The 60,948-nt window shown below is 67.3% G+C and overlaps 7 protein-coding genes across 18 annotated transcripts in view; 5 read left to right on the top strand and 2 right to left on the bottom strand.

Moving 5' to 3' along the window:
* Positions 1 to 581: 581 nt before the first annotated feature.
* SLC43A3 (solute carrier family 43 member 3) lies at positions 582 to 9,224 on the top strand. Of its 5 annotated transcripts, none has more exons than XM_074586727.1 (13): positions 618 to 749; positions 3,633 to 3,851; positions 4,422 to 4,551; positions 5,055 to 5,101; positions 5,193 to 5,269; positions 5,370 to 5,462; positions 5,902 to 6,041; positions 6,709 to 6,815; positions 7,248 to 7,409; positions 7,489 to 7,602; positions 7,775 to 7,961; positions 8,476 to 8,599; positions 8,958 to 9,224. In XM_074586727.1, exons 2-13 carry the CDS (start codon positions 3,662 to 3,664, stop codon positions 9,111 to 9,113), a joined length of 1,527 nt encoding a protein of 508 aa, XP_074442828.1. In that variant the 5' UTR covers positions 618 to 749; positions 3,633 to 3,661; the 3' UTR covers positions 9,114 to 9,224. The 5 variants fall into 5 exon arrangements, with proteins under 5 accessions (XP_074442829.1, XP_074442828.1, XP_074442826.1 ...); XM_074586726.1 differs by lacking the exon at positions 618 to 749 and adding an exon at positions 2,743 to 2,863; XM_074586728.1 differs by lacking the exon at positions 5,055 to 5,101 and having other exon boundaries at positions 582 to 749; positions 4,422 to 4,555; positions 5,102 to 5,269.
* An 834-nt stretch (positions 9,225 to 10,058) lies between these two features.
* Positions 10,059 to 14,990, bottom strand: P2RX3 (purinergic receptor P2X 3). The gene is made up of 12 exons (XM_074586733.1): positions 14,851 to 14,990; positions 13,141 to 13,276; positions 12,992 to 13,063; positions 12,824 to 12,890; positions 12,648 to 12,741; positions 12,463 to 12,540; positions 12,230 to 12,371; positions 11,459 to 11,589; positions 11,275 to 11,368; positions 11,135 to 11,200; positions 10,889 to 10,966; positions 10,059 to 10,663 (listed from the first exon to the last, which is right to left on the bottom strand). Exons 1-12 carry the CDS (start codon positions 14,988 to 14,990, stop codon positions 10,541 to 10,543), a joined length of 1,221 nt encoding a protein of 406 aa, XP_074442834.1. The 3' UTR covers positions 10,059 to 10,540.
* A 1,948-nt stretch (positions 14,991 to 16,938) lies between these two features.
* SSRP1 (structure specific recognition protein 1) lies at positions 16,939 to 25,286 on the top strand. Of its 2 annotated transcripts, none has more exons than XM_074586718.1 (17): positions 16,939 to 17,073; positions 17,778 to 17,933; positions 18,632 to 18,817; positions 19,081 to 19,186; positions 19,814 to 20,004; positions 20,089 to 20,319; positions 20,413 to 20,516; positions 20,641 to 20,769; positions 21,132 to 21,353; positions 21,442 to 21,514; positions 22,005 to 22,143; positions 22,283 to 22,328; positions 23,034 to 23,157; positions 23,636 to 23,806; positions 23,957 to 24,048; positions 24,191 to 24,374; positions 24,923 to 25,286. In XM_074586718.1, exons 2-17 carry the CDS (start codon positions 17,880 to 17,882, stop codon positions 24,989 to 24,991), a joined length of 2,121 nt encoding a protein of 706 aa, XP_074442819.1. In that variant the 5' UTR covers positions 16,939 to 17,073; positions 17,778 to 17,879; the 3' UTR covers positions 24,992 to 25,286. The 2 variants fall into 2 exon arrangements, with proteins under 2 accessions (XP_074442819.1, XP_074442820.1); XM_074586719.1 differs by having other exon boundaries at positions 17,067 to 17,106.
* Positions 25,287 to 26,136: 850 nt separating this feature from the next.
* On the top strand, positions 26,137 to 37,761 carry TNKS1BP1 (tankyrase 1 binding protein 1). 4 transcript variants are annotated; one of them, XM_074586704.1, is made up of 13 exons: positions 26,137 to 26,252; positions 26,758 to 26,860; positions 27,497 to 27,640; positions 27,823 to 28,468; positions 29,283 to 29,355; positions 30,053 to 31,279; positions 31,569 to 34,057; positions 35,142 to 35,475; positions 35,712 to 35,844; positions 35,948 to 36,084; positions 36,302 to 36,468; positions 37,053 to 37,118; positions 37,424 to 37,761. In XM_074586704.1, the coding sequence occupies exons 3-12, from the start codon at positions 27,544 to 27,546 to the stop codon at positions 37,111 to 37,113; spliced, it is 5,364 nt and encodes a 1,787-aa protein (XP_074442805.1). In that variant the 5' UTR covers positions 26,137 to 26,252; positions 26,758 to 26,860; positions 27,497 to 27,543; the 3' UTR covers positions 37,114 to 37,118; positions 37,424 to 37,761. The 4 variants fall into 4 exon arrangements, with proteins under 4 accessions (XP_074442805.1, XP_074442806.1, XP_074442807.1 ...); XM_074586705.1 differs by lacking the exon at positions 26,137 to 26,252 and adding an exon at positions 26,376 to 26,610; XM_074586706.1 differs by lacking the exon at positions 26,137 to 26,252 and adding an exon at positions 26,376 to 26,642 and having other exon boundaries at positions 35,145 to 35,475.
* Positions 37,762 to 41,867: 4,106 nt separating this feature from the next.
* Positions 41,868 to 43,340, top strand: APLNR (apelin receptor). The gene has a single exon (XM_074586734.1). The coding sequence runs from the start codon at positions 42,012 to 42,014 to the stop codon at positions 43,122 to 43,124; it is 1,113 nt and encodes a 370-aa protein (XP_074442835.1). The 5' UTR covers positions 41,868 to 42,011; the 3' UTR covers positions 43,125 to 43,340.
* A 4,314-nt stretch (positions 43,341 to 47,654) lies between these two features.
* On the bottom strand, positions 47,655 to 52,451 carry LRRC55 (leucine rich repeat containing 55). Its single transcript, XM_074586735.1, has 3 exons — positions 52,052 to 52,451; positions 50,532 to 51,390; positions 47,655 to 50,438 (listed from the first exon to the last, which is right to left on the bottom strand). Exons 2-3 carry the CDS (start codon positions 51,142 to 51,144, stop codon positions 50,203 to 50,205), a joined length of 849 nt encoding a protein of 282 aa, XP_074442836.1. The 5' UTR covers positions 51,145 to 51,390; positions 52,052 to 52,451; the 3' UTR covers positions 47,655 to 50,202.
* A 3,608-nt stretch (positions 52,452 to 56,059) lies between these two features.
* NLRP6 (NLR family pyrin domain containing 6) overlaps positions 56,060 to 60,948 on the top strand; it is a 15,098-nt gene continuing 10,209 nt past the window's right edge. For all 4 annotated transcript variants that reach the window (XM_074586708.1, XM_074586709.1, XM_074586710.1 and 1 more), the window contains exons 1-6: positions 56,060 to 56,556; positions 57,222 to 57,563; positions 57,805 to 57,843; positions 57,933 to 59,655; positions 60,168 to 60,257; positions 60,524 to 60,697. In XM_074586708.1, coding sequence (XP_074442809.1) covers positions 57,245 to 57,563; positions 57,805 to 57,843; positions 57,933 to 59,655; positions 60,168 to 60,257; positions 60,524 to 60,697 — 2,345 coding nt within the window. In that variant the 5' untranslated portion in view covers positions 56,060 to 56,556; positions 57,222 to 57,244. The remainder of the gene's footprint in view (positions 56,557 to 57,221; positions 57,564 to 57,804; positions 57,844 to 57,932; positions 59,656 to 60,167; positions 60,258 to 60,523; positions 60,698 to 60,948) is intronic.

Raw genomic sequence — 60,948 nt, 5'->3', positions numbered from 1 at the left:
GGGGAGGCAGAGGGACACAGGGCCGGGCAGGCTGTGGAGTGGGTGCCAGGGACAGGCAGGTGACAAGACCCCCAGGGCAGGGATGGCAGCGGGCATGAGTGGGCAGAGCCAAGGGGTGGCACGGGGTTGGGGGGGAGGGCTGGTCAGGGGCTGTCTCTGGGGTGACACAGCTAGAAGTGGCCCAAGAGTGGCCCCTGCGTGACACAAGGATAACCCAAGGGTGATACAAGATTGACCCAAGGGTGTCCCAAGGTTGACAAAAGGGTAGCTCAAGGGAGGCTCAAGGTTTACACAAGGGTGGCCCCAGGGTGGCCCCAGCTGGAGAACATCTCAGGGACACCAGGTGAGGTGGCACACCTGCAGATGGCGGGGTGGGGCAGAGGGGTGACACGGGGGGCGGGCACAAGGGGACACGGGGGTGGCAGAGGGGTGACACACCCACGGGTGGCACAGGGATGGCACCGGGGGGGGGGGAAGGGGGGTGGGCAGTGCCGCGGCACGCCGGGGGGAGGGTCCTCATCCGGGACAGCCCCTCCCGGGGCGGACCCACCGGGTGACCCCACCGGGGCCGCCTCCCGCGTCCCCCCACGCCCGGGGGCGGGACCGGGACCGGGCCGGGCCCCTCCGCCCCGCCCGCCGCTGGCGAGGGGCGGGAGCACCGGCGGCACCGGGACCTGCCGGGACCCACCGGCAGCACCGGGCCGGGGGCTGCGCGGTCCCTCCCCGCCGCGCCGGGCCGTGGGAGGCGGGTGAGCAGCGCCCGGGGATGGCGGGGAGGGGGGGGTGGCGGGAGGAGCCGAGCGGGAGCGGAGGGGCCCGGATGGTCCCGGCCCCCCCGGGGGAGGCAGCGCGGGGGGCTGTGGGGCCGCGGGGCCGTGGGGTGGGGCAGCTGGGGGCTGTGTGGACGCAATGTGGGGCGAGCAGGAGGGGAGGGGGGTGCGTGTCAGGCCGGGCCGTGGAGCTGTGTCAGCCCCGGCGCTGTGGGGCAGGGCTGTGCCTGGGGGGCTTCCCCCCCGCAGCTCGTCCCCCTGCCACCATGTGCCCTGCACAACCCCCCCCCCCCAGCACCCTCGGGCCTTGCGGGGGTCCCTGGTGCCCCCGTGGTGTGGGGCAGGCTCTGGGCGCTGGCGCAGCCGTGCCCCACGGCTGCCCACCCCCAGGGGCACGTGCGCCCCCCCTCCCTGTCACACGTGCAGGGGCAAAGTCCCCATGGCTGGGGCTGCCACTGCTGCCCCTGCCCTTGCCCCACACCGCTGCCCCTCTCCGTGGGGCGCCGGCATTGCCCACCCCGGGGGCACCCCGCGCCCCCCTGGGGAGAGCAGTGGGGCAAGGAGGAGGGGGGGCCCGCAGCCCAGCCCCATAGCAGCCTCTGGAGAAGTCACACGCTCGCTGCCTGGGGACCAGGCGGTCCCCGCAGGAATGAACTGGCCCTCGTTACAATTAATTATTAAAATGAACGAGGAGCTGGCGCGAGGCCTAAGCCAGCCCAGTCCCGCAGGACGCCCGGGTCCCCTGGGGCCGGGATCGGGGGGGGGGTGTGGGGGGGGTGGTCGTCCCCTGTCCACACCTGCCCCGCCCCGGTCACAGCTTGGGGCAAGCTGGGGGGGACACGTCAGGGCCAGCGCCGCTGGAGTCACCGATGCCAGGGGCTTCCGACCCTCCTGCTCCCCCGTGGGGGTCCACCAGTGCGGGGGGGCCACCAGTGTGGCTGGGGCTTGCCAGTATGGCTGGGTGGCAAACGGCACCCACGGTGGGTGTCTGGGGGCACCCCAGGCAGTGACACCCCTGACGGGATGTCACCAGCGGTGCTGGGAGGGTGACGTCCCCGGCGCCCCCCCCCCGGTGCCCCCGGGTGGCTAAAGATAGCCTGCCCATAGCCTGCCCCCCCGGCGGGCGGCGCGGCCCCCCTGCCCCGCGCGGGTTAATCTTTAGCCGCTCGTCCGCTGTAATGAGGCCTCATTACCGGCCATTACACGGGGACAGGCAGGGTGGCACGGTGACACGCTGACGGGGGGCTCGGGAGGGCGCAGGGAGCCCGCGGGTGAGTGGGGCGGGGGGGGACACGGGTGACGGTGACCGGGGACGTGGCCTTGGCGCCTGTGGCACCCGGCTGCGGGTGGCGCTGGTGACACCGAGGGACAGGAGGGGGGTTCCCAGGCGTCCCCTGGGTCTGGCAGCTCTCCGGGGGAGGGTAACGGGCCCCCGGCAGGGTGACAGTGTCCCCAGTGTAGTGGTGGGGTCCCCAGGGGGTGACAGTGTCCCCAGGGGACATGTGACAGTGCCCAGCAGCGTGCCAGGGTCCCTGGGGGGTGTGATGGGGTCCCCAGGGGGGGTGCGCCGGGGTCCCAAAGAGGGGACGGTGTCCCCAGGAGCCGTGCCAGGGTGCCCAGAGGGTGTGCTGGGGCCCCGGGGGTTGTGTCAGCCCGCCCGGCAGCGCGCCTGGTTCCCAAGGGGAGCCAGGGCCACCGCCTGCCCGCTTCCCGGCCACGGTGCCAGGCCCCGGGGGGTGCCGCTGTCCCGGGGGGGGGCGGTGTCCCCAGGGCGCACACCAGGCTGCCCCGCAGCGTGCCACCGCGCCCGGGGGCTGTGCCAGGCCCCCCGGGGGACACCCCCGGGAGGTGGCAGGTCCCCGGGACGGGCTGGCGGGGGGAGATAAGGCGGCGGCGGGGGGGTCCCGGCGCGGCGGGGGGGGGCCGAGCCGCTATCGGTCGCCGCAGCCCCGGTGGGGCCGTGGGTGCTGGCGGGAGATTGGGGGGGGCCGTGCCAGGGGGCGGGGGTGCGCCCCGGGCTCCGCGTGCCAGGGTCCAAACTCCGCGGCGGCGGCGGCGACAACGGGGACAGTGACAGGGCCCGGCCTGTGCAGGTGGGTGGGGGGCGCGGGGGGGGGGACAGCACACGTGTGCACGTGTGTGAGTGTGTGTGCATGTGTGTGAGCACCTGTGCACGCCTGTGAGCGTGTGTGCATGTGTGTGAGAGTGTGCACGCCTGTGAGTGCATGTGCATGCGTGTGAGTGCGTGTGCATGCCTGTGAGCATGTGTGAGTGCCTGTGCACACGTGTGAGTGTGTGTGCACGTGTGTGAGAGTGTGTGCATGCCTGTGAGCACCTGTGCACGCCTGTGAGCGCATGTGCATGCATGTGAGTGTGTGTGCATGTGCGTGAGAGTGTGTGCATGTGTGTGAGCGCGTGTGCATGCGTGTGAGTGCATGTGCATGCATGTGAACGTGTGTGCATGCCTGTGAGCATGTGTGAGTGCCTGTGCACACGTGTGAGAGCGTGTGCACATGTGTGAGTGTGTGTGCACGCTTGTGAGTGCGTATGCCCGTGTGTGAGTGTGTGTGCACGCATGTGAGCACCTCTGCACGCGTGTGAGCGTGTGTGAACACGTGTGAGCCCCTGTGCATGCGTGTGCAGAGCCCCGGCTGCCGGCAGGGCCTCGCCATGCCCTGGCGTGCCCAGGGCACTGGTGGTAGTGGCCAGCCGAGGGGACAAGGGGCAGAGCCGGGGCCGGGGTGGCCTTTGTCCGGTGGCCACGTGCCCCGAGCCCCCCGCTCTGGCGGCCGGTGGGCGCGGGGGGTTGTCACCGCTGGGTGCCCGGCGAGGTGTGACCCCCCGGCGTCTGTCACCCCGCAGGCGCGGCGGGGACGCCCCGGGCCGGTGACATGGCGGGGGGTGGCGCGGGGCTGGCCAAGCGCCTGGGGACGCTCCTCTCGGGGCTGCTGGAGTGCGGCGCCTTCTGCGGCATCATCTTCGGCTGGGCCTCCCTCGTCTTCGTGCTCAAGGACCTGGGCTACTTCGAGGAGCTGTGCGAGCCCGCGGCCACCTCCGGCCCCAACCACACCATGCTGCCCGGTAGGGTCCCCGGCCACCCACGGCCACCGGCCCTACCCTTGCGGTGGCCCTGGCCCCGCTGTCACTCTGCCTTGTGTCCCTGTGTGTTTGTGTCCTGGCGTGCTGGTGGCCGGTGTCCACCTGGTGCCGGCGGCCTGAGGTGACCCATGTCCCCACTGTCCTGGTGCCCCAGCTCCCTATTTTTCCTGTCCTCTGTGGCACCCTGTGTCCCCACTGTCCCCATGCCCATATCTCTGCCCTCCCCACACTCATGTCCCCACTGTCCCTGCCGTCCTGGTGCTCTGTGGTACCCCATGTCCCCATTGTCCCCATGCCCACACTCCTGCTGTCCCCACTGTCCTGATGCCCTGCGATGTCCTGTGTCCCTGTTGTTCCTGTGCCTGTGTCCCCCCTGTCTCCATACCCACCTCCCTGCTGTCCTGATGCCCGGTGGTGCCCTGTGTCTCAACTGTCCCCGTGTCCCCGCTGTCCCCATGCCCATGTCCCCGCTGTCCCCATGCCCTGTGGTGCTCGCTGTTCCCATGCCCGTGTCCCCATGTCCCCGCATCCCTGCTGATGGTGTCCCTGCAGACTGCAGCCGGCAGGACGAGCAGTTCTCCCTGGTCTTCACCATCGGCTCCTTCATGAACAACTTCATGACCTTCCCCATGGGCTTCATCTTCGACCGCTTCGGCACCGCCGTCGCCCGCCTCGTCGCCATGTGGGTGGGCACGGAGGGGGGGCACAGGGACAGGGCACCCGCGGGTGCCGGGGGGGGCTCGGCCGGGCGCTGGTGGTGTGGTGGGGGCTGCTGTGGGAGCGGGGGGGTTATCGGGGGGTTATCAGGGCAGCCAGGCCGGGCGGGGCCATGACGGCACGGGGGGGGCACTGGTGATGGCTGGGGGGACCCATGGCAGCACTGGCTTTGGGCACTGGGGGGGCACAGCCCCTCCTGGCCCCTCTCCGCCAGTGCTACCAATGTCCCCAGTGTGTCCCCCATGGCCCCAGGGGGGCCCCCATTGCCCCCAGTGTCCCCAGGGACCCCCCATAACCATAGGGCCCCCCCATGTCCCCACATGTCCCTGGAGGGGTGCAGGTGGTGGTGGGGCACCCCTGAGACGTCGGGGTGCCGGGTGCCGATGTGAGGGCAGCGCCGGGGCGTGGGGGGGCCAGCTGCCCCCCAGGACCCCGTCCCCACGTGTCACCGCTGTCCCCACCTCTCAGCTCCCTCTACACTGGCGGGACCCTGCTCGTCGCCTTCTCCACCCCAGGTGAGACCCCGCCGGCATCAGGGGACCCGGCCCGGGGTGGGGAGACCCAGCAGGGACCCCCCCCTGTCCCTGCTGACCCCCGTGTCCCCAGAGCTGGCGGTGCTGCTCTTTCCGGCCATGTCCATGCTGTCGGTGGGCGGCATCCTCCTCATCCTCACCAACATGCAGGTGGGTTTCCCTGGCACCCTCACCCCCACCCAGCGGACGGGGGTCCCTGACGGCGTGGGGGGTGGTCCCTGACGGCGTCGGGGGGGTCTCTCCCTGCCAGGTGGGCAACCTCTTTGGGAAGTACCGCTCCATCATCATCACCCTCTACAACGGCGCCTTCGACTCCTCCTCTGCCATCTTCCTCATCATCAAGGTGGGCGCTGGGGCGGGACGTGGTGGCGCTGGGTGTTCCTGGGTGCCTGTCCCCAGCACAGGCACCGCGGGGAGCGGGGGGGGCTGGGGACAGAGCTCGGGACATACTTGGGGACACATTTGGGTCACAGCTGGGGATGTACTTGGGGACGCAGTTGGGTCACAGCAGGGGACATAGTTGGGACACAGCTGGGAATGTGCTTGGGGACAGGGGAGGGGACACAGCTGGGTAACAGGAGGAGGCACAGATGGGGGGACATAGTTGGGACACAGCTGGGGACATAGTTGGGACACAGGAGGGGGTGTACTTGGGGACACAGCTGGGCCACTGAGCTGCTGCTGGGGCCACACGTGGGGACACAGCCAGGGCTGAGCAGGACCATGGACCTGGGCTGGGGGTGGCGGGTGGCAGCCTGTCCCTGTCCCTGCCCTGTCCCCAGGTTCTGTATGAGCACGGGCTGTCCCTGCGCGCCATGTTCCTCTTCATGGCGGCCTGCAGCGCCTGGCACCTGCTACGCACCCTCTTCCTCATGCCCCGCACCCGCATCCCCTACCCGCTGCCCCCCGCCTACGACTACGGGTAGGGGGACCCCACCCGGGGGGTGGCGGCGGTGCCTGTCCCATGGTGGGGTTGGTGGTCCCCATCCTGTGGGTGGTGGTCATGGTGGTGCCCGTCCCATGGGTGGTGGTGGTGGTGGTGGTGGTCCCCATCCAGTGGGTGGTTGGTGGTGATGGTGGTGGTGCCCATCCTGTGGGTGGTGGCCATGGTGGTGCCTGTCCCATGGGTGGTTGGTGGTGCCTGTCCCATGGGTGGTGGTGATGATGGTGGTGCCCATCCTGTGGGTGGTTGGTCCCATCCCATGAGCAGTGGTGGTGATACCCATCCTGTGGGTGGTGGCAGTGCTGACCTGTGGCTGGTGGCGATACCCATCCCACGGGTGGTGACAGTACCCATTGCATGGGTGGTGGTGGGTCCCATCCCGTGGTGGTGGGTCCTGTCCCATGGTGGGTGGTGGATCCCATCCCATGGGTGGCAGTGGGTCCCATCCTGTGGGTGGTGGTGTGTCCCATCCCATGGCGGTTGGTGGGTCCCGTCCTGTGGTGGGTCCCGTCTTTTGGTGGTGGGTCCCATCTCATGGTGGTTGGTGGGTCCCATCCCATGGGTGGTGGTTGGTCCCATCTCATGGTGGTTGGTGGGTCCTGTCCCGCGGTGGCGGGTGCGGGGGTGATGGCGGGTGGTGCTACAGGCTGCGGTGCCCGGGGCGGTCGCAGTCGTACCGCACCTACGAGGAGAAGCGCCCGCCGGGAGAGGCCGGCCCCGAGGAGACCCCCCTGGAGCCCACCACACCCAGAGGTGCCGGGGTGGGGCTTGCCGGGGGCAGGGCTTGTTTGTGGGGGCGGGGGCACCTCGGGTGGGCGGGGCCATGCTTGGCCTATACGTGAGGTGGGCGTGGCCACAGGGGGAGCAGGGGCGGACAATACGATGAGGGGGGTGTGGCCCGGGGGGTGGGCGTGGCTGTGAGTGGGTGTGGTCGGTGGGTGGGTGTGACCATGCAGATGAAGGGGTGTGGACTGGGGTGGGTGTGGTCATTTGGTTGGGGTGTGGCTGTACAGATGAATGGGGTGTGACCGGGGGTTGGGCGTGGTTATGCGGGTGTGGTCGGTTGGTGGGCGTGGCCATGCAGATGAAGGGGGCGTGGTCATGTGGGTGGAACGGGGGTGTGGCGGGGCGGGGCCTACGCGGGTGTGTCCGGGCGTGTCCCCAGTGCTGTCCCCCCCGGCACAGGCGGCGGGGACCCCCCCGGGATGCCCTTCGGGGCCTGCGTGCGCTCGGGGCTGTTCGCCTGGCACGTGGCCTGGCTCTCCGTCATGCAGCTGCGGCACTACCTCTTCATCGGCACCCTCAACCCCCTCCTCGACCACCTGGCCCGCGGGGACCCCCACCTCGGTACGGTGCAGCGGCGGGGGGTGGGGGGGGGTATGGGGACACCCCGGGGACCCTCCGCCCTGACACCGTGTCCCCGCAGTGAGCACCTACACCAACGCCTTCGCCTTCACCCAGCTCTGCGGGGTGCTCTGCGCCCCGTGGAACGGCCTCATCCTCGACCGCCACAAGCGGGGCAAGGCCCCCCGCCCCGAGGGTAACCAGCCCCAGCAGCCCCCGCGCTGCCAACGCCCCCCCCGGCGCTGCCAGCGTCCCCCCCGCGCCCGCAGCGGGGACCGTGGGCACTGCCACCATTGCCGTGCCCGCACCCCGCTGCGCCTGGGGACGCGTGTCCCCCCTCGGTGCCCTGATCCCCCCCGTCCCCGCAGGAGCGCTGGGGGCGCTGGCTGACCTGCGGGCATCCGTGCTGTCGCTGGCGGTGACGGTGGCGCAGTGCCTGCTCTTCTCGGTGTGCGCGGCCGTGCCCGTGCTGCCCGTCCAGTTCGCCACCTTCGTGCTGCAGGTGCTCAGCCGCTCCTTCCTCTACGGGGGCAACGCCGCCTTCCTGGCCATCGCGTGAGTCCGGCTGACACCCCTGCAGCGGGGTGGGAGATGGGGTGATGGAGTCAGGGGGGTGGTGGGGGACAGGGCAGTGGTGGCAGGGGACAGGGTGGCGGTGGCAGGGGATGGCGGCAGGGGACAAGGCGGTGGGGTCAGGGTGGCAGGGGATGGTGGCAGGGGACAGGGCAGTGTGGGACTGGGTGGTGGTGGCAGGGTCATCGTAGGGGTGGCAGGGGACAGGGTGGTGGGATCAGGGTGACAAGGGGACAGGGTGGGGGTGGCAGGGTCATAGTGGGGGTGGCAGGGGATGGTGGTGGGTCAGGGTGACGGGGGGGGTACGGGATGGTGGGGTCAGGGTGGCAGGGGACAGGGTGGCAGGGTCCAGCGGAGGTGTCAGGGGATGGTGGCAGGGGATGGTGGCAGGGTCATCGTAGGGGTGTCAGGGGATGGTGGGGAGGTGGCAGGGGACGGGGTGTCAGGGTGTCGGGGTGCGGTGGTGACACAGCAGTGACGCGGTGGTGGCCGGCAGGTTCCCCCCGCAGCACTTCGGGAAGCTGTATGGGCTGGCCATGGCGCTGTCGGCGTTGGTGGCCCTGCTGCAGTACCCCTGTGTCACCCTGGTGCGCGGGCCCCTCCACGGGGACCCCTTCTATGTGAGTGCCTGCCCCATGGAGGGACGGGGGTCCTGCCCCATGGAGGGATGGGGGTCCTGCCCCCCAGGGAATGGGGTCCTGCTCCATGGGGAAATAGGGGTCCTGCCTCACGGAGGGATGGGGGTCCTCTGACACACGGGAAGGGGGGTCCTGCCCCATGGGGGACGGCGGTCCTGCCCTATGGAGGGATGGGGCTCCTGGCCATGGTCCATGGTAGGGTGGGGGTCTCGCCCCATGGGGAATGGGGGTCCCATGCCTATCATAGGGGGTCTGGGGGGCTGTGGGGCCGGCCCAGGCGCACCCCCTTGCAGGGGCAGTGTCAGCCCCACCAGCCCCATGCCCTGACACTTCCCCCCAGGTGAACGTGGGGCTCATCGCCGTGGTGCTGGTGGCCTTCGTCAGCCCCGTGGTGGTGGCCCGCGAGTGCCGGCGGCGAGCCAAGGAGCTGGGGGCTGCCGGCACCCCCCTTGCAGCCCCCCCAGGCGCCGAGACGCCCGACGAGGTGCCCCGCTGAGCCCAGCGCCCGCTGCCCCCCATTTGTCCTCTGGGCTGGCGTGGGGGTGCTGTGCCGCGGGACCGTGTGTGTTCGGGGAGGGGGGGGCAATAAATATGGATGCCCCCTCTGCTCACTGTGCTGCCCCCTCCCGCCGCCCCCAGCCGTTGGAGCCTCTCCAGCCTCTGCTGTGGGGCTGGGCACCCCACTGCCTGCCAGGGCTGGGGGGCACAGACCCCCCCAGGCCCCCGGCACACACAGCCTCGGGGCACCTCTGGTTCCCGGGGTTGGGGACAGGGGCCGCCACGGGTCCCTGGGGCTGGGGGGGCCATGGCAGCACCCCGGGTGCCCTCGGCACCGGCAGGCGAAGGGGCGCAGCTGGAAGCAGGATTTGCTTCCGCATCGGGGGACGGGGGGCAGGGGCAGCGCCGTGGGGTGGCCCCCAGTGCCCCCCTGTCCCTTCCCAATGCCCCAGTGTGGTGGGTGGGGGTCCACCCCCAGACCGGTGGCATCGCCCCGACGTCCCCTTCCTCCTCCCCTGCGCCCCAGCCCCTCCCCTCAGACCCCCCACCACCGCCCCTCGCCCCCCCATGGGCTGCAGACGGCGGGGTGCTGCGAGACCAAGGTTTATTGGGGCGGGGGGTGCAGCCCCCCCGAGAGGGGGGCCGGCTGGCAGCAGGGAGGTGCGGCGGGGTTGCAGAGGTGGGGGGCATTCGGGGGGGCGCAAAGGGCAGCACCCCCAGCTGCCTACGCATCCCCAGTACCCAGCTGGTGGGGAGGGGGGGGGTGTCACCCCTGGCACTCCAGGAAGCAGCACCCAGCCCCGGGAGACCCCCCCCAGCCCCCCTGGATGGAGGAGTGGGAGCTGCAGGGACCTGGGGGGGGGGGGTGTTGGGTGGGACCCCCCTGGCCAGACCACCCCCCCCCCCGCCTGGGTGGCACCTGCTGGGGGAGCACTGGGAACATGGGTCGAGGGGGGGCAATGGGGCTGGGGCACCTGGGGACAGCGCTGGGACGCTCAGGGTGGGCACTGGGGACAAGGGACAGGGCTGGGACACGTGGGGGGGGACACTGGGGACAGGGCTGGGACACTCAGGGATGGGTACTGGGGACACCGGGACAGGGCTGGGACACTCACCCCTATCCTGCCCCCCTGTGCCCCCACTGTCCCTCCGCCATCCCCCAGTGCCACCCCGTCCCCTGTGCTCCTGCTGCCACCCCCATGGCGCTGACATCGTCCCTGCGGCCACCCCTGCCCCGTGGCCACCGGCGTCACCCCCGTGGCTCCGAATGTCCCCCGCGCCCCATCCCCCTGACAGCGCAGGGAAGGGGGTGGCAGCCATGGGAGGGACTGGGGGGGGGACAGCAGGGGACTCCCTGTCTGGGTTCGGGTCAGGGGCTGCCCCACGGCGGGGGGCAGGCAGGGGGCTGCCCCACGGCGCCCAGGGCTAGAGGCCAAGGGAGCAGGTGCCTGAGTCGGTGGACTGCTTGTCTCGGCTGCAGCCCCCCAGCGCCCCGGGGGGGCACGCCGTGGGGCTGGTGGAGGGCGCAGGCATGCCAGCTTCTGGCACCTGTGGGGCAGGGGACGGGTGCCGGCTTAGTCCCTGCCCCATAGCAGGGGACCCAGGGGCACTGCCTGCACATGTCCCCCCGGGACAGCCCCACGCATTTCCCGGAGTGGTCCCATCCAGCCCCCCGGGGTGACCCTGGCGTGGCCCCAGCCCCACGGTGGCCCCACAGTGTCCCCAGCCCCATGGCGTCCCCAGCCCCACAGCAGCCCCAGCCCCACGGCTGACCTCCTCGAACTTGCGGGCCTTGTAGTGCTCGGCCCCCTTCAGGAAGTTGAGGAGGATGATGTCGCACAGCACCGTGCCCTGGGGGCGGCAGCGTTGGGGTGGGTGGGGGGCCCACACCACGGGGCACCCCCCTGACACCCCACAGCCCCCCACGGAGCCGGGCTGCCTGGGGGCTTTGCTGTGTCCCCTCCAAAGCACCCCCCAGGAGGTGCTGCCACACAGGGGCTGAGAACGGCCACAACTCACCACACCAATGGAGGTGAAAGCTGCCACCGTGTTGATGAGGGTGGGGACGATGCCAAACTTCCCAGCCTGGGGGTGCAGAGACCCCGGTTGGAGGGGGGTCCCCGTCCCCCCCAGGGTCCCCCCGAGCCCCCCCCACGTACGTTGCCGTACACCAGGATGTCAAAGCGGATGCCGAAGGCCTTGGTGAGGGTGCGGCGCTCGGTGCCATCGTGCCAGCGGTAGTACCTGGCGTGCCTGCGCGGGGACAGGGGACAGGCGGGGGCCGTGCAGGGCCGCACACACGCGTGTGCCAGGCGTGTCCCCGAGCGGCGGCGCGGGCCCCACCTGAAGTTGTAGCCGGGGGCGGGGGCCGGGGGCCGGGCGTCCAGGCGGGTGAAGGAGTATCGGGGCAGGCAGCGCTCCCAGGAGCGGTCCAGGTCACACACCCACCCGATCTTGATGCCCAGCACCCCCCCCTGCCCCGCCGGCCGGTCAGCGCCCCGTGTCCTGCGTCCCCATGTCCCCTGTCCCCCCACCCTGTGCCCTGCATCCCACTTCCCCGCCTCCGCAAGTCCCACATCCTCGTGTCCCCACACCCCACGTCCCATGTCCCCCCCGAGATCCCAAACCCCATGTCCCCACACCCACGTCCCTGTGTCCCCACATCCCTGTGTCCCTACATCCTTGTGTCCCCATGTCCCCCTGCTGTGTCCCCATGTCCTCATGTCTTATGCCCCCCCACTGTGTCCCCACGTCCCCCCCGTGTCCCTGTGTCCTCCCCCCTCGCTGTGTCCCCACGTCCCTGTGTCCCCACGTGCCCCGCTGTGTCCCTCCATCCCCACATCCCCCCTGCCGTGTCCCTGTGTCCCACACCCCCTGCTGCATCCCCGCATCCCTGTGTCCCCATGTCCCCTGCTGCGCCCCCCTGTCCCCCTGCTGTGTCCCCGTGTCCCACACCCCTTGCCGTCTCCCCACACCCCTGTGTCCCCCTGTCCCCTGCCATGTCCCCACGCCCCCCCACCCCGCCGTGCGCCCCATCCCCGCGTGTCCCCCCCGCCGTGTCCCCCTGTCGCCGTGTCCCCACGTCCCCTGCCCTGTCCCCGTGTCCCCGCTCACGGTGGCGGCCAGCGCGGGGAAGTCCTGCCCGGCCAGCCGCGCCACGTCGCCCAGGCGCAGGATGGGGCAAAGCGGCTGCCGCTGCGGGTGGAACCGGCACCGGCCCAGCGTCCCCCCGCTGCCGGGGGGCGGCAGGTTGGCCCTGGGGGGCGGGGGGGGACGGGGCCGTCAGCCTCCCGGCCCGGGGTGGGGGGGGACGACACCCCCCGCCCTGTCCCCCCGCCACCACCCACTTCTCGAAGCCGAAGAGCGGGAAGCGGATGCTGTTCTTGATGAGGAGCGTGAAGTTCTCGGCCTCCAGCATGACGGGGCTGGGGGGGGGACAGGGGGGTTGACCGCGGGGACCCGGCGGGGAGGGGGATGACACGGCCCCCCCCCTCCCCAGCACACCCCCCCAAGCCCCCCTGGCGGCACTCACACGTCGACGGTGTCCACCTCGGGGGGGCACCAGCCGCGGATCTCGCAGGTGCGCAGGGTGCGGTTGAAGGGGACGCAGCGCCCGGTCAGGACCCCTGCGGGACCCCCGTCAGCGCGGGGGGGCCGGGGGGGCCGCCCCCCCTCACTCCCCCCCACCCCCACCCCCGGGACCCTCACCGCTGCCCGTGGTGGGGGTCCTGCCCCGGCAGTCGCCGTCGGCCGCGCAGCGGAACTGGGTGTCACTCTGGGGGGGGGGCGGTGAGCGTGGGGGACACACACACACGGGGGGACCCCCATGTGTCCCCCACCCCCCCGGGTGTCCCCCCCCCCGCCCCGGCCCCGCACCTCCGGGCAGACGCCCTGCGCCTGGTTCTCCGTCAGGATCTGCTTGGTGACCACCACGAACACCGAGGTGCCCTGGGGGGAACGGCGCTGTCACCCCCGCCCCCGGCCCAGCAGGGACACTGCGGGGGGACGGCGGGGACACCCCGCACCTGCGGGGGGGTGACGTAGTCGGCGGTGTCCAGCACGCGGCCGCCATAGCGCCCGATGCCCTTGACCTTGGTGACCACCGAGGACTCGATGACGCTGTCCCGCACCTGGTAGGCCTTCTCATGGAGGAACACCCAGCTGGGACAACACGGTGGGTGACGGCGGGGACAGCGGGGACAGCCACCCCCGACACCCCCGGGCACCTCACACCCCCCCCCACAGACCCCTGCGGCACTCGCTTGTCACCCGATGGTGTCCGCTGTCACCCCTGGGGAGCACCCGGCGGACGATACCCCCATCACCCGCTGCGGCCATGCTGCCCCTCTGTCACCCGCAGACACTGTCACCCCCCTGTCACCTGCACCACCATGCTCTCCTGGCTGTCTCCACCCTGTCACCCGCACCAGGAGGCTCTCCTGGCTGTCCCCACGGTGTCACCCGTGCTGCCACCCTCCTGTCACCTGCACTGACACACTCTCACCGTTGTCCCCACCCTATCACCCACGTGACATGCTCTCCTGGCTGTCCCCATCGTGTCACCTGCACCGAGACGCTCTCCTGGATATCACCCTTGTGTCACCTACATTGCCACCCCACTGTCACCCACACCAACATGCTCTCCTCACTGTCCCCATCGTGTCACCTGCACCAAGACACTCTCCTGGCTGACCCCCTTGTGTCACCTGCACTGCAAACCCCTGTCACCCACCCTGTCACCTGCACCAGCATGCTCTCCTGGCTGTCTCCCTTGTGTCCCCTGCACTGCCACCCTCCTGTCACCTACACTGGCATGCTCTCCTCGTTGTCCCCACCCTGTCACCCACACCAGCATGCTCTGCTCGTTGTCCCCATCATGTCACCTGCACCGAGACACTCTCCTGGATGTCTCCCTTGTGTCACCTGCACTGCCACCCCATTGTCACCTACACCGGCATGCTCTCCTCGTTGTCCCCATTGTGTCCCCTGCACTGCCACCCTCCTGTCACCCACACTGGCTGGCTCTCCTCGCTGTCCCCACCCTGTCACCCACACCGGCATGCTCTCCTCCTTGTCCCCATCATGTCACCTCCACCGCCACACCCCTGTCACCTGCACCAGCATGCTCTCCTCCCTGTCCCCATCGTGTCCCCTCTCCCAAGATACTTTCCTGGCTGCCCCCCTTGTGTCACCTGCACTGCCACCCTCCTGTCACCCACACCGGCATGCTCTCCTCCTTGTCCCCATCGTGTCCCCTGTCCCAAGACACTTTCCTGGCTGTCCCGCTTGTGTCACCCGCACTGCCACCCTCCTGTCACCTACGCCGGCATGCTCTCCTCCCTGTCCCCACCCTGTCACCCTCACCCGGCATGCTCTCCTCCTTGTCCCCGTCGCGTCACCTGCGCCGAGACACCCTCCTGCTTGTCCCCCATCGTGTCCCCTGCCCCGCCGCCCCCCTGCCACCCGCACCAACGTGCTCTCCTCGTCGTCCCCCTCGTGTCACCCGCACCACCACACACTTGTCACCTCTCCCCCGCCCTGTCACCCCCCCTCCGTCCACCTCCCCCTCCCCAGTCTGTCCCCACCCGGGGGTCGCTCGCAGCAGCCCCCCCCCCCGTCACCCTCCGGGTGACGGGGGGGGGGCTGCTGCGAGCGACCCCCGGGTGCCACCCCCTTGCGAGGTGGTGTCCCCCCCCCCCCGGGGTGTGCAGGGGGGGCGTCTGGGGGGGTCTCACCCGATGAAGTAGGCGAGGATGAGGAGCTGCACGCCGCGGTTGACGGCCCCCACCACCCAGCTCTTCACCACCACCGACTTGGGGGTCTCGTAGGAGAAGAAGGCGGCCAGCCAGCGGCGGGGGCAGCGCGGGGGGGGCATGGAGGGGGTGGGTGTGTGCGTGCGGGGGTTGGGGGGGGGGGGGGGTGGGGGGTTGCCTGTGTGCGGGCAGGCTGCGGGCAGCGCAGACGGTGCCGGCAGGAGCGGGGCAGGGAGGGGAGGGGCCGGGCGGGGCCGGGGGGGCGGGGACACGGGGGGGGGGGGGGCTCACCCCCCCCTTCCTGGAGGGCGGGGGGGGTCTAGGGGGGGATGGAGGGGGGGTCGCACCGCCTTGGTGAGCAGGGGGAATGGGGGGAAGGGGACTGGAAGGGGGATGGGGGGGGGGGGTCGCACCCCAATTCCTGGAAGGGTGGGGGGAGGTTGGCGGGGGGGGGATAGGGATCTAGGGGGGGTTGGGTGGGAGGGGGCTGGAGGGGGGCTGGGGGGGTCGCAGCCCCCTTTCTGGAGGGGTGGGGAGAGGTTGGGGGGGTGTCGCAGCCCCTTTCTTGAAGGGGGGGTCTAGGGGGGCTGGGGGGGAGGGGGATGGAGGGGGGCTGGGGGGGTCGCAGCCCCCTTTCTGGAGGGGTGGGGAGAGGTTGGGGGGGTGTCGCAGCCCCTTTCTTGAAGGGGGGGTCTAGGGGGGCTGGGGGGGAGGGGGATGGAGGGGGGCTGGGGGGGTCGCAGCCCCCTTTCTGGACGGGTGGGGGGAGGTTGGGGAAGGTTGTGGGGGGATGGGTGGCCGGGGGCGGGTCGCAGCCCCCTTTCTGGAGGGGTGGGGGTAGGTCTAAGGGGTGGATGGGGGTGTGGGGGGGGTGCAGAGAGGGAGGGGGGCTGGGGAGGGGGTGCACCCCGCTTCCGGGAGGCGGGGGGGAGGGGGATGGAGGGGGAGAGGAGGCAGCTTGGGGGGGGGGTGTCGCAACCCCTTCCTGGGGGGTTGAGGGGGGTAATGGGGGAGGTATGGGGGGTGCAGGGGGAGAGGGGAATGGAGAGGGGCGGCGGGGGTGTCGCAACTCCCTTTCTGGGCGGGGTGGGGGGGGCCGGCAGGGGGGAGATTGGGGGTAGGGGGCTGCTGGGGAGGGAGGGGGATGGAGGGGGGGCTGGGGGGGGTCGCAACTGCTTTCCTGGAGGGGTGAATGTGTAAGGGGGGGAATGGGGGGGCCTGGGGGTGCAGGGGGGTGAGAGGAATGGAGGGAGGCTGGGGGGGGTCGCAGCCCCCTTCCTGGGGGAGTGGAGGGGGGCAAGGGGAGATTGGGGGTTGCGGGGGGAGCTGGGGGGGGTGTCGCACCCCCCTTCCTGGGGTGGGTGGGGGCGGTGGGAGATGGGGTTACACGGGGGTGTAGGGAGGGAGGGGGCACCTGGGGGCGTGGGGGGGTTGCACCCCCCTTCCTCGGGGGCCGGAGGCGGGCAAAGGGGGTCTGGGGGGTGCGGGGGGGGAGAGAGTGCTGCAGGGGGGGCTGTGTGCCTGGCAGCTGGGGGCAGCTGGGGACGGGGGGGGGGTGTCTGTGCCTGCCCCCCCCGGACTGGGGGTCCCTGTGAGGGGTCCCGCGCTCCCCCCCGGGACTCCCCGCCTGCCAGACCCGCGGGCGGGGCCGGGGAGGGGCTCGGTGCCCCCAGGTGGGGTTGCAGGGTTTGAGAGGGGTCCCCATGGGGGGGTGCTCATGGGGGGGGGCGGCCATTTTGGGGTGCCCCCCATATTTAGGGTGCCCCATCTTGGGGGTGCCCCCTGTTTGGGTAGCCCCATTTTGGGGCGCCCCCCTATTTAGGGTGCCTCATCTTGGGGGTGCCCCATTTTTTTGGGTGCCCCCGTCTTGGGGGGTGCCCCCTATTTGGGTGCCCCCCCAGCGGGGTCCGCTCCGCCCGAAGGCCTCCCGCCGCTCTATGGTGCCCGGCGGGGCAGCGCGGCCGTTGAGCGCTGGGGGAGCGGCCGCTCTATTCCCCCACACCCCCCACCTCGCTGGCGGGGCGGGCGCGGGAGGCGCGTCCTCTCTAGCCGGAGTCCTCCTGGAGCTCTATGGTCGCGCCGCCGCCGCGGCCGCGCGGTCCTCCGGCCGGCGCCCAGAGCGGCTTCTCTCTATGGCGGAAGTCGAGACGGCTTCCGGCGGCGGCGGCGGCGGCGGCGGCGGCGGGGGGGGAGGTTTCGCGCGAGGTTCGTGTTGCGCAGGCGGGAAAAGTGGTGGCGGTGCGGGGGGGGGGCCGGGCCGGGGGGGTCGCACCGGGGTGGGGGGGGCTGGGACCGGGGGGCGGGCCGGGCCGGGCCGGGCCCGGGGGGGGCAGGTCTGGCATTGGGGGGACAGGCCCGGGATGGGGGGGGGCACAGAGATGGGGTGCGGGGCCGGGATGCGGGGGGCAGGCCCGGGATCGGCAGGGCCGGGGAAGCGGTTGGACCCCGGAGGGGGAGCTCAGGGCCGGGGAGAACTGGGGGTTGGAGCAGCGAGGGGGGGAATTTGGGGTGCGGGGGAGTGGTTTGGGGTGGGGGGGGGCACCGGGCAGGGGAAGGGCAGGGCTGGAGGCACTGGAGGGCGATGCGGGGGGGACACACCGGTGTGGGGGGCCCAGGGGAAGGCCCTGGGTCTGTGGCAGGTCTGGGGAGAGAGGGGTCCCGGGAGGGTCCGGGTTGCCCCTCACGAGTGGGTCAGTGTCACCCCGAGAGGCAGCGTCCTGGGGGGTGAGGAAAGTGGGGGTGGGAGCAGGAGCAGCTCTGGGGGGACAGAGGGGGTCTGGGGGTGCTGGCATGGGTGAGGTTGCAGAGCGGCTCCCTGGGAAAAGATGGCTCCCTGTGGGAGGGCCAGGAGCCATCTTCCCCCGGTAGCCACCTGGCCGAGCTCCGCTCACCCTCCGCTCCCCCCACAGCTGCTCTGTGCCTGGGGCATGCCGGGCTCGGGGGGGAACTGAACCCCTCGCTGCGCTGCGCCTCCTTCCCCTCCCGCACCCCAGGTGCCTCCCCCAGCCACCATGGCCGACACGCTGGAGTTCAACGAGATATACCAGGAGGTGAAGGGGTCCATGGTGAGCGGGCTGGGGGGGTTGGGCCCCGGGGAGACCCCACTTGGGCCCCACCGGGCAGCACATTGCAGTGAGACCTGCAGCTGTGGGCGCTTTCGCCCCTGGCGCCTCCCCCGTCCTGGCAGAGGGTGTTTTGCTGATCTCGCCGGGGAGCAGAGGCGCCTCGTTTCCGGGGCTGAAGTGTTTTGGAGCATCGATGGGGCCTTTTAGTGCCAGCCCGGTGCGGAGCAAGCAAGGTTGTGGTTGGGAACGCTTCCAGGAGCAGGGAGCGGGGATGCCAGCTCTGCGCGTCCACCCTTTCAGGCCGGAGCTGCTGCGAGAGGGCTGTGTGTTGGCCGTCAGCCTGTTCCAGCACAGGGGGAACGGGCAGGGGGCGTTCAAGGGGTTGCTGGGGCACCCTTAACCCTTTGGCTTTTGGGAGATCGTCCCCAAAGCCCGATGGAATTACAGCACTGTAGTGGCACCGAGGGTGCTGACGACTCTCTTGTGGGCACTCGAATCCCGAATTTGGGTGGTAAAGAGGGTGTGAGGAGCAAAGCTGGTGGGCAGTTGGGGAAGTCACATTGTTCTGCATGGAGGGGTTGTGCAGCCACCTGTTGCGCCCGAAGGGCGACGGTTCCCTGGGCCGGAGCTGCTGGCGCCATTGGGCTGTGCCCCTGCATGCGGGGCGAGCCCCCCCTCATGCCTGCCTCCCCCGGCAGAATGATGGGCGGCTGCGGCTGAGCCGGCAAGGCGTCATCTTCAAGAACAGCAAGACGGGGAAGGTGGACAACATCCAGGCCTCGGAGCTGGCCGAGGGCGTGTGGCGGCGCGTGGCGCTCGGTCACGGCCTCAAGCTGCTCACCAAGAATGGCCACGTCTACAAATACGATGGTTTCCGGGAATCGGTGAGTCCCCCAGCCTCTGCGTGCCTGGCCTGTCCTTGTCCCTGGCTGGCGTCTCTCCACTTGCTGCCTTGTGCTTATCCGGTATCGAGCTGTGCTCCTGCTGAGTCTCACAGCGCTGAGCCCCTCAAAACCAGCTCTGACCACTGTTTTTCTTGCCAATTCCTTTGTGGTGGGGGGGCTGCATCCCAGTTATGGGCTCTGGGCAGCACCTGGCTGTACTCGGTGGTTTCTGACAGATGTTCCCTCCTTCTCACCCCGGCCAGGAGTTCGATAAGCTCTCAGATTTCTTCAAGGCCCACTATCGCCTGGAGCTGGCGGAGAAGGACCTGTGTGTGAAGGGCTGGAACTGGGGGACGGTGAGGTTCGGAGGTGAGTGGTGGTGATGCCATTACTGGGGGAAGGGAACCTCTGTGCCGGGGCGGTGTGGCTGTTCCGGGAGCTGGGATGGTTTCCCAGCAGCGCGGCTGTTCCTGCATCACCCAGCCCGTCCCCTGGACAGTGGCCTGATTCCTGGTGGTGTCCTCAGGGACAGCGAGGACGTTGGCCATCCCAGGAAAGCAGGAGGTACCTGCTGGCCCTGAATGGGGGGGGAAAGTTTTGCAGGCAGGGAAAGCTCAGTGTAAAAGAAGGGTCAGTGCGGGAGCTGCGAGCGTCTGGCAGAGCCCAGCGGTTCTTGAAGGAGCCTGGGGAACTGGTGGACGCTTCTCCCTGGTCTGAGACCAGGGGAACATGGGAACAGACGGTTCCCTCCTGTTCAGTTCTGACTGGTGTCGATCTCTGGGTCCGTAGCCAGAAGGGGAAAGCCTGGAGCATGGGAATGCAGGGGGGGAGAGGAGAAGCATTGCTGGATTTTGGGAGAAGATGGAGGCTGCTGTGTGAGATGGGATCTAGGAGGACACTGTGGGTCTGCCCCACAGGGTGGGCCTTCTCCCTGCCTCGTAGCAGGGTGGTTCTGATCCCGCTGTGACGGGCTGCGTTCCCCTCCCACCCCCGTAGGGCAGCTACTCTCCTTTGACATTGGGGAGCAGCCCGTGTTCGAGATCCCCCTCAGCAACGTCTCCCAGTGCACGACGGGCAAGAACGAGGTGACGCTGGAGTTCCACCAGAATGATGATGCCGAGGTCTCGCTCATGGAGGTTCGCTTCTATGTTCCCCCCACCCAGGAGGACGGCGTGGACCCTGTGGAGGTGAGCTGGGGGCCAGGGGGCTGCAGGTCGGGCAGAGCGGGGAGCTGGGTACCCTCACCCAGCCATAACTCCCTTCCCTTGCAGGCCTTCGCTCAGAACGTCCTCTCCAAGGCAGACGTGATCCAGGCCACCGGAGATGCCATCTGCATCTTCCGGGAGCTGCAGTGCCTGACGCCTCGCGGGCGGTATGACATCCGCATCTACCCCACCTTCCTGCACCTCCACGGCAAGACCTTCGACTACAAGATCCCCTACACGACAGTGCTGCGCCTCTTCCTGCTGCCGCACAAGGACCAGCGGCAGATGTTCTTCGTGGTGAGGAGGGGATGGGGGCTCATCCCTCCCCCGGGGAAGGGTGACAAGTGATGGGTACAGGGCATTTCAGGGCCTTGCCTCTTCTCTTTTCAGATCAGCCTGGACCCCCCGATAAAGCAAGGCCAGACCCGCTACCACTTCCTTATCCTGCTCTTCTCCAAGGATGAGGACATCTCGCTGACCCTCAACATGAACGAGTGAGTTCCTCTCCTGCCAGGCCACTTACTTGACCCGCTCCCTGAATCTGGGGGCCGTGCAGAGGGAGGTAATCAACCTCCTTCCTGCACTCCCCTTCTCACCATTGCCCTCTTGGACACGCAGGGAGGAGGTGGAGAAACGCTTTGAGGGGCGGCTCACTAAGAACATGTCGGGCTCGCTCTACGAGATGGTCAGCCGGGTCATGAAGGCGCTGGTGAATCGCAAGATCACGGTGCCTGGCAACTTCCAGGGGTGAGGCGCGCTGCTGCCGGCCGAGGCGGGTGTGATGGGGGAACATGGGATCTTCCTGCCGCAGGAAAGGGTGCGGAGGTGGGGAGGGATGCAAAGCCTTGTCCTCCCTAGGGCAGGAGAAGCTGCTGGTTTGGCAGCCTGAGGCCAACTGTTTGAGACCCCCCCGACTCTGGCAGCAGGACCGGCCCCTCTCCTTCTCTCTTGTTCCTGTGGTCAGGGAGAAGGGGCTCTCTGAGTTTCGTGCCGGGGGAGCTGCTGATGGCCTCGTCCTGGCTGCTGGGGCCATCTGTCTCGCTGCGGGGACGGGCACAGGGAGGGCGTTTGCTCCCCGTGGTGTCAGGCGGCTGCGTTTGCTCTCGCAGGCACTCCGGAGCCCAGTGTATCACCTGCTCCTACAAGGCCAGCTCGGGGCTCCTCTACCCGCTGGAGCGCGGCTTCATCTATGTGCACAAGCCGCCCGTGCACATCCGCTTCGACGAGATCTCCTTCGTCAACTTCGCCCGTGGGACCACCACCACCCGCTCCTTCGACTTCGAGATCGAGACCAAGCAGGGCACGCAGTACACCTTCAGCAGCATAGAGAGGTGCTGGGGCGCGGGCCAAGCTCTTGCCGTACCCGCCGGGCTGCCCCCCGATTGCCCCCCGTCCCTGACTGCCCCCCCTCTCCTGCAGGGAGGAGTACGGGAAGCTCTTTGATTTCGTCAATGCCAAGAAGCTGAACATCAAGAACCGAGGCCTCAAGGAGGTACCTGCTGAGCAGGGCTGGTTCCCCGCACCCCACTGGAACCGCTGCCCCGCCGGCTGGGGTGGGGAGAGGGCTGGGGGCTGTCTTCTCTCCAGGATTTTGCTGCTTTTCCCCTTTTTTTCACCTCTCTTTTCTCTCCTTGCCCTTGTAGAGGAAAAAGGTCCGTGCGATATCCCTTCCTCTTTCTCCTCTTCCTCTTCCTGGTGCAGGTTTCCTGTGCATGGCCGTGGTGGTCCCTGACTAAACCCAGTAACTCGGCATGATTTGCGAGAGGGGCCCCCCCTAACTCAGATAACTTTTCTGCTCCCCTCTCTCTGGAGCCCTGATGGGGAGAAGGAGGGGACGTGGCGGGTGTCCCGTCCTCCCCGCCCCGTGCATGTGTCCGGGGCTGTGCCCACCCAGGAGCATGCCAGGAGTTGCAGTTTCCAGGGGGGAATGTGTGCAGGTGGGGTGGGCGCAGGGAATGGCTCTCACGCCGTCTCTCCCGCAGGGCATGAAGCAGAGCTACGACGAATACGCGGACTCTGACGAGGACCAGCACGATGCCTACTTGGAGAGGATGAAGGAGGAGGGCAAGATCCGGGAGGAGAACGCCAACGACAGCAGTGACGGCTCTGGGGAGGAGACGGGTGAGGGCTGAGGCTGGGGGAGGCGTGAGGGACTGCCGGGGGGCTGTCTTGGGCACTCAGGTTTCTCCCCCTGGCCTACGGTGAAGTCCTGTCGGTCCTCGCCTCGCTATAAGCTGACCCCTGCTCTCTCTCCTTCCAGATGAGTCCTTCAACCCCGGAGAGGAGGACGACGATGTGGCTGAAGAGTGAGTAGAGGCCGGGCAGGGGTTTGTCTAGGGGGGCCTTTTGGAAGGTGCTGTTTTGGGGGTGTCGTGTGGGGGCAGTGGCGGCGTGGGGCTGTGTGAACGTAGGGGAATGCTGCGGGCACAGCCAGTATCACCTTACAAATCCCTGGACTTAAAAATCTCGAGAAGCGGCTGCAGTTCTGGGCACTCTCTGCTCTAATGACATTACACGGCTTGAAAGGGTTCGGGAAGGGCCGTCGGGGGGATCGGATGGCTCCTGGAGGAGGCCTCGGCCGCTCAGCCTGGGAAAGAGAACGGCGGGAGGAGGATGGGACGTGGCGCCGTGAAATCCTGAGCTGGGGGTGAGGGTGGGTGAGAATCGCAGCGTGAAGGGCTGTCGTCTGCTGGTGAGATCCGGGCTCAGCCCAATGGGAGGAGGTGGATCTCGGTGGAGTTGAGCTGTGTGGCGTTGAGTGCCTAAAATTTACAGGAAGTCAGAAAATGATGAGCCGTGTTCGTGGAAGGAAGGTCCCCCGAGAGCTGTTAAGCGTGCACACAACAGCTTCAGCTCAGGAAGTCTCCGAGTTATGGGTTGCCAGAGGCTGGGGGAGTTGGGGGGCAGGTCTTGCCGCCTGCTTGTCGCTGCTGCGTCCTCCCCACCTCGTGCTTCGTCTTCTTGGGGTGGGGGGTCTCGAGCTGTCGCTGACGCCAAGTACCTCCACGCAGGTTTGATAGCAACGCCTCGGCCAGCTCCTCCAGTGGTGATGGCGACAGCGACCGGGATGAGAAGAAGCCAGCCAAGAAGGCCAAGATCGTCAAAGAACGCAAGCCCCGCAAGAAGCAGGTGGAGGTGAGCGGTTGGTGATGGTGGGTTGTGGGGACCAGGAGCCGCTCCCGGAGCGTGGATTGCTGTTCCCTGTTGGGAGCGATGCCGGCAGAGCTGACTCACCTCTGCCTCCTGCCGCAATCTGGTCTGGTGCCACCACTGGCCGTGCTTGCCCTGGCCGGGTCAGTTGTCCAAGCCCGACTTCGCTGCGTCCCGCAGCTCAGTCTCAGTGGAGTCTTTGCCAAAGGGCACGTTGTGCCTGGCCAGGCCTTTGGGTTTTTGGAGGACTTGTCTCCTCCTTCCAGCAGCCCTCTCTTCCAGCCACCCCAGGTGTGCGCTGCCAGCCCCCCTCCCCTGGCGGTGCGGCGTGATGGCCGGTGGGGTGTCGGAGGTGAGCTGAGACCCAGCCCCTCGTCTTGAGGCAGCCCCGGGTGCCGCGGCCTGCAGCGAGTGGTGCCGTTGGAGGCTGCCATGCGTGTTCTCTCCGCTCTCTGCCATCTAGAGCAAGAAGGGGAAAGACCCCAACGCTCCCAAGCGGCCGATGTCGGCCTACATGCTCTGGCTGAACGCCAACCGTGAGAAGATCAAGTCGGACCATCCCGGCATCAGCATCACGGACTTGTCCAAGAAAGCTGGGGAGCTCTGGAAAGCCATGTCCAAGGAGAAGAAAGAGGCGAGTGGAGTTGCAGGGGCCGTCTGGGTCGGCATGGGACGTGGTGGAGAGCGCTGGTGTGGTGTGGGTGGGGACGGTGTTGGGCCCCGGTGGTTCAGAGGGTGGAGGAGGAGGAGGGAAGTCCCTGCTCACCCGCCGCTCTTGCTGCAGGAGTGGGATCGCAAGGCGGAGGACGCCCGGAGGGACTACGAGAAGGCCATGAAGGAGTACAGCGTGGGCGGCAAGTCTGAGAGCTCGAAGGCGTGAGTGGGCTGGGGAGGGGGTGGCAGGGCTTTACCCCGCTGAAATCGGGTGCTCCCCGCTGTCGCGGTGCCGGGGCCCCTGCAGGGGGTGAGGAGCATCCTGGGCTCTTGGCGTGGGGGTCACGCGTCTCCTCGCCCTCAGGGAGAGGTCAAAGAAGAAGAAGAAGAAGCAGGAGAAGCAGACGAAGGGCAAAGCGGAGAAGAAAGGCGCTGCCTCCAAGTCTTTGTCCTCCACCAAGTCCCCTGCCAAGAGCATGAGCGAGAGCTTCAAGAGCAAGGAGTTTGTCTCCAGCGACGAGAGCTCCTCCGGGGAGAGCAAGAAGGAGGTAGGGCGCGGGGGGGCTGGGACCCGCCGGTACCGCTGTGTCCCCATGTCACCACTGTCACCCGTCCCCGCTGTGGGGCACGGGAGAGGCGGGGGAACGGGAGCACTGCTCTGACCTCATCCCCCGCCACCCTGATGACCTCATCCCCTACCACTCTGACCTCATCCCCCACCACTCTCACTTCATCTCCCATTGCCCCGACCTCATCCCCCGCCACCCTGATGACCTCATCCCCTACCGCTCTGACCTCATCCCCCACCGCCCTGATGACCTCATCCCCTGCACTGGTAACTTCATCCCCACTGCCCTGATGACCTCACCTGTGCCGCGGTGACCTCATCCACTGCCCTGATGACCTCATCCCCCGCTGCCCTGATGACCTCATCCCCCGCTGCCCTAATGACCTCACCTGCGCCGTGCTGACCTCACTCCCACTGCTCTGATGACCTCATCCCTGGTTGCCCCGTGATGTCATCCCTGCTGCTCTGACCTCACCCCCTGCCCTGATGAGCTCACCTGTGCCGCACTGACCTCCCGCTCTCCCGCAGGACTCGGAGGAGGAGGGGGGGCCCAGCCCGCCCCCCAGCTCGGAGGACTCGGCGTCCGGCTCGGATTAGCCCTCCCCCCCCAGCCGCTCCTGGGGACTGCGCAGGGCCCGGGGCTGGGCTCCGGACCCCCCCGCACCCCCTGGCGCCAAGGGGACACGGCCACGGGGAGCCCCCCCAGGCCCCCTGGGGAGCCTGACCCGTGGAGGGGGTCCCTGGGGGGCGGCAGCCCCCCCTCAGCCCTATTCCGCATCAATTTATTTTTTTTAAATACTCGGGTTTGTTTCCTTGTTTCTTTCCTTGTTGGTTTTGTTTATTTTTTGTATTTTGGGTCCCTATTCGGATTGAATAAAAAAACACCCCCCCAGGGCGTGCGTGTGGGTGCAGAGCCGGCGGGGGCATGGCCCCCTCCCCGCAGCCAGACTTGAGCAGGGGCTGGGGCTGAGCACCCCCTCCCCGGGCTGCGGGGCCGCTCCCTCCCGGTGCCATGGGGGGGGTTCTGCCGCTAGCCGCGGCTGCTGGGGGGGAGCCGGGGGGGGGCCGAGGCCATTAGTGCCGGTCCCTACGGCCACCGCTTCCCACGTGGGCTGTGGGGGGGGGCTGCAGGCGGGTACTGGGGGGTGTTGGGGGGCTGTGGGGGCTGGGGGGGTTGTTGGAGGGGCTGCACGTGAGTGCTGGGGGGTTGTGGGGAGGTGTTGGGGGGCTGCAGGGAGGTACTGGGGGGCAGGGGGGCTGCAAGGGGGATCTGGAAGGGCCTTGGGGTTCTGGGGGGGCTGCAGGGGAGTGTTGGGGGGGTCTTGAGGTGCTGGTGGGGCCGCAGGGAGGTGTTGGGGTTGCAGGAGGGTCTGGGGGGGAAGAGGGTGCTGGGGTGGTTGGGGGGGCTGCAGGGGAGTGTGGGGGGTGTTGGGGGGCTGCATGGAGGGTGTTGGGGGGGCTTTGAGCTGCTGGGGGGGCTTAAAGGGGGTGATGGAGGTGTTGGGGCTGCAGGGGAGGAGTTTTGGGGGGTGAGAGGGTGTTGGGGGGCTGTGGGGGCTTCAGGAGGGTGCTGGGGGGGACTTGAGGGGGTGGGGGGGGTGCTGGGGGGGTCTGGGGGGGCGTTCGGCGTGTCTGGGAGGTGTTGGGGGTCTGGGGGAGGGGGGCGGTTGCCCCTCTATCCTCCTCTCTATGGTAACCCCCGGCGCCTCTCTATCCCCTTCCTCTCCCTGCTCCGCCCGGCCACGCGGCGCCGGGGGCCGCTCCGTGCCGCCGCTCTCGCTGGTTGCTGGGGGGCGTGGCCAGTGGGGAGGAGGGGGCGTGGCCTCTCATGAATATGCATCAGCAGCCGCGGCGGAGGGTGAGCGGGGGTCGCGTACCGGGAACCGGGGTCCCCCCGGGCCCGTTGTGCCCGCCGGGGGACGAAGCCGCGGGGGACCCCGCGGCTTCGTCCCCCGGCGGGCACAACGGGCCCGCTGGGACTCCATCTCCCCTTCCCCAAAATCGAGAGGGGGGCTCCGTTGCCACGGCGACGGGACTAGGCCCCGCTGGCCTGCGGCCTACCCCGCTACTCCAGCGGGGGGCTTCGTTGCCGGGGCAACGGGAGTAGGCCCCACCGGAGGAGGAGGAGGACTTTTTGAGGGGGGGGACGACGACACGACGACAAGGACCCACATCCCGTCCCGCGGCCTCGTCACCGTCCCGGGGTTGCCAAAGGGGTTGGGAAAGGGGCCCCCGATGGCTTCCAGATGTGGGTTGGGGCGGCCGGTGGAAGCGCGGGGCGGGGGGGGGAGAGCGAGGCGGGGAGAGGAGGGGAGGGCCGGGCCCGGGAGGAGGCACCGAGCGGGTTTTTCCTGTCCCCGCAGCCCCGGTGAGTCACGGGAGAGGCCGCAGCGTGAGACCCGTGGGGACGGCAACCCCCCACCCGCGGCCCCGGCCCGCCCCGGACATGAGGCTGCCGTGGGGAAGGTGAGCGGGGCACCCCGCGGGGGTCGGGGGCGGCTGGCAGAGCCCGCGGGGCTCAGCCCCGGGGCTGGGGCTGGCGCAGGCGAACCCGGGGAGAGGGCGGGTGTGGTTACTGGGCAAACTGGGGGGTGTGTGGGGGCGTTTGGGGGGGCTGGCACAGGTCGGTGGGGGTGAGGGGTGTGTGTTGGGGGGCTGGGACGGGCTGACGTGTGCGTGTTGGGGGGCTGGGGCGGGCTGATGCCGGACTGGGCTGGGCAAATGAGGAAGAGCAGGGATTTTGGGGGTTGCGGAGTGTGGGAGCCGCTCCAGGGTACACGCCGTTATTGCCGTGTGCGAGGGGCGCAGGCAGAGGGGGGCTGAGGCGGTGTTGGGGTCCCTGCGCCCTGCCCTCGTGGTGTGGGCGAGCCGGGGCCGGTGTACACAGGGCGGTCCCTGCGAGGAGAGGGCTGGCGGTGCGATAGCGGTTTGGCACGTTGTCCAGCTGCCGGCACAGGTGGACACGAGGCTTTGGCACAGGGTTGGCACCATGCTGCAGCACGGCTGGAGGAGGCAGCTGCTGGCCCCTGGGTCCTGCCAGCCTCAGCCCCTGGGCAAAAGGACCCTCCCCGTAACGCTTTTCTCTCCTCCTTCTCTCCCCAGGGGCTGACCCTGTGCTGTGTCTGCCGAGCCCCAGCCACAGTTCTGCCATGGCCTCGCAGCCGCAGCCCCTGCGCCCTGCCGTGCCCTGTGCCTCCCCCACGGGCACCGGCGGGGCTGGGCTGGCGGCCGGCAGCCCCGAGAAAGGTCTGTCCCTGTGGGGCTGGGAGAAATTGGGGTGGGGGGGTGTTTGCTGGCCTGTTCTGCTCTGGGGAAGGTCCCCTGGTGCCCGAGGCTTGTGCTCAGCCTGGTGTGCCCCGCTGGCCTTCCCTGGGGAGCCCAGCGGGGCTGCAGAGCTCCTCCAACGTGGTGATTCTCCTCTCTCCCAGGCACTGCTCGCCCCAAGCCACCGGTGCGGCCCAAACCCCGGGTGCTGCCCAAGCCGGCCGTGCCCGCCAAGCCCTCCCTGCCGCAGCCCCCGCCAGGGCCACGGCACCCTCGCCCAGAGCTGCCCTCCGCCGAGAAGATGAACCGCCTGGCAGGGCCCCAGCCCTACAGTGGGGGCGGCTCGGGGGGGCCCCTCAGGCGTCCCTCCTTCACCCTCAAGTCACCTGAGACCCTCAACGGGAAGGGGCTTCCATCCCCCGCAGTCGCAGCTGCTGAGGACCCGGGTCCGGCCCCTGTTGAGGAGGTGCCCCCCGCCCCACCAACACCCTCTCGCAAAGGCCCGGCTCCCTTCAAGGTGACGCCGGTGCCGGTGGCCACCAAACCGGAGCGATTTCCGGGCACCACCGTGGAGGAGATCCTGGCCAAAATGGACAGCAGGGAGGGCCCGGGCAGCCCGGACCGAGCCCGGCTCTCGCCCTTTTGCCCTGATCCCTCCTCTCGTTTCGGCTCCAAGACTTTCACCGCCTTCCGGAGACGTCCGAGCGGGGAGGCGGACGGAGCCCCCCCTAGCGAAGCCCGCCAGACACCCCAACCCACGGCGGGCGAGCTGGGGACGGGGGAAGGCGAACACCCGATTGCTGAGACAAGGTGAGGGGCTGGGAACCAACCCGGGGGGGCGAGGGGCTGCAGGGACGGGGAGATTTTGCTCTGAGCCATGCTGGGGATGGGAATAACGGAGCTGAGGTCTGGTTGGCGGTACGAGGCCGGTGTTCCTCCTGAGCAGGCAGCGCCTTGAGCTGCCTCCGTGGGAAGGCCGGGGCGGCCGCCGCCGTGCCGGGCGGTTTGCTCTGACCACAGGAACGGGCCGTCCTGGCCCAGGAGCTGCTGCCGCGCCTGCCGCCCCCAAGGGCCGGGAATCCAGCCAGCCAGCCATCCCGCTCCCTGGGCAGGGGCTGCCCTGGGGCTGGGAATAACGGGGAGGGGGTCGTTCCCCTGGGGAAACGTTCCCTTTTTCCCATCCTTGCTATTTTTTTTCCTGCCGGGCTGTGCCAAGGCGGAGGGAACTCGGCAATCCGCGGGACTCCTGGCTGCAGGATGTCCTGGGTGAGAGCCAGTGCTTGGCCATGCTCCCGAAGGCTGGGCACCTCCGGGAGAGCGAGACGGGGGCTATTTTAAACCAGAGTGTGAGAAACTTGCTCTCCAAAGCACTGAAAACTTTCTGGAAAGGGGATTGAGGCTGATTTGCCTCCCTCCGTTCTGCAGTCAAAACCTTGCTGATAATTTGTTCTGGTTTTGGGTATGGCTTGCAGCGATTGAAGGGCCTCTTGTGGTTCACCCGACCCCATCCTGCTGCGGCCAGAGCGGGTGGTTTGGGGCTGGGAGGTGCCTCGGCAGGTGGGGGGAGAGAAGAGTGGAGGCGCAGGGGAAAAATTCATTCTCCTTCCCCATTTCTCTCTGGCAGCGGCTCCCCCCCAGCCGGCCCAAGCTGTGCCGGGGACCCCCGCGGACGCCGGAGGCCACCTACCCCCCCTGACGTGAGTTCTCGCCTCGCCCTCCCGTGCTGCGGCAGCTCCGTTCCTGGGCTCTCTCCTTCGGGGCTCTCCTGTCTCCTCCGGGGCTCCCTCTCTGCGGGGTGCGTGTCTCTCCTTTCTCCTCGGGGTGCCCACCGCCCCTTCCTCTGGTGAAGCCGGGTTCCCCGGGCACGGGGCCAGGTTCTTCTGGAGGGGGGGTGGCGTGTGGCAGCGCTGCTGCCGAGGCGTGGGCAGGGAGCAGCCGTGAGTCACCAGCCAGGGTTTGGTGACCCGGCAGGTATGTGGCAGGGCAGGCCCTTTTCGGGCTCCCTGCCAACCCCACTCCCCTCTCCCCGTGCTTGGCTGGGACACCGGGCCGTGGTGACACCAGGGTGGCAGCCGGCAGGGTGACACTGGCAAGGGGGTGCCCAGCCCCACGGTGGGGTGGGGGATCCGGGCTGAGGGTGTTTTTACTTCTTCCTGCTTCATTTCTTCCTCTCCATCTGTCTCCGCACTGCCGGAGGGTGGGTGTTGGAGGGGGGGACACTCAGCCTGGGTGGCTCACAGTGGCCCCCGGCCATGGAATGGGGTTGGGGGCCCGCTGGGAGCCACCCGGGCTGCCTCGGATTTGTGGAGAGGGGCTGTGATTTGCGGGTGGGTGACGCCTGGGGCGTTCCTCTCGAGTGACAAGACATCCCCTCTCCTCCGGCTCTTTCCACAGCTCTCCTCTCTCCAGCCGGGTGCCCTCGGACCCCCTGGCTCCCCGAGGCCCCCCATCTGCCCGGCCCCAGGAGCTCCCTTCCAGCCTTCTGCCTCGGCGCCCGGCTCTCCCGATGCCCCCCCAGAGCTCCCAGTCCCTGGGTCCCCCACCCTGGCCCCTGGCTCCCCCGAACCCCCACCTCAGCCTCCAGCTGAGGTCTCAGCCGCCTCCATCCAGGCCCCCGGCGCTCCCTCCTCCACAGCCGAACCCTGGCTTGGCATCTCCCGCTCCCCTGGCTCCCCCCACACTCCTGGGGAGGGATCCCCCGATACTGCCAGCCCCCCTGGCACTCCCGAACTGCCTCCCAGAGTCACCTGCCCCCCCGGCTCTCCCGAGGCTGCCACTGAGTACCCAGGTCCCCCCAGCCCACCCCCAGAGCCCCCTGCCAAAGACTCTCGTCCCCCGGGCTCCCCGGAGGGACCTGATGACTCCCCGGTGTCCCCACAGTCCCCCGAGGGTCCCGATTTCAGCCCCCCTCCCTCTGGCAGGGACTCAGGGCTCCGGCGCTCTTCGGAGGGGGTGCTGCAGCCCCCGATGGCGGGGCAGGGCATGGGGGCGCTGGGGGGCTCGCTGAGCGCCCTGCCCCGTCCCGGGGACCCGCCGTCAGAGCTGTCCCTGGGCAGCGAGTCCGGCTGGAGCCTCTCCCAGTCCTTCGAGTGGACGTTCCCCTCGCGGGGGGCACGGCGGCTGGCGTCCCCCCCCCAGTCCCCCATCCGGGAGACGGCTGACTCGGGGCTCTCCGCAGAGGGAGAGTCGGATGGGGAGGACCCAGCCCCGGGCCCCCCGTGCTCCCAGGGGGATGGCGAGCCCCAAGGGGCCGGTGGCTGGGGAGCAGAGGGGGCTCCATGTCCAGGGGGCCCTGTGCCCCATCGGGAGGCTGAGGGCTCGTCAGAGGAGGAGGAAGAGGAGGAAGGGGAGGCAGAGCGGGATGCCACTGTGCCCTGCTCCTCTCTCTGTGTGACAGAGCCTGGCCAGGACCTGTCTGAGCCCGAGCCCCCCACCCAGCCCATGCCCCTCACTGAGGCTGCCCCACCAGCTCTGGGCACCGTGGACGACTGCCCTGCCAGCCCGCAGGGCCCCGGCGGGCCAGGCCAGGCCGAGGGACCCCCGAGGGACCTCCAGCCCCATGCCGACCCGGGCTGGCTGGTGGAGCTGCTGTCCTCACCCAAGGCCCGTGGCTCCCCGCAGGTAAGGCGCCACAGGAGCCGGGAAGGGTTGGCACCAGGCCGTGGTATCGGTGGGTCCCGGGAGGGGAAGGGTTCAGGTTAGGACCCCCCAGGAACGGGGGGCCCCGTGGGGTGGGGTGGGCAGGTGGAAGGGTCTGGCCTCCCCTTGGGATGGGACCTAGTGCTGTGTCCCTCAGGTGTCCCAGGGTGTTTCCCCCTCTCTTTTCCTCTCCAACTCTCCTCTCTGCTGCGTGAGCCGGGGCTGCGACCCCTTTAGCCCCCTCTGCCCCTTTCTTGCCCTCTTTCCCCAGGACCTGCTCGGCTGGTCGCGGAAGGACCTGTGCAGTGAGTTTGGCATTGGCAGAGCTCAGCAGGCCGGCACCTTCGACTGGACCCCTGAGGCTGTGGCCAGGGACAGAGACTGGCCTGGTGAAACGGAGCAGGACCGGGAATTCAGGACCAAATCAAGCTGGGACAGCATCCACAGCACCAGGGATGGGGACCGGCAGGATGGGCCCTTCGGCACCACCAGGAAGGACTGGGGCAGAGATTACAAAGGGACAGAGCTGATGGGGGAAGCGAGACTGGGCTGCAGCGACTGGTCCAAGTCCCGTGGCGCAGAGGAAAGCTGCCTGCAGGATCAAGACTTCGGTGCTGGCAAACCCAAATGGGGCACGGGCTATGGCTTGGACAGTGTGGGCAGTGGGGAGGAGATTGGCTCCAGGAAGGCCGACTGGAGCCGCAGCTACGACATGGGACACAGCCAGCAGCAGGATGAGGAGCCGAGCTCCAGGCAGCCCAGCTGGGCTGGCAGGTATGGCCCCGGGGCCCCGGAGAGCCGGGATGGGGAGATCACACCTGCCTGGGCCGGACAGTATGGTACCAGCGACGCGGAGGTGGGGGACAGGGAGCTCGCCCCAGACTGGGCCAGTAAATACAGCAGCAGGGACGCTGAGAGCAAGGACGAGGATTTTACGCTGGGCTGGGCTGGCAGATCCAGCACTGGGGACACTGGGACACCAGAGAAGGAGTTCAGCAGACCGGCCTGGGACAGCAAATACAGCACCCGGGACATGGAGAGCCAGGACCGGGAGTTCAGCCCCAGCCGACCAGCTTGGACTGGCGAGTACAGCACCCGAGGCATGGAGAGCCAGGACCGGGAGTTCAGCCCCAGCAGGCCAGCTGAGGCCGGTGAATACACCACCAGGGACATGGAGAGCCAGGACCGGGAGTTCAGCCCCAGCAGGCCGGCTGAGGCCGGTGAATACACCACCAGGGACACGGAGAGCCAGGACAGGGAGTTCAGCCCCAGCAGGCCGGCCTGGGACAGCAAATACAGCACCAGGGACATGGGGAGCCAGGACAGGGAGTTCAGCTCCAGCAGACCGGCCTGGGATAGCGAGTACCGCAGCAGGGATGCAGAGAGCCAGGACAGGGAGTTCAGCCACAGCAAAATGGCCTGGGATAGAGAGTACTGCAGCAGGGACATGGAGAGCCAGGACCGGGAGTTCAGCCCCAGCAGACCGGCCGAAGCCAGTGAGTGCAGCACCAGCGACATGGAGACCCAGGATGGGGAGTTCCAGCTCAGGAGATCAGCATGGGATGATGGATACAGCAGCAGAGAGATGGAGACTGAGGACAGGGAGTTCAAGCCCAGCAGACCAACTTGGGATGATGAGCACAGCAACAGGGATGCGGAGAGCCAGGACAGGGAGTTCAAGCCCAGCAGATCAACCTGGGATGATGCGCAGAGCAGCAGGGATGTGGAGAGCCAGGACAGGGAGTTCAGCCCCAGCAGACCAGCCGTAGCCAGCGAGCGCAGCACCGGGGACGTGGAGACCCAGGACAGCGGGTTCAAACCCAGCAGAGCAGCCTGGGATGGTGAGCAGAGCACCAGGGACGTGGAGACCCGAGATGAGGAGTTCAGCCCCAGCAGACAGGCCTGGGCCAGCGAGTGCAGCAGCAGAGAGATGGAGACCCAGGACAGCGGGTTCAAACCCAGCCGACCGGCCTGGGATGACAGATACAGCACCAGGGACGCGGAGAGCCAGGACCGGGAGTTCAGCCCCAGCAGACCGGCCTGGGCCAGCGAGTTCAGCTCTTCGAATGCCGAAAAGGAAGAAAGAGAGTTTAGTCCTGGCCGGCTGAGCTGGGCTGGGGAGTGTGGCATTGGCCAAAAGGAGCTGGTCGACACGTTCAGTGTCAGGAAAGATGACTTGCCTGGCTCCGGTGCCCCCGATCCCCCTGCCCAGGAGCCCGGCTGGGGCAGCACCGGCCGGCAGGAGCGCGGTGCCACCGATAGCAGGGACTGGGCCAAAGAGCTTGGGGGAGCTGAGCGCCACAACCAGTTCGGCATCATTGGGACAGAGTGGGTGACGGATCCCTCTAGTGCCAGAGCAATATCAGATGGCTCCACATCCTGGGCTGGCGGAATGAGGTCCGAGGGCCTGCGGGAGCCCCTGGGAGACTGGCAGAGGGATCTCTCCTTCGGCACCCCAGATGCCGCCAGCTGTGTGGGCACTGGTGACGCCAGCAGGGTTGGACTAGGCCAGATGGCCTGGGGTCAGGGCCTGGGCCACCTGCCTGCCCCGGGCAGCTCTGCCCAGCCCCAGGAGGCTGGGCTGGAAGGGCCAGGCTGGAACTGGGAGCTGGAGGCAGCCGGCTGGAGCATGGAGCTGTGCGATGCCGAGGCCAAGCGCCGGGAATGGGCCAGTGCGTTTGGTGCCCGCTGCGCGGCCCGGAGCCGGGACTTCGGCGCTGGGGAGCAGAGCCCAGGAGATGACGCCGGCTCAGCGGATGGGTAAGGAGGAGGGCGCTGGCGGTGGCAGTGCAGCCCCGGGGGGGGACCTGTCACCCTCGGGTGCCCATGCTGTCCTGCAGTGGGGACTTCTGATGACATGGGCCTCATGCTGGTGTCCTACCATGCCTCACACGTAGCCGGGGGACCGGCTGCCTCTGGCCCCGGGCTGCCAGAGCTCCTCTGCCCCAGCCTCCGCATTTCCTCCTGCAGCCTCCAGCCCCACAACTGGAGCAGGAGCTTTTCGAGGGACTGGGTTTCAATCGTCCCGGCAGGATCTGCTGTCTTGAGCTGATCTAGGAGGGGATGATGCCTTCGGGGCTTCTTGGGCTGATCTCCCTCTGACGTGGAGAGCCCTGTATGAAGTCTGGGGGGTGCTGGTGTTCCCTCGCCCCCCAGAAAAGTGGTAGAATTAGCCCCGTGCCCTTATTGCTTTGTCAGGATGTGGGAACCCTGATTTCTGCCAAACTTACAGAGCTGGGGATTCCCAAAATGATAAATTCCCTCAAGCTGCCTGAAAATAAGGATCCCAGGAGGAGGGAAGCAAAAGCCCCACGGGGCTCAGGAAGGGCCCAGCCTGGTCGCCCTGTGTGGGGCTGTGGGGACCCCTCACCTCCTGCCCCGGGAGCCGTGTGGGTTCCTGCTGCCAGCGCCATCCTGCACCCAGCTGGCCCTGATCCTCCTCCTGCCCCTTGGTCACCTGGTGTCCCCCTGGCCACCTCCTGAGGGCTGGGGACTCTAATGGGGGGTCTGGCCCCTTTCTCTGCCCCAAGGGGGAGAGTTGGCCTGAGGCCCCGGTGAGTCTGGCAGCCTCCTTGCCTTCCCCAGACCCCAAATTCTGTGCCAGCATTTGGGAAGGGGCTTTGGGGAGACTTCACAGAGGTGCCACCCCCTTGGTGTGACATCCCGGGAGAGAGGGGAGAGTCCTGGACACCTGGGTCCTGCCCTCACTTCCCGGGAGCAGCGTTTGGCCCTCCCCATGCCTCAGTTTCCCCTGGAGGCTGACGGAGGCGAGGTTTGGGGCAGGGGAAGGGCTCGTGTTAGCTGGAGCTGGAGGAACTCTGGGGTCTTGTCTTGTCTCCCTGAGCAGAAGCATCCGTCTCTCGGACCCCAGCCCGCCCATGGGCGAGACTCAGGCTGACCCCCCAGCTGCGGCATCCCCCCGGCATGAGCTGCCCAGCCCCACTGAGGAGGAGAGGGGCCTCCCCAAGCCGGCCACTGCCCCGCAGAGTCCCAGGGCCTCCCCTCTGCTGCCGGAGGCTGCCGGTGGCACCCTGCTGGACATGGGGAGTGAAGAGTCCCCCTTGGACCACCCGGATGGGAAGAGACCCCCGAGCTGGGAGGAGAAGCGGCTCTCCCTGGGCGCCCCTCAGCCCGAGGGACCCTCGGACCACGCCGGGCAGGAATTTGCCTTCCTGGAGGTGAGTGGTGAGGGGGCAGCCTCCAGCCCCCTGGGGGTGCCCAGCTTGTGTGGGGGCCCTGTTCCTGTCCTGCTCTGGGGACGGGGGCTTTACCCTCCAGCCTTAACCTCCTCCGAGGGACAGGCTGCGGATTGAGGGTCCCTCTGTGCCATTGTGGGCGTCCGTGGGCATGCTGGCTGGGGGGGCCCCACATCTCCCGGGTGCTGGGCACTAACCTGTCCCCGTGGGCTCTGCAGGACACGGAGGTCCTGGACAGCAGCGTGTACCGCAGCAAGGCCAACCTGGGACGCAAGCGCCGGCACCGGGCACCGGCCCTCCGCCCCGGGGCCACCTCGGAGGGGGACAGCTGGATCTTCCGGGACTCCACAGGTGAGAGCCCCTGGGGTGGTGACAAGGGGAGAGGGACCACAGGGCCCTCTGTCCTGGGCAGAGGCGTCTCACAGTGACACTGTCCCCCACGTCCTCCCCACAGAGCCCCGTCCAGCCCTGGCAGCATCCTCTGACGACGAGGCAGCGGAGGAACCCAAGAGCCGGCGGGTGCGAGCGTCCCTGTCGAGCAAGGGGGTGAAGGTGCCGCTCTTCCCCGGCCTCAGCACCTCCGCCCTCAAGGTGGGGACCCCCAGGATCCCCAGGCAGTGGGGTGATGGCTCCTGGCCAGGCAGGAGAGAGGGAGGGTTGAACAAGGGGAGGGGAAACTGAGGCAGGTTGGGACTGGGGGCTGGGCTAAAGGTGGGCAGTGTGGGGAGCGATGGGGAGGAGGCGGTGGGAGGATGTGGAGGGGGCAGAGCACAACGTGCCCCCCCTGACTTCACTTTGCTGCACCCAGGCCAAGCTGAGGGGACGAAACCGCTCGGTTGAGGAGGGGTCACCGGCAGGGGACAGCAAGGCCACCCCCGCCAAGGACCCCCACGTGCAGCGCTCCAAGTCCTGCAAGATCCCCGGCTTGAGTGGGAAACCCCTGGCGCTGCCCCCCAAGCCGGAGAAGTCCTCGGGGTGAGTGCTGGGGGCGTGGGACCCTTGTGGGGAAGAGAGGGCTGGGCTTAGGGAGCCACGGGGGCGGGAAAGGGGGGGCTTGGGGGGCTGTGTGCGCATCTGGGGACAGATGCTGTGGATGGGGGGAAGATGCTGAAGGGTGGGGAGGTGCTGGGGGGCTGTCACGTGGTTCCGTGCCCCACTGTAGCAGTACCGAGGGGGGTGTTCCAGAGGCATGGAGGGTTTTGGGGTGCTTTAGGGGTGTGAAGGGGTTTTGAGGGGTGTGGGGGCTCTCCAGGCTGGCACCTCCAGTGTTCGTAGGCAGCCAGAGCTGGGCTGGGGGGAGCTGGGCGCCAGGGGAGGCTTTGCTGCGTGCGGCGTCCCCAGGGCCGGTGTCCTGGAGAGCCCGGGCTGCTCCCCCCAGACACTGCCTGGGATGCAGCCCTGAATGCCCCAGCTCCCCGCCTGTCCCCCCAGTCTCCCCCCAGTCCCCCAGGGAGCCTAGATCAGCCGGGGACCCTTCTTGGTTGTGCCCCTGGGGGTTGGTCTGGGTCCCGGGGGTGTTTTTGGGGGGCTTATGCCAATGCAGTGCCGATACCTCCCAGGTCCGAGGCCTCCCCCCCGCACTGGCTGCAAGCGCTGAAGCTGAAAAAGAAGAAACCTTGAGCAGGGTGAGTGCGGGAGCTGGGGGGTCACTGGGGACTGACCCCGGCCCTCCCAGGGCAGGGCACAGCTGGGGACCCCCTCCCTGTGGTCCCCACATCAGGCTGTGTGTCCCAGGGGGCTTGAGGGGGACGTGACACCGGCCAGGGTGGCCCAGGGGGAAGTGTGTCCCCACGTCCCTGGGCTCTGTGCTGCCAGGAGGGGCAGCCCCCCCTCCTGCCCGCTCCAGCTGGGGACCCCCAGGGCTGGGTCACCCCTGGGGCTGGGGGTCCCCGCGGATCCCTCACCCCCCTGCCCGCTCCGTCTCTTCCAGGCTCGCTGTCCTGACGGCGCGTCCCCGAGGCTGACGGATGCTGTCCCCAGGGCCAGGCCGCCCCCTCCCCATGGCGGGACACACACACACATCTATGCACTTTGTATGATGCTCGCAGGGTCCCCATCCCCCTCCCCACACCTCCTCCCCCCTCCTCGGCCCACGGGCCTCCCCCGGTGTCCCCCTTCCCCTCGGTCCCCGCCTCGCCGGGGCTGGGGAGGGGGGGCCAGTGCATCCCCCTTTCCCCTCACCCCCTGCTCTTGTATCACCCTCAGACAAAGAGCAACAGGTCAGGATTTTGGTGCCACTCTGACAGGACAATAAAACTTCGTCGGTTGGTTTGGGGGGACCCTGGGTCTTCTCTCAGCCCCCCCGGGACATCTGCTGGCCGGGGGGGCCTCGTGGGGACGCTGGCGTGGGAACTGCCACCAGGAGGAGCTCTCTGCCCGCAGCCGGGGCCGGCACAGACCGCGGGCACCCCTGGGTGCTGCCTGGTGGGGGGGCACAGACCCCCCCCAGGGGTGAACCCCCCAGCCCCGGGTGCCGGCGCAGGGGCAGCGTGTGCAGCCGTGGGTGTGCTCCCACCCCAGCGATCGGGGGCCCATGCGGGCGTCCACCCACCAGTGGGGTGCCCACGCTCCTCCCCACAGCACTGTGCCCCCGGCGTACCCCCACCTCCCCGCGCCCCCCAGCATCCCTCTGGGGAAGCAGCCCCTTGCACACTCACCTTGCACGCGTGCCAACCCTTGTGCACGCAGCTGGGCACGCGTGTGTGTGCACACCTGTGTGTGTGTGCGCACCTCTGCCTCTGTGTGTGTGTACACCTTCGTGTGTGTGTGTGTGCCTGTGTGTGTACGCACCTCTGCCTCCGTGTGTGTGTACACCTTCGTGTGTATGTGTGTGCGCACGTGTGTGCGTGTGTGTGCACCTCTGCCTCTGTGTGTGTTTGTACACCTTCGTGTGTGTGTGCGCGCACATGTGTGTGTGCGTGCGCACCTCTGCCTGTGTGTGTGTGTGTACACCTTCATGTGCATGTGTGTGTGTGTGCACCTCTGCCTCTGTGTGTGTGTGTACACCTTCATGTGCATGTGTGTGTGTGTGTGCACCTCTGCCTCTGTGTGTGTGTGTACACCTTCATGTGCATATGTGTGTGTGTGTGCACCTCTGCCTCTGTGTGTGTGTGTACACCTTCATGTGCATGTGTGTGTGTGTGTGCACCTCTGCCTCTGTGTGTGTGTGTACACCTTCGTGTGTGTGTGTGTGTGTGTGCACCTCTGCCTCTGTGTGTGTGTGTACACCTTCGTGTGTGTGTGTGTGTGTGTGCACCTCTGCCTCTGTGTGTGTGTGTACACCTTCGTGTGTGTGTGTGTGTGTGTGCACCTCTGCCTCTGTGTGTGTGTGTGCACGCCGCTGCCCTCCCGTGCAAACCGGACCCGTGTGCCCACCCTGGCACCGAAGGGTCCCATCCTGCCCGTTCCCTGCCCACCCGGCTGCGGTGCCGGGGTCCCCCCGGGGAGGAGCGGGGAGGATCCCACCCCAGCCCCGAACCTTCGCCCCCGCCCTCCCTCCGGCCGCGGCGCGGGCTGCGAGGGGCCGATGTCCCCAGCCCGCGGGGGTTGCGGGGCGGCCGCCAGGCTGGGCCCTGGACGGCGGGGGACGCCGGTGCCCTGGGCTCCAGCCGCCGAAGGAGGGGCGCCGCCGGCGGGCGCCGTGCCGGGCCGGTGAGCCGAGCTGCCGCCTGCCGGGACGGGGACCCGGGGCTGGCTGTCCCCTGTCGGAGGGGGGAGCTGCGGAGGGAGAGCTGTGGCCGAGGAGCTGCGGCTTCCCCGGTCGGATGTGGTAACTGCCAGCGGCCCCAGAGGAAATCGCCGAATCCCGCCCGGCGGCACCGCCGGACGCGGCCCCTTGGGGCGCGGGGTGCCCGGGCAGTGCCGGCAGCTCGGCCGGTGTCCCGTCCCCCCCGGGGGCTGCCGCATCCTCCCGGCGCCCGGGGGGCTGCCCGCGGACGCCGTGGGGCCGGTCACGGCTGCCGTCCCCCGTGGGCAGACCCCGGCGCGCCTTCGGGGCGGGGGGGGTGGTGTGCCGGGCCCGGCGTGTGTCGCTTGTGCCCGGGCCAAGGGCACCCGGCAGACGCTTGAGGGGCTCAGCCCCCCCGCCCCCCGCGGCAGAGCTTCGGCCCGGAGCTGGTCCCGGGCCTCCCGCTCGCCCCGAGCCCTCGGCTTCATCCCGGGGCTGCGGCGGAGCCTCAGCCTCGACCCTCCGGCCGCGTCCCAGGGGGCTGCTCCCGCCGGCGGGATGGGGGCCGGCACCGGGATGTATTCCCGGGGGATGGGGGCCGGCACCGGGATATACTCACGGGGGATGCGGGTCCCCGGAGCCCCCCGCTGCAGGGGAGAGCGGCTCCTCCGGAGCCCCCCGCTGCCGGGCTCGGCCCCAGGCCCCCCAAGCCCCCTCCCCACATTCCCGCTGCCCAGCGGCGTTACAGATAACGTTGTTCGTTATCAGCCCCGCCGCTGATAACACCCCGCTGCTGCTGCTCCCCGCGGCTCGGGGCCCTTGGCCCAGCCCTGGCCACCGACCCACCGCCCGTGGCTACGGCAAAACCCCCCCCGGGAGGGGGTCTCCATCCCGCCGCAGGAGGTGACCGGGGACCCTTCAGCCCCCCCGGCACCGCCGGCGGCATCTCGGCGGGGCTGGAAAGGGTTACCTGTTCTCCTGCGCTACCCACAGGCGACAAAAATAGCCCAGCTCGTTATTAATAGTGATCTTCATTACCCGGGCTGGAACATCTCCCTTTGTAGCAGTTTCTGGCGATACCAAGGGCCTAATTAGCATTTCTTTTATTTCCCTATTTTATTCCATTTATTAGCTGATAGGCTTAAGTAACGTCTTCATCAGGCTCGGTTTGTGTGGGGGTCCGTCCCTTCTTTAAACAAACTTCAGGTTTTGACTTAAATCGGCAGCCGCCGCATTTGTGCCGCAATTTTTAGCAGCTTTTAACGTTAATTCCTCACCGAGGCGCTGGCGGTCGCGCCCCCCCCCGCGGGTTACCGCGCGTTTCCGCGGGCCTGGCCCGGGCCCTTGGAATGTTTGATTGTTCCTTATCTCCAGCCGATTCGCCCCGGCTCGTCCTCGCGGGCCGATGGCCGGGGGTGCCCTTGGGGCTGCTTTGGTGGCCGCCGTGACCACCCCTGCGAGGGTCCCGCTGCCCCCCCGACCCGCACCCCCTGTCCCGGCCCCTCTCCCTCCCGTACCGCTCCGTGTGCTCTGATGTTGGAGACCCCTTCGAGCCGCCCCCACTATTTCAGACAGGAATTAACCCCCTCCACCGTCCCTTTACACCTCTTTGCCGGCACAAGGGACCCGCTGCGCTGCCGAGAGGGGGGGGGGGGTGTCTGGGGGGTTTTGCCCCCCGGTTCGTCCCCGCGGTTCCCACCGCCCGGGTTCAAACCGTGCTGTTCCCGCAGCCCGTTCCGCTGTGATTTACCGACTCCCGCAGCGAGGGGCTCCTCCGGCCCCGCGCCCCGAGCCCCCCCCGCGCTTTTCCAGGCGGACTCGAGCCTTTGCAGGTTTTTCTGCAAGTCCCGCTCGGCTTCTCCGGTGCTTTTCCCCAAAGCCGCAATTGCCGGAGTTCAGCCCCGGGGGACACCCCAGAGCCGAGCTCCCCCCCGCTCCTCCTGCCCCCTCCGAATAGTTTATTTTGGGGTGGGGGGTGATTTTTCTCCACGCGTTGCTGCGTTCGGCTCCTTCCCGCACGGCGCAGCCCGCAGAGAGCCGGGACCGGCCGGGGCTCCCCGTCGCCGGCCGGTCCTTCGGCAGAGGCTGCCTTAAAAAGGTCATTTTGCAGCGTCGGGGGGGAGCCCCGGCGCTCCCCCTCCCCTCGTTTTTGGTAAATGCACAAAGGCCCCCCCAGCGCGTCACCCGCGAAATGGGGCCGCGGCAGTTCGGGACCCTCCCGGCGCCGCGGCTGTTCGCCACATGCAAAACCCTGGAAGCAAAATGTAAAAATCCCAAATGCCAAACGCCAAATGCCCAAACGCCAAATGCCACCCCCCGCACCGCCCCCCCCCGCCCCGGGGCACCCCCCGCTGCGACGCTCCCGGTGCCAAATGCGAAGCCCGAAGCGCGAACGCCCCGACGGCAGCGGCCGAACGCAGCGCCCAAAGGCGAAAGCCCAAATGCCAGTTCGGAGCTGCCGGGTGGCGGACCCCCCCCCGCCCCCGCCCGCCCCTCTCAGCCCCCCGGGGCTGCTCCCCCGAGCCCGGGCGCCGGCGGGGTGGCCGGAACCCCCCGGGGGGGCGGGGGCGGGGGGACGGGGGTTATCTCAGGGGCTGACGTGTTGACACTTGGGTGAGAGCTCGGTAAAACCCCCCAGGAAGGAGCCAGATGGAGATGGTGGGGAGGGGGGAGCTGTGAAATTTCCCACGGGGGCTCCCCCCCCCGCCCCGTCCTCCCTCCCGCCCGACCCATCAGGAGGAGGAGGCGGAGGAGGAGGAGGAAGGGGAGGTAACGCGGTGGGATGCGCTGGGCCGGGCTCAGAGGGCCGGGGGAGCGGGGTGAGCCCGGGATGAGCTGAGCTGAGCTGAGCATGGAGGAGGCGACGGACGCCTACGCCTACGGGGACAACGAGACCGAGTGCGAATATGCCGAGTGGGGCCCCTCGCTGGCCCTGCTGCCCGCCATCTACCTGCTGGTCTTCCTGCTGGGCACGGCGGGCAACGGGCTGGTCCTCTGGACCGTCTTCAAGGGCGGCCGGGACCGCCGGCGCTCGGCCGACACCTTCATCGCCAACCTGGCTGCCGCCGACCTCACCTTCGTGGCCACCCTGCCGCTGTGGGCGGCCTATGCCTGGCTGGGCTACCACTGGCCCTTCGGGACCGCCGCCTGCAAGGTCAGCAGCTACCTGGTCTTCGTCAACATGTACGCCAGCGTCTTCTGCCTGACGGGGCTGAGCTTCGACCGCTACCTGGCCATCGTCCGGCCTCTGGCCACCGCCAAGCTGCGCTCACGGGTCAGTGGGCTGGTGGCCACAGTGGCCCTGTGGGCGCTAGCGGCTCTGCTGGCCCTGCCGGCCCTGGTGCTGCGGCGGGCAGCCGCCCTGGGTGGGGACACCAAGATCACCTGCTACATGGACTACGGGGGCCTGGCCACCCCGGGGACGGAGGGCGCCTGGGAGGTGGGGCTGGGGCTCTCCTCCACTGCCCTGGGCTTCGTGCTGCCCTTCGCCGTCATGCTGACCTGCTACTTCTTCATCGCCCGCACCGTGGCCAGCCACTTCCGCCGGGAGCGCGCCGAGGGGCCCCGCAAGCGCAAGCGGCTCCTCACCATCATCACGGTGCTGGTGGCCGCCTTCGGGGGCTGCTGGCTGCCCTTCCACCTGGTCAAGACCCTCTACGTCCTGATGGACCTGGAGGTGCTGCCCTGGTCCTGCGGCCTCCACGCCTTCCTCAACAACCTCCACCCCTACTGCACCAGCATCGCCTACGTCAACAGCTGCCTCAACCCCTTCCTCTACGCCTTCTTCGACCCCCGGTTCCGCCATGCCTGCGCTGCCCTCCTCTGCTGCCGCCCCCCCGGCCCCGGCACTGACCGCTCCGCCAGCTACTCCTCGGGGCACAGCCACCCCCCCGGCACCAAGGGGGGGCCGGTCCCGGGGGGAAAGCTGGACCCCGCCACCCAGGAGACGCTCTTCCGTGCCTGACCCCCCTTCCCCAGTGCCCCCCGAGCTGGACTCCTCGGGGGGACCCCACCACCTCCCCCTCGCCCCAGAGCCTGGCTCGCTCTGGGGCCCCCCCCGCTGGAAAGCCCCACTCGTGGGAAGGGGAAACTGAGGCAGGGGCTGGGAAGGCCCTGGGAGGAGCCCCTGGGGGGCTCGGGTGGGGTCGGCTCCCCCTGGCATCCACAGGGCTTTGGATTTTGTGACAAATAAATGAATTTTGGTTAAAAAAGGAGCAGGGTGTGTGCAGTTCCCTTGGCGGGTAAGGGGAGGGAGTGGGGTTTGTAGGGTCACGGTGTGGGGCAGCACGGGGGGGCAGGGGAGGGTATGGTTGGGTTTTAGGGGGTGTGTGAGCGGGGGGTTGTTACGTCCCGGTCCGACTCCGTCGGGGCCGGGAGAGGTTCGCGATGATTCCAAGCATGAGATGAAGACACGAAGGTCAGACGCCGCTCGCCGCAGGTTTATTGTTACTCCCTGGCAATAGTCGCTGAGACGAGCGACAGGGTAGGGGTGGAAGTAGAGGAAAGGCAGAGAGGAGCAGCAGTATGGCGGAGCACAGCAGGAGTATAGTCACCACCACGGGCCCGACGACGCCTCGACGGTCCCCTGGAATTTCAGCGGTGTCCCGCTGATCCGTGGTTCCCAAGCCATGATGATGGTGGGGGGTTCCGGTTCCCAAATCGTGGTGGGTCACCGCACCAGTTACAGTCCAGGTCGGTCTGCAGCTTGACCCGCCAGCGTGACGGTGGCCTTGCCCAGCTCATTGTCTTTTGACACGGTCGCCGTACGAGCTCTGCCCGCCTTTGCTGCTCGGCCAGAGCTTGGCTCAGCACGGCCATCGCGACGCAGCGAGCCTGGGGGAGCGGGTCGGGTCCTGGCGCCCAGGGTAGGCAGGGTCTGGCCGCTCTGATAAGCAAAGCCCCGCGCCCTCTCCAGCTGGTGGCAATCTCGGGTGGCGTGTGCTGGGGTCTGCGTGTGGTAGCACCAAATCCAGCCCAGCCCCCCCAGTGCCTCCCCGCAGGGTGGGCGCCTGCCCGCCCCAGCCCCCGCAGCTCTGATTGCATCAAGCAGCCGCCTGGTCCCACCAAATCCCATTTTCGGGCTTTTCTCCCCCTTATCTGAGGCCAGAAGGAGCCACGGGTGACTCACCCCTGCGGGGTGAAAATGGGCCGCTGATGCTGTTAAACACCCAGACCCCAGACGGGGACACGGGGCCGTTTGGGTTTGGAGGGGGGCGTTTGGGTGCCCGGCAGGACAACGGCCCGCCTTTGCCCAAGGTTTTGATGAGCCACCAAATGGCTCCTCTCCCATTTCCCTCCCGGCCCCCGCCGCTTCCTGAGGCTCCGCTCTAAATAAATCTTCCCCCTATTTGTTATTTACATCCTTCATTTACTCGTGATGAACTATCCTGTCTCCTTGGCCTTTGTTCCTGCTTGGAAAGGATGCGGGATCATTACTGGGTTCCTTGGGAAGCTTCCCATGGGGGGGCTGCATTAACCTTCCCGGTTTTGCCACTACCTAATTTTGGGAGCCAGCCCAGCCAGTGTCACCCCTCCTCGGGGACGGTCCTTTGTCTTCACCGAGTAAATAACGGAGGTGGGGGCCGCGGTTGGGTAAAGTGCCCGGCGCAGAGGGCTGCGAGGCTGCCATGGCTCTTTTCACCACAGTTGGGGATTTTGGGTGTTTCCCCTTGGTTCCGGGCTGGTCTAAGAGCCGGGAGGGGGAGTTGGGGGAGTGGGGCTGGAAATGCTGCATCTGGGGCCACAGCCCAAAGGGAAATTTGGGGGAGAAGCATGATTCCATTCAAGGTGCCTTCCTGGCCTGCTTGCCCTGGAGAGACCCCCTGATACTGCTCACCCATCTGTCCATCCATCAATCCGTCCATCCATCCATCCATCCATCCATCCATCCATCCATCCATCCATCCATCCTTCTGTCCCTCCATAACTCACCCCTTCTCTCCCTCCCTTTCTCTATCCCTCCATCCCACCATCCTCCCTTGCTCCCTCTATCCATCCATCCTTCCATCCCTTCATCTCTCTCCCCATCCCTCCACCCCTCCCTCTCTCCATCCCTCCACCTCTCCATCTTTCCATCCCTTCATCCCTTATCCCCTCCATCCTTTATCTCCTCTATCCTTTATCCCCTCCATCTCTCCATCCCTCTATCCCTTGTCCCCTCCATCCCTCCACCATTCCCAAATGACCCAGCGCCAAAGGGGATGACAGGGTCCCGTTTTTCGGGGGGGGACCCCGTGAGGGCAGTTTCCTCCCCGGCGCGGCAGCTGGGCACGGAAATGGCTGCAGGGCGCCCTGCCAGCGGAGACGGGAGCCGCCGACTTTCTATCCGCCTCTTGGAGATTTCCCTTTCCCTTCCAGGAGGGAAATGTTTAGCCGAGGAGTCTCTGGGGGGAAATGTGGGGACACTTCAGAAAAACCAGCCGGCGGGAGCCGGGGCGGGGGGAAGGGGCAGCGGGGCCCGGACCACCCGTCGGAAGGAGATAAGGAAGGTGTTGCCTTCCTGCGGCGGGCGGCGGAGGAAAGATGAGGAGGGGAGATAGTGGGGGGACAGCCGAGGGGCGGGGGGCGGGGAGCGGGACCCTGCCAAACCGGGAGCATCCTCGGAAGCGGCTGGGAAGGCCGGGGGCTGGGGGTCGGCTCCCCCTGCGGGCACCGGGGGACCCTCCATCCCCAGAAGCGATTCTTTGGCTGGCTGCGGCTGCTGCCGGGGTCTGGGGGGCACGGCCAGGTGTCCCCAAACCATGTGCCGCGGGGACGTGATTTGGGAGAAAAAGGAGGGGTTTTTGACACAGGGGACTTTGGTTGGGGCTAAAAGTGTGTGTGTGGGCTGGGGGAGACGGGGTGATGGGTGAAGGGGACAGGAGCCAGCCCCCCCGGCCCAGGGAGCCTCCCAGCCCCGAGCTGCTTTTTCAGGCACCAAACGGCCAAGCAGGGGGTTCAACCCCCCCCCATCACCCCTAATCCCGCCCGAGGTGGGGCAGAAATAATTTGGCGTTGTGCTGAGCCGGGCCGATGTCCCCGGGTGTCCCCTTTGAAGTGACCCCCTTGTTTGCAGCCCAGCTGGGGGCTGCCTTCACACCTCCCACCCCGAAGCAAAAGGAGGGGGGGACCCCGCACCCCCGTGCCCTGGTTGCGGGGGGTGGCAGCAGCTCCCATTTCTGCTGGGAAAACATGAATTTGCCAAAGCCACGGCTCCCTCGCCGTGCAGAGGAGCTTTCGACAGACCTGAACCCGGCGGGTCAGAAACAGCCGAGACAAAACTGTGGGGCGGGAGCTGTTGGAGAAGCGATGGGGGGGCATTTCGGGTGGTCCCCACCCTGGGGTGTCCCCACCAGCCAAGCCCCGGGTGACCCAGCGAGACTTGGCCCCCGACACCCCGTGGGGGGCTGGTTGTCCCCGTAGTAGGAGAAGAAAATGCTTCAGGTGGTTCTGGCGAGCGCTGGGGGCTCTGGGGAGGCAGAGCTGGGCGATGAATAACGGGGGGGCGGAAAGAGAGACAATTGGGTGAAATGGAAGGAGAGAGTTTGGGAATTTTCCTCTCCCGTGTTTCCAGATGTTCACGCACCTTCAGCCAGTCAAGGTGGGGGACAGGCGTGGGAAGAGCTGCCGCGTGGGACCCCGAGGGTCTGGTGGTCCCCGCACCCCCGTGTGACCTCCCCCGGGTTGGGGAGGGGATGGAGGGAGGAGGAAAGACAGAGAAACTGGGGCGGACAAGATGGGTGGAGGGAAAATTTGGGAGGATGGGGGAGGTTTGGTAAGGGAGGTGGGGCTGGAGTGTGTGGAAGGACGGATGGACGGACGGACGGATGGACGGACGGACGGACGGACGGACGGATGGATGGATGGATGGATGGATGGAAGGAAGGACAGGCAGAGGCATTGGGAGGGAGGGAAAGATGGGTGCGTGTATAGAGGGATGGGAGGGGTTGAGGGATGGATGAGAGAATGGGTGGATGGACGGATGGATGGACAGTGTTGGGAGGGAGGCAAAGATGGGTGCCTGTGCAGAGGGATGGGGGGACGCCTGTATGGATGGACAGATGATGGAAGGCTGGAGGGATGGATGGGTGGGTGGAAGGACATACGGACGGACGGACGGCTGGAGGGATGGGTGGGTGGACATCGGGACAGGCGACGGGGGCTGCCGTGGTCCGTCCACTGCCCCCCGCCCGCTCCCCGGGGCTCCGGCGCCGGCCGGACGCGGCTCAGCTGCTGCCCGACCCCTCGGCCCCGGCCAGGAGAAAAGGCCCCCACGCCACCCCCCCGGCCACGCGGCCCTGGGCTGGGAGAGGGTCCCAGGGAGCGAGGTGACACAGGGGTGACCCGGCTGCCGGCAGCTGGGGCCGGGAGATGCTGCCGGAGGAATAACAGGAAGGGCCGGGAGGGGAAAAACACGGCTGATGCCTTCTGCAGGCGGCGGGACACCCTGGCCCGGCCCCCAGCCCCGCACACGTGTGTCCCCACCGCACACGCGTGTCCCCGGCCCGAGCCAGGCTGCACTGATGCTCTTTATTGTTGAGGTTCAGCTCTGAAAAAGTGCTTGCCGTTTTACAAAATCCGCGGTTATAAAATGTGCTCCGTACAAAGACCGGGGCGGGAGTCGGCTTTTCCCCCTTAGCCTTCGCCACGCACCCGCGATGGGTGTAGTGGGAGGGGGGGGAAGGGTGAAGGAGGGAAAAAAGAAGAAAAGAAAAGAAAAAGAAAAGAAAAGAAAAGAAAAGAAAAGAAAAGAAAAGAAAAGAAAAGAAAAGAAAAGAAAAGAAAAGAAAAGAAAAGAAAAGAAAAGAAGAGAAAAGAAGAGAAAAGAAGAGAAAAGAAAAGAAAAGAAAAGAAAAGAAAAGAAAAAGAGAAAAGAAAAGAAAAGAAAAGAAAAGAAAAGAAAAGAAAAGAAAAGAAAAGAAAAGAAAAGAAAAGAAAAGAAAAGAAAAGAAAAGAAAAGAAAAGAAAAGAAAAGAAAAAAGAAAAAAGAAAAGAAAAAAGAAAAGAAAAGAAAAGAAAGAGTAAAGAGACATGTAAGAGAAATAAGACAAACAAGAAAAAGAAAAAGGAAAAGAAAAAGAAAAGAAAAAAGAAAAGAAAAAGCAAAGAAAAAAGAAAAAGAAAAAAAAAGAAAAAGAAAAAAAAGAAAAAAAAAAAAGAAAAAGGAAAAAGAAAAGGCAAAGGACAAGGGGGTGCGAGTGGGGCGAGGGGCAGAAGCCAGGGGAGCGCAGGGCGCTGCTGCCGTGCCTGCAGGACGGCGGTGGCCGTGCCATGGGGACACCCACCGCAGGGCTGGCACCGGGCAGACGCTGCCAGAACGCGGCACCCAAAGGCGGGTGCCGGCCCCCCCGCAGTGGGACACAGCAACGCGCCGGGGCCAGGCCATTTCTGCTTCAGACCGAGAGCACCCGCGTCTGGCCGGGGAGCCGGGCGCTGGCAGCCGCCTTCGCTCTTCTCCGCTGTCCCCACCATGAAGCCAGGAGCTGCCGGCGGAGGGAAACGTCCCGTCCTGGGTGTCCAGAGGGGGCCTGGGGTGTGGGGGGGTGTCTCCCGCTTACCAAAAGGGAAAAAAAAAAAAAAAAAAAAAAAAAAAAAGAGCCCAAGTGCCCCTTCCTGGGACACTGTGCTGGGGGCTGCTGCCACGATGGGGGTCCCACCTCGCCGGGGGGTCCCACCTGGCCAGGGGTGCAGCCCTGCCTCGCCGCAGCTCGGGGTGGCCCGTCACAGGACACCCGCCTCCCCCAGGGGGGGCACAGGGCCCCCGAGGGGCCTGGCAGCCTGAGGGGGGCCACGGCCCCATGGGGGGTCTTACCACCGGCACGGCAGCGGGGTGGCTGTGACCCAGCCTTCACCGCCACGCTGCTCGAGGGGTCCCGGTGCCGGCAGAGGCTCAGTGGCAGGGGTGGCATCGCCGAGCCAGCACAGCGCCTCGTTTTCCCCTGTTTTCTCTTTTCTTTTTCGGTTGGTTTGGCTTTAAACTGCACCCACAGCTACACTCTGCCTCCACGCAATGTGGGGGGGACACAGTGAGAAAATAAAGCAACTCAGGGGCAGACCCTCCTCGGGAGGTGCCGAGCCCCCCCTCAGCCCCACTCCTGTCCTCGACGCGCGCTGGCTGCGGGGACGGCCACGGAGAGGGTGTGAAACACGCACATGGGGACGGCGGCCGCCCCGGACGGACACAGGGCTCGTTGGCTGGCTTTTGGGTTTTTTTTTCTTTCCTTTTTTTTTTTTTTTTTTCTTTTTTTTTTTTGGCGTTCCTTTTGCTTCCCAACCTTCCCGCATCGGCAAGCCGGGACGTGGCGAAGGGCGTCCGGTTTGTCCCCGAACCTGCGCCAGACTTTGGAAGAGAAAGGCAAGGACGGGAATGTGGCCGGGAACACCGTCCCCAGGGGCTGCTCCCACCGCTGGGCACGGTGGCCCCGGTGCTGTCCCGGCATGGCCCGGTGTCACCAGCAAGGCGCAGGCGTCCCCCGGGCCCCTCCCGCAGGAGCGGTGCTGCCCAGCTGGGCGCCAGCACCGGGTCCCGGGCTCAGCCCCCCATGGCTTTTCGGGGAGGCTGGAGAGTGTGGGCAGGATCCGGGGGGGGGCTCCAGCAGTGCTGCTTTTGGGCTGAAAGTGGTGATTTCCTTGGTTTCCCCCCAGGGAGGGTGGCCGGCGTCCCCCGAGGCACACGCCGCTTTTGGGGGGCTCTGTCCCAAGCGGGGGGGGTTGCTCCCCGGCTGCAGCCCCCAGCCCCCACTGACTGGCACCGTGCGGAGGCTCCCCCGGGACCCCCCAGGACCCCCGTGCCGCTGCCTCTGGGTGGTGGGGACAGGAGGGGGTCCAAGCTCACGGCGCTGAGGGGGAGGCCAATCCTGGAGGGTGCCCGCCGGGGCAAAAACTCCCCATTTTGGGGCAAAATGAAGAGGATCCGTCCCCCGGTCTCCCCCGCCACAGCCGGGGAGGCGTCTGGAGGGCCACCCCGGGCGCGGGGGGCGGTGGGAGGGGACGAGGACAAGGCACAGTCAGGCGTCCCCGCCGCGGCGGGCGGGTCGGGGGGACGTCGGCGACGTCGGCGCCGCCTAAACGTCCTCGTCCTCGCTGGCCTTGCTCCAGCGGTGGCAGCAGTTGGCGGTGATGCCCAGCAGGAAGTTGGTGGCCACCGAGGCGATGGAGACGACGAAGCCGACGAAGGCGATGAAGAGATAGTCGTCCAGCGTCAGGGTGAGGTGGCAGGCCTGGAAGCTCTCCTCCGTCAGGGAGAGCAGGGGGGCTCCCGCCACCTCGGGGGGGGCCCGGCACTCGGCCAGCTGCGAATCTGCAGGGAGAGCGGCGTCAGGGCCGGCCGCCAGTCCCCGTGCGGGGGGCTCCGGGGGGGGGGACACGCACCCCGGGCCCGGGCGGCACCTACCCGAGGCGCAGCGCTGGATACGTCCCCGCAGCCACTTGAGGAAGGGCTCCATGGCGCAGCCGCACACCCAGGGGTTGCCGCCCAGGCGCAGCCCCACCAGCCCCGGCAGCCCCTCCAGGGCGTCCAGGCTGATGGCCGACAGCCCCCCGTAGCTGAGGTCCAGCTCCCGCAGCTGGGCCAGCCCGCGGAAGGCCTGGGGGTGGACGCGGCGCAGGCCGGGGTTGTGGCTGAGGTCCAGGCGCAGCAGCCCGCTGGCCTCCAGGAACATGTCGGCGGCCACCAGGCTGAAGTTGTTGTAGCTGAGGTCGAGGTGGGCCAGGCGGCGGGCCCCCAGGAAGAGCCCGGCCGGCAGGGCCGCCAGCGAGTTGTTGCGCAGGTCCAGGGCCCGCAGCTGGCCGTAGCAGGCCAGGTAGCCCGGCGGGATGCTGGCGATGCGGTTGTGGGCCAGGCTGAGGTTGCCGGTGTCCAGCGGCAGCTCGGGGGGCACGGAGAAGAGCCGCTGCCCGCTGCAGTCCACCGCCTGCCCGCGGCACGTGCACAGCACCGGGCAGCCCGCCCCGGCGCCCGCCGCCACCGCCGCCGCCGCCGCCACCAGCCAGGGGCCCAGCAGCATGGCGGGGCGGCGGCGAGGCCCCGCGACGGCGGGGGGGCCGGGACCCTCACGGGGCGGCGGGGGCCATCCCCCCGCGGGGCTGCCGGCGGCCTTGGGGAGCGGGGCCGGGCTGCGGGCTAGCAAAGAGGGGCTCCGGGCACCCCGGCGGCATTCGGGGGCCACGACAAATCCCCCCGCCGCAGCGGGAACGGGGGTCTGCCAGCCCCGGGGCAACGGCGGGGCCGGCGTCCGGCCGTTTTCGGCTGCCTGCGAGGGAGAGGGGACGGGGGGAGCCATGCTAGCCACACGCCAGGCTGGGGGGGCCACGGCGGGGGGAGCCATGCTAGCCACACGCCAGGCTGGAGGGGCCACGGCGGGCGCAGCCCGGGGCCCCCACAGCCCCCACCCCGGGGCCCCCCCGCTCCTCCGACCCTCCACCCCGGGGATTTCGGCCCAAAACGAGCCCCCCGGCCCTGCTCACCCCCCCGGGGGGTGCCCGCTCCAGACCCCCCGCCAGCCCCCGCTGCCACAGCTCAGCCCGGTGCCGGGGCGCCCCCCCGCCCGTCTCCCCCGGGGACAACCCCCGCCCCGCGACACCCCCCGGGAGTCTCCAGCATCCTCCCGGGTCCCCTCCCCAGCGCCCCCCCGGGTCCCCCCCCGGCACCCACCCTTGGCCCCCCCGCCCGGGGTGCCCCCCCTCCCTCCCCCCGGCTCGCCATCCCCCGCGCTGGCGTGCCCCCCCCGGGCCTGCTCGCCCCCCGCCGCTTGGCCATCTTGTCTCCTTCCTCCCTCGCCCATTTCCCCCCCGTCCCCGGCTCCATCCTCTCCCCCCCGCCCCATCCAACCGGACACACACACACACCCCCCGCCCCGGCCACCCCCTTCCCCACCGGCCCCCGAGCCCTCGGGGGGTCCCCGGGGTACTCACGCCGGCCGGGGGATGGTGGGGGGGGGTCCCCGGGCCGCCCCCGCCCCCGGGGCCGCCGAGTTGGGCGAGCGGCTCCCGCAGCCGCGGGCGAGGCTGCTGCCGAGGCTGGCGACGGGAGCGGGTCTTTCCCCACCTCCTTCCTCCCCTCCTCCTCCTCGGCCTCCCTTGTCTCTCCCTTTCTCTCTCTCTCTCTCCTTTTTTTTTTTTTTCTTTCCTCTTTTTTTCCTTGAGGGCCAGCTACTGACGTGTCGGTGTCTCTTAGCAACTGCCTCCACATCTCTGAGCAACAGGAGAGCGGGATGCGGAGCCCGGCGATGGAGACGGCGGAGGGGAGCGATGCCCCCCCGCTCCCCCCCCCCGGACACCCCGCCTGGGCGGGGGACCCCCCACCCCAATGGCCGAAAGACAAGGGGTGACCTCCTGCCCCCCCCCCCCCTCCCGCCCCCGCTCGGGGGGTCCCCAGCCCTCCCCGCACCCCCCGGCCCCGGGGAGCATCCCCGTGGGATGGGGTGAATCAGGGTTTCCCGGGCGCTGAAAACAGAAACAAATGACGTCTCGGCAGAGGGGACAAACCAGGCAGCCGGGCCCAAAGCTGGCTGGTTTTACCCCAGTGCACCCAGGCCGGGGGCGGGGGGGGCACCAGCTGTCCGGGGGGTGCAGCGGTGGCTGCAGCAGGGACGGCTGCGTTGCCACGCAAAAGCCAACCTCAGCTGGCGCACAAACTCCCTCCAGCCTGCTCTGACATGAAATGTTGTTTTTTTTCCCTGCTCGCAGACCTGGAAAATGCCTCAGGTTGACACTCATTGTTTCGCTCCGCTCAAGCCGAAAAAATTCTGTTTTCCTTCTTTCGGATGGGGAGGGGACGAAGCAGGTTTTAGCAAGCTGCTTTCTGCCGTGGAAACGGCCCTTTCGGGTCACAAGGGTGCCCGTGTTTTGCTCTGGAAACGTTGCAACGCCACGGCTATGGCATTTTTGGAGAGGAGGCACTGTCAAATCCCAGCCTGCCAGCATTTCAGCTAGGGGGGGGTGTTCCCTGTTTCAGTTTTCCTGCTGTTTTCACGCAGTTGCTCCCTTTCCCAGCTGAAACCGCCAGCCCGATCCTGGTATATCATGGCCGGGGGCTGTTTGGTGCCCAGGTCCTGTGGGACGGCTCTGCCGGCGCTGGGCTGGCAGCCAGGCGGCGTGTGGCCACCTCTCCCGGGCTCCCAGCGGGCTTCCAGGGAAACTCTGGGAGCCAAATACAGCCAGCCACCCCGGGAGCCAGCTGCAGCTCAGGCAGACAGTAATTAGAAATAAGACCCAAGCCTGGCTGCAGAGCTCTTCCCGGCATCTATTAGCCCCGGGGTTTTTTCCACCCCCCTCCCAGCATTTTTGGCTACATTGGCAGCAAAGAAACGAGTGAATCACCCCAACCGGGGCTCAGATATGGCCCCCTCGCCAAAGCCCCCGGGGTCACAGCCACAGGGACACGGCAGTGGTGGCTGGGCAGCATCCCTGATGGAGCAGCCACCCGCTCCCCGCAGCCAGGGCTAGGACACCCGCCTTTGAGCTGGGATGCTCACCTTTGGGCTAGGGCGCTCACCTTTGGGCTAGGATGCTCACCTTTGGGCTAGGACACCCGCCTTCAGGCTGGGACGGAGCCTGGGCTGCTGCCCACGAGCTTGCCCGTGGAGCCCCCCCTGCCAGAGCCCGGCCCCATCGGAACAGCACGGAACAGCCTTTCTGGGACAAAACCACAGGCGGGAGACTGCCGGCTTTTTGGATGATTGCTCCAAGTTTGCTTCCAGCTGCGCCTTTCCAATTTTAGTTCCCCCCTCCTCTCCCTGGGGGAGGCGTTGGCAGCAAGGCAGCCCCCTCTCCCACGGCCGGCTTGCCAAGTCTCGGCCCCGCTTGCCCGCAGCCGCCAGCCGGGCTCATCCCCATCCCCAGGGGCCCGGGATGGCTCCAAGGAGCCCGGCTTGATAAATCTGCCTTATATTCAGGGCTTTATCTCTTTCAGAGCAGGCAGCATCCGACAGCCCCCTTCATTTAACCCATATGCACCCAAGCATTGGAGAGGAGGAGGGAAGGGGAGGGATGGCTACATCTCTTCTTTTGGGGGTGGTCAAAGCTGCCGGTCACAAACAGGAGCTCCCCCGGCCTCCGCGGCATGCTGGCTGGCAGCGCAGCTCTGGGTTTGCCGCCTGAAAATCCATCAGGACACGTTCCCCGCAGCATCCTCCTGACTCTCGCTGGCTGGGCGGATCGGCTGCAGTGACATCCGGACCCTCAAAAAACCACAAGGTCTGCTGTATCCGCCTCCACCGCCGGCACCCGGGCATGAAACGGAGCTGCAGGTGACTCCGGTGGCCATAGTCTTCCTGTGCCAGGGAGCAATGGGGAGACTGGAGCAGGGCTTGGGCACATCACCAGCCCTCTCCTCGCCCCTGCGGCTGAGCGAGCCCAGGGGTTTCGCCAGCTGGGGGACTGAGGGGGCTGCCGGAGCGCTGGGGGTGAAGCAGTTTCGCTCCCGGCTGCCAGTGAGGCCCCGCACCCGTGTGAGCATCACCGAGAAACCACAGCCCCTGAGTCTTCCGCGAGGGCAGGAAGTTCAGGGGAAGGGCAACTGGTGAGAGCTGGGGCTGCCGCTGTGCCGAAGAGCCGGACGAGCGCCGACAAACCTCCCCACACCCAGCACCGAACCCTGGTGTCCACCAAACCACCCCGCACCCAGCACTGAACCTCCACGTCCAGCTCCTGCGCCACCGATAGCGAAGCAATAAAACTGGTGTCGAGCAGGGCTGGCTTTAGGTTTCTCCAGCGTCACTCTCCAAATGTTAGACCAGCCCTTAGCGTTTTTCCTTTAAAAAACTTCTCCACCACCATTAATGAGTTTGCACCAATTTAACCCGGCCCGAAGCCATCACTGCAGGATGGCTAAAACTCAGGGAGACAGGAGCGGGCCGGGATCCCAGCAGCAGTAGGGCTGGGTTTGACTTCGGTTGGGTGTCTCTGCATCCAAAATGCATTTTCCTTTGGATGACACTCCGCCACCATCAGCTGGTGGCAGAAACCCCAAATCCAAAGCGACTTTCGGGGCTGAGCGTGGCATGTCCGTGCCAAGGTGGGGTGTCTGACACCAATCCCAGTCTCCAGTGGGACTGGCCTCGGCGCGGCACGGGCCACGGCCGCGGTAGGGGTGGCTGGGGCTCTCTCCGGGGGGTGCAAACACCACGAGCATCATCGCGGCGGAGCAGGAGGAGCCGTTGCTGGGGCAGCACCTGCTCTCGGTTTCTTTTCACACCCCACACGCTGTCACCCGTGCAAAGTTACTTCACAGGCTTTTTTGCATTTTCAGTCTCAGAAAGAGTTGGGTTTGTTTTTGCTTCGCGCCTGCGTTCTCCTGCCTGTGCCCGGCTCGGGGCCGCAGAAGTGATTCCTGGGGGGCTGGGCCACTGGCCCCCCCTGGCCCCTGCCCTCCCTGCGGCGCCGGCTGCGTTGCCCGAGGGGCTTTCGCAACCTGACCTGCCGGCGGGCTCCCCGCAAAGGGCCCCGCGCCCACCCAGCTGCTCACGGCGCTTCGCTCACGCCGGTTTTTGGTGCCGGGAGCGTGCGGTGGCTGAAGGGGGGCTGCAGCCTAGGGGCTGCTCCTCAGCCGGCCCTTCCCTGGCAGATCCCGCTAGCCTGAGATTCTGAAGCTTTTTCTTGCCCAAAAAGCCCGTGATGCGACCTGTTCCTACCGCAGGACCCCGCTGCCTGCTCAAGTCCCCGGGGGAGAGCAGAGCCACCAGAGTCTGGTGAAGCTAGCCACGGGCCAGCAGACCAGACCCCTCCCGGGGCAAGGGACACCAGAACTGATGCTCAGCTCTGTGTCAGGATGAATTTCAAGGTGAAGCGGCAGAAGCCACCCCCTACGCTGCGCCTGGCCCAGCCTGGGTTGTTTGGGCTGGCCGGCATTCCCCAATCCAAGCTGCTGTGGCCGAATAAAAAAGTCTCCACGCCTTCATCACAGCCTTCCGCATCGCTGTGAGGAGGGAGGAGCTGGTGCTAGGAAGAGAAGAAAAGAAAAGAGGAGAGGAAAAAAACCGAGGCGCAGAAAGAACGAGAAGCTTGAAAACCTTGACCTGAGAGGGAAGGAAACAGCAGCAGACTTTGAGAACGGAACCCTGCCCATACGGGAAATCGGAGTGCCTGTGCGGCTTTCCGGCTTGATTTTGCTCCTAAGATGAGCCTCCAGATGCATCATCAAACCCGGTGGCTTGGTGGCACCATGTGGTGGGTCTCACCTTGCTCTGGAGCAGGGCCAGCTGCCCGGCTGTGACCCTGGTGGGACTTTGGTTCTTCTGGCAGGGACATGAATGTCCTCGTGGGGATACGGCTCTCCTGGTGAGGACACTGACCTCCTGGCAGGGACGCTGCACTCCTGGTGGGGACATTGCTCTGTTGGTGAGGACGGTATTTGGCTGGTGAGGACATTGATCTTCTGGTGGGGACACTGATCTTCTGGTGGGGACACTGCTCTGCTGGTAGGTCCACTGCTTTCCTGCTGGGGACATCACTCTGCTGGTGGGGACATTTATCTCCTGGTGGGGATATAGCTCTCCTGGTGGGGACACTGCTTTCCCGTGGGCCATGGGTCTCCTGGTGGGGACATTTTTCTCCTGGTGGGCTAGAGCTCTCCTGGTGGGGACACTGCTTTCCCGGTGGGGACATTGCTTTCCTGGTGGGGCATGGGTCTCCTGGTGGGGACATTTTTCTCCTGGTGGGGACACTGCTTTCCTGGTGGGGACACTGCTTTCCCAGTGGGGACACTGCTTTCCTGGTGGGGCATGGGTCTCCTGGCGGGGACATTTTTCTCCTGGTGGGGCCACTGCTTTCCCAGCAGGGCCACCGCTTTCCCGGTGGGGACACTGCTCACGTGGTGGGACATGGCTCTGGAGAGGCTTGGGTGGCAAGCCCCTTGACCGCTGTCCCACTGCTCCTTGTGCTCATGCTGTTGGAGATGGCCGGTCTGGGGGTGCAGGGGGGTTCCTGGCTGCAGGCAGCCCAGCCCCATCCCTGGGGAGCGGTGCAGGGGGCAGCGGGGGCTCAGCTCCCCGGGACAGGGACAGCCTGGCCGGGACGGGGCTGGGCTGCGGGGCCGGGAGCCTCCTGGCAGGAGGGTTCCCCCAAACCTCGTCCCCCCTCACAGGGCCGGGGGCCAGGATTCTCCCCATGGGGCAGTACGTCAGCAAGAAGCGCACCCCGAGCAGGGGCATCCCCCCGGGCACCGCCGGGGATCTGCTGCTCCACGCCCTGGAAGACCTCACCCAGATAGATTTTAAAAAATTTCGGGATGCGCTGGCGCACGGAGACCTGCAGGGCAGGCGCTGCATTCCCAGGGGGCGGCTGGAGAAGGCTGACTGGATGGACACGAAGAACCTCATGCTGGATTTCTACGGCGGGGAGGCTGCCCTGGATGTGGCGATAGCTGTCTTCGAGCGCATCCACCTCCGCAACGCTGCCGACCTGCTCCGGGAAAGCAGGGAGAGAGGTGGGAGGGCTGAGTGGCTCCCTGGCCAGTGCAGTGTCCCCCGAGGCCCCGGCACCCTGTCCTGGGGGTCAGGTCTGCAAGAGCCCGTGTTTGGGGCCAGGGGGACGCTACTGAAAGGGCGGTGGGTTGGGGTCCCCGTGGCCAGGTGTGGGGGGCTTCTCCAGGGAGGAGGAGGCGGAAGAGGATTTGGGGGTGTCGGGGGCTCAGCGGCGCTGCCCACTGACACCCCTTTCTCCTGCAGCCCTGGGGCCCGCTGCTCTGCTGGGTTCATCGTCACCAGGTAGGTGTCGGTGGGGAGAAGCGCGGGGGGCTCTGCCGCTGCTCACCCTGCAGTCCGCAGGAGCCTGAGGTGGCCTCCCCCCCTTCCAGATTTCCAGAGGAATTACAAAAGAGCCATACGCCAGGCGTACAGCCGCATAAAGGACCAAAACGCCCGGGTGGGCGATAACGTGAGCCTGAACGCCAGGTACTCGAGGCTGGTGATCGTCAACAAGCACCGCGACGAGGAGGAACGGGAGCATGAGATCGTGGCTATGGGGCGGAGGCACGCGGAGATCATTAAGGAGCAGGCCAGCGCCTCCATCGTGGTGGGCGACCTCTTCAAGCCCGGCCCCGACGGCTGGACCCCCAAGGAGGTGGTGCTGCTGGGGGCCGCGGGCGTGGGCAAGACGATGACAGCCAGGAAGATCATGCTGGACTGGGCGTCCGACAAGGTGTTTGTGGAGTTTGACTACGTCTTCTACATCCACTGCCGGGAGGGCAACCTCCTCACCAGCCAGGCCAGCATGGCCGACCTCATCACCCAGTGCTACCCCGGCAGCTCTCCGCCGCTCGCTGAGATGCTGGGGCAGATGGAGAGGCTCCTGTTCATCATCGATGGCTTTGACGAGCTCCGCTTTTCCGTCGACCGGCCCCTGTCCGAGCTGTGCTCCCAGCCCTTCGAGCAGAGGCCGGTGGAGATCATCCTGAGCAGCCTCTTCCGCCGGAGGCTCCTGCCCAAGAGCTCCCTGCTGGTCACCACCAGGCCGGCCGCCTTGCGGAAGCTGGGCAAGTGCCTGGAGTGTGAGCGCTACGCCGAAATCCTGGGCTTTGACGAGGCGGAGAGGGAGGAGTATTTCCACAAGTTCTTCGAAAACGCGGAGCAGGCGGCTGCCGCCTTCCAGTTCGTCAGAGGCAACGAGATGCTCTTCACCATGTGCCTGGTGCCCATTGTGTGCTGGATCGTCTGCACCGTCATGAAGCAGCAACTCGGCTGCGCCGGGGGTCTCACCCAAAGCCCGAAGACAACGACGGGGATCTACATCCTCTACCTCTTGGCCCTGCTGCGGTCGCTGAGTGGGCCGGTGAAGCAAGGCATGCCCGCGGTGCTCAGGAGGCTCTGCTGCCTGGCGGCCGACGGCGTCTGGAGGCAGAAGGTCCTCTTTGAGGAGAAGGAGGTGCAGGGGTACGCCCTGGACCAGCGGGAAGCCCTCCCGCTCCTGCTCAACGAGCACCTCTTCCAGAAGGACATCTCCTGCGTCAGCACCTACAGCTTCATCCACCTCAGCTTCCAGGAGTTTTTCGCAGCGCTCTTCTACCTGCTGGAAGATGAGGGGGAGGCACGGGACCCCCCCGCCGGTCCCACCAGGGAGGTGAAGGCGCTGCTGGAGAGCTACGGCAACTCCAGGAACTACTTCATGATGACCGTGCGGTTCCTCTTTGGGCTTCTCAACAAGGACCGCAGGAGGGAGCTGGAGGAGGAGATGGACTGTAAAATCTCCCCCAGGATTACGCAGGAATTACTGGTGTGGCTTCAAAAGAGCCAGCAAACGGCCCTGGCTCTTCTGGAGGAGGAGACGGCGGTGATTCGTGAGATGGAGGTCTGCCACTGCCTGTACGAGCTCCAGGACGAGCATTTTGTAGTGACTGCCTTGGATCCCTTCATGGGGGTGTACCTGCGAGGGATCAACCTCAACCGCTTCGACCAAATTGTCCTGGCCTTCAGCATAAAACACTTCCCCAAGCTGGAGTCGCTGGACCTGGGCCACTGCTCCTTCCTGCGGGACCACCCCGAGCACCCTGCGGGCCCGCAGCCGGCCCAGCCGGCACGTCGGTGCGTACGGTCCCTTAGGGCCCTAAGGGCTGCGGTCGCCCCGCGGTGAGGCTGGTCCCCTGCCAGGTACAGCCGTCACTGAGGGACACAGCCGGCGGGCAAGGACCAGTGTTGGAACGGGGATAGAAATAGGAATGGAATAGGGATAGGGATAGGGATAGGGATAGGGATAGGGATAGGGATAGGGATAGGGATAGGGATAGGGACAGGACAGGACAGGACAGGATAGGATAGGATAGGATAGGATAGGATAGGATAGGATAGGATAGGATAGGATAGGATAGGACAGGAAAAGAATAGGATGGGAACAGGGATAGGATAGGAATAGGAATAGGAATTGGAATGGGAATAGGAATAGGAATAGGATAGGAATGGGATTAGAATAAGAAAGGAATAGACTAGGGTAGGAATAGACTAGGACAGGAATAGAGCAGGAGTAGGGATAGGAATAGGAATAGGGGTAGGAATAGGAATGGGAATAGGAATGGCATGCAACTCTCCTTTGTTTTCAGGGAAATACAGCAAGAGGAGGGAAAGCAGTCGCCCATCCACCTGCTTTGTCAAGCCTTGGAAAAATCAGGCTGCAAATTAAAGACATTAAGGTACGTCGCTCTCCTCTGCCGGGTGAAAGGGGAAAACAAGCGAAGCCCAGCCATGCCGGCCGCGTCTCCTCGCTGCCCGGGGAGGGCGACCATGTGCCACCACGGCGGGACAGGCCCTTCTCGGTCTCCTGGGAGGCCACCCATGGAGACCAGGTGGGCTTGTGGGCACCATCGGCGGTGGCCACCTCAGCGAGGGGCTGGTCGGAGTGTCCTCGCAGCGGCGCCTGTGCCGAGCCCCGCGGCTCCTCTCCCCGTCTCTCCGGCAGGTTTGATCGGTGCCAGCTCACAGGCGCCTGCTGCGGGGCTCTGGCCTCCGTCCTCAGCGTGAAACCCACCCTGGCGGAGCTGGACCTGGCTGGGAACGAGGACCTGCGGGACGGTGGCGTGAAGCTGCTGTGCGAGGGGCTGGCGTGCGGCGGCTGCCGGCTGCAGATACTGCGGTAAGGGACGTCCCCGGCTGCGGGAGGCTGCAGGTCCACGTGCCACTTCTCCTTGCAAACCTTGGAAGAGCAAGGAAAAAGGAGAAGAGAAAGGCCCATTTACCGATGCTGCCATTGCCAAAGACAGCTTGAGGCATCGCACACCTACTTGTCAGGGCCTGACCCTTATTATTATCTTTTCCATCTTAATTTAGTTCCACATTTTTAAATGAATGAGTGACTGCTAGGATGCTGTAGGAAAGCAAGAGAGA

Source organism: Larus michahellis, chromosome 4, assembly GCF_964199755.1.
Source record: "Larus michahellis chromosome 4, bLarMic1.1, whole genome shotgun sequence".
Taxonomy (NCBI): domain Eukaryota; kingdom Metazoa; phylum Chordata; class Aves; order Charadriiformes; family Laridae; genus Larus; species Larus michahellis.
This window is presented reverse-complemented; position numbering and strand designations above follow the sequence as displayed.

Bases quoted from the DNA above. Each gene is read 5' to 3' on its own strand.
- P2RX3 (XM_074586733.1), bottom strand. From the start codon at position 14,990: ATGCCCCCCCCGCGCTGCCCCCGCCGCTGGCTGGCCGCCTTCTTCTCC. The intron at 10,967-11,134 runs GTGAGTTGTGGC...TGCCGCCCCCAG, and splicing joins CTTTCACCTCCATTGGTGTG to GGCACGGTGCTGTGCGACAT. The intron at 10,664-10,888 runs GTCAGCCGTGGG...CCTGCCCCACAG, and splicing joins AGGCCCGCAAGTTCGAGGAG to GTGCCAGAAGCTGGCATGCC.
- LRRC55 (XM_074586735.1), bottom strand. From the start codon at position 51,144: ATGCTGCTGGGCCCCTGGCTGGTGGCGGCGGCGGCGGCGGTGGCGGCG. The intron at 50,439-50,531 runs GTAGGTGCCGCC...CTCTCCCTGCAG, and splicing joins TATCCAGCGCTGCGCCTCGG to ATTCGCAGCTGGCCGAGTGC.
- SSRP1 (XM_074586718.1), top strand. From the start codon at position 17,880: ATGGCCGACACGCTGGAGTTCAACGAGATATACCAGGAGGTGAAGGGG. The intron at 18,818-19,080 runs GTGAGTCCCCCA...CACCCCGGCCAG, and splicing joins ACGATGGTTTCCGGGAATCG to GAGTTCGATAAGCTCTCAGA. The intron at 24,049-24,190 runs GTGAGTGGGCTG...CCTCGCCCTCAG, and splicing joins AAGTCTGAGAGCTCGAAGGC to GGAGAGGTCAAAGAAGAAGA.
- SLC43A3 (XM_074586728.1), top strand. From the start codon at position 3,662: ATGGCGGGGGGTGGCGCGGGGCTGGCCAAGCGCCTGGGGACGCTCCTC. The intron at 6,042-6,708 runs GTAGGGGGACCC...GTGGTGCTACAG, and splicing joins CCCCCCGCCTACGACTACGG to GCTGCGGTGCCCGGGGCGGT. The intron at 7,603-7,774 runs GTAACCAGCCCC...CCGTCCCCGCAG, and splicing joins CAAGGCCCCCCGCCCCGAGG to GAGCGCTGGGGGCGCTGGCT.
- TNKS1BP1 (XM_074586704.1), top strand. From the start codon at position 27,544: ATGGCCTCGCAGCCGCAGCCCCTGCGCCCTGCCGTGCCCTGTGCCTCC. The intron at 31,280-31,568 runs GTAAGGCGCCAC...CTCTTTCCCCAG, and splicing joins AGGCCCGTGGCTCCCCGCAG to GACCTGCTCGGCTGGTCGCG. The intron at 36,469-37,052 runs GTGAGTGCTGGG...GATACCTCCCAG, and splicing joins AAGCCGGAGAAGTCCTCGGG to GTCCGAGGCCTCCCCCCCGC.
- APLNR (XM_074586734.1), top strand. From the start codon at position 42,012: ATGGAGGAGGCGACGGACGCCTACGCCTACGGGGACAACGAGACCGAG.